This window comes from Meriones unguiculatus, chromosome 1 (genome assembly GCF_030254825.1).
Source record: "Meriones unguiculatus strain TT.TT164.6M chromosome 1, Bangor_MerUng_6.1, whole genome shotgun sequence".
NCBI classification, from domain to species: domain Eukaryota; kingdom Metazoa; phylum Chordata; class Mammalia; order Rodentia; family Muridae; genus Meriones; species Meriones unguiculatus.
In genome coordinates, this window is record NC_083349.1 from 25,626,678 (window position 1) to 25,698,457 (window position 71,780).

General features: G+C 50.0%; 1 long non-coding RNA gene across 1 annotated transcript; it reads right to left on the reverse strand.

Annotated features, from left to right (window-relative positions):
• Nucleotides 1-20,792: 20,792 nt before the first annotated feature.
• Nucleotides 20,793-35,609, reverse strand: LOC132654678 (uncharacterized). The gene is made up of 3 exons (XR_009592353.1): nt 35,041-35,609; nt 30,847-31,036; nt 20,793-22,480 (listed from the first exon to the last, which is right to left on the reverse strand). It is a non-coding gene; the product is annotated as an uncharacterized LOC132654678 (long non-coding RNA).
• Nucleotides 35,610-71,780: the final 36,171 nt, after the last annotated feature.

Here is a 71,780-nt window from a genome sequence, read left to right on the forward strand (position 1 = left end):
CTGTGTCCTTTCATTGCAGAGTGTCACTTAAAACCTCAGCTCTGAGGGCTAGAGAGCTGGCTCAGTGATTCAGAGCAGGCGCTGCTCTTGTAGAGCACCTGAGTTCAGTCCCCAGCACCCACGTTGGGTGGCTTGCAATTCCAGCTCCAGGAAATCCAGCACCCTCTTCTGGCCTCTGTCAGCACTTGCACTCATGGGCACATACCCAAATACAGACACATACATACGCAAGTAATTTAAAAATAAAATAAGATTTTTTTTTTTAAATAACACTCATGTCTGTATAAATTACATATGTGTGTGTATCCACAGGCAGTTTTGAGACATGTCAGTTAGGAAAGCCTGGATGGACAGCATCGGGCGGCTGTGGAAATGTGCATGGTTGACTTGGTAGCCCCAGGTCTGCTGTGCTTGCCTGTCTATAGAATTATGCACAGTCAAGTGTTTCTTACTATATTATCTGTAAATTAAAACAACACCAACTATAAACAGCAAAGCATCCTGGGAAAGGGGCCTGGGTGTCTAATTGCCATTCAGCCTTGGGGTAGAGCATAGCTGTGCAGTCTTAGCTCTCTGCTTGGCTCGATTAAAAACCTAGGTTAACTAGGAGAGAGTCAGCAATCAGGGAGGCTCTGAACGTGGGTGGGGGATGGGAGCTGAGCACCATCCTCTCCCTCCTGACCCCAGACTCAGTCTGACCAGCTGTCGCACCCTCTCCCCGATGGTGGGCTATAGCTGAATACCTTCCTTCCTCGGGTTGCTTTGTCGGGTATTTGGTCACAGCCACAGGACAAGCAACTCAGAAGAACCGAGAACTGAGGAAGCATTCTATATGCAGGCGTAGAATGGCCTGGAAGGGACGTGATTAAGAGCTGCCTAAAACACACCGACAAGCAAGAGGACAAGATTTCTGTGTTGATGGATGAGGTAGCTCCCTTGCAGTTGTGGTGACGTGTCTTTGTAATTCCAGGATTGGGGGGCCAAAGACAGACAGACAGACAGACAGAAGGATTTCTTGGCTTACTGCCCAGCCAGGCTTACCTACTTGGCAAGCTTCAGGCTTAGTGTGAGACTCAAAAAAAAGAAGGAAAGGAAGAAAGAAAGAAAGAAAGAAAGAAAGAAAGAAAGAAAGGAAGGAAGGAAGGAAGGAAGGAAGGAAGGAAGGAAGGAAGGAAGAAAGAAAGAAAGAAAGAAAGAAAGAAAGAAAGAAAGAAAGAAAGAGAAGAGAAGAAAGGTGGACAGCCCCTAAGGAAGGACACCTGAGGTTGACCTCTGGCCTCAATACGGATGTGCACACACATGCTCCTGAAAATACACATACATGCACACATAATAAACTGTATTGCAGGGGTTTAGGGTAAAGGTTGCTATGACAGCCGGGGCTGATAGCAGAGGCAGTCTAAAGAAAAACTTTGTCACAGTCCTTTTCAAGCTCTGGCCAGCAGTTCCCATCAAGGAAACACGGGCCAATTGAGACCCGCTCAGAGACTCTGGGCATGGCGTGGGGGTGGGGTACCCTCTGTGATTTACAATACAGACAAGATCGCAGGGAAAAGGGTGCTTTCATCCAAAATTGAAAATTTACGCTTGTTCTGAAAAGCGCGCGTCGGCAAGGACTTTCACTTTACAATATTGCGAGAACAATTTCCCAGGGACTTAGCCATTCTGATGTTTGAATTACAGAAGGTAAAGTGAGCGAAGCTGCCGTCTGAAGACGGGAATAAATGTCAGCAGAATGGCGTGTGCAGCCTGGATGGGATTTTATGGGCAAAACAGTTCCCTTAAAGCATTATCAAACGGCCTGAGATAAGTAGCTACTTTGAATATCCTAATTTCAAAGAAATTTGCCTCCTCTTCCCCGAAACACTTTGCGCTGTCAGAACACAAAGGCACAAAACCACTTCATGTTATTGGACAAATATTTTTTTTTTTCCAGTTTGATGCCTATAAATCTGCAGAGCCAACATCAGCGAAAGGATGGGGCAGTCTGGTCTGGGAGGGGCAGGAAGCCACAGCTCCAGGGCAGAGAGAGCAAGTGGGAACCATCTTGGCTGGGACTCACTTCTCAGGGGTGGGAGGAGACCCTGTGTGTGTAGAACAACCAGGGTGTTTTGATTTGAATGTGAAACGCATCCCGCCCCCAATACAGGCTCCTGTTTTGGGTACTTGACGGTATTCGGGGACTTTGGAACCTTGAGACGGAGGGGACTAGTGGGAGCGCCTTTGAAGGTAGAGCCTGGCTCCTGGTTCTGGATCATTCTCTCTGCTTCCTGATCTACAGGATGCCAACAGCCGCTACCCCGTGGTCCCACCGCCACGGGCTCTACCATGCCCTCCCAGACACGTGGAAGAAATATCCAGAAACCTTGACGCAAAACAACCTTCCTCCCTTCCTTCCTTCAAGGTATGTGATCACAGTGACACAGAGCAATGGATACCCAAGAAACCCCACAGTTTCGAGGACTTCGGGAAAGCAGATGGGAGTGACAGGTAGCCTGGCCCCCTCCTGCGGCCTAATGCAGCCCTGGTGAGAAGAGAAGTGAGAACCAGAAACCTGCCCAGCAGCCAGGGCGTGTACACAGGAGGTCACACTCCTCTGAATGCCACGGCCACCTGCAACTTCCTGAGAGGAGAGCATGAGGGCGTCTGGCCTCACGAGGAATGTCATTTGGAGCTGGTGTCGTTGCCTAAAGTGACCCTCCTGGCCAGCCACTCGGGTGCAGGGACTGAAGCACAGTTTGGCTATATCTGGTAAAACAGAAATACATGGAACCTCATCTCTGTTTCCCGCCTTTATCTCTTTGTCTGTCTGCTATACACACACACACACACACACACACACACACACACACACACACATGTCTTAGTGAAAAACTGGAAATATTTGGATACTCACTCTTTTTTTAAATTTTTATTTATTGTTTTCTTCACAATTTATTCATTATATATCTTGATTGACGCCCCCTTCCTCAACTTCCCCATCCTGCCCTCCCTCCCCCTCTCCCCTCTCCCCTTCCCTTAGTCCACTGAAAGGGGGAGTTTTGCACCACTGCCACCTGCCCATAGCTTGTTCCGTCTCGTCAGGACTGCCTGGATCCTCTTCCTCCATGGACCGGGCGCTCTTAGCAGAATGGATACGGAAAACCCTTTGCAAAGAGTGGAGTATTGCAGCACTAGATAGGAGCAGCAAGCGAAAGCAGACCGCCTCAATCAGAGTACATCTCAAAGACAAAGATGAGTGAAGAAAGGCCCCTGCTGCTGAGGGTGTTGGTACACATACGTGATGCCAGCCCCGAAGAAGCTCAGGCGGATCTGCTACAAAGTGAGACCATTTCAACACACACGGGAGGGAGGGAAAAGGGCACTTTCTAGGGGCGAGGGAGAAGGCAGAGCCAGGTGCTGTTAGCTGGGACAGCTCCGCTGGGGAAGGCAGAAGGCTGGATGGTGGATGGTGGACGGTGGGCGGTAGTGACGGCTACGCAGCTGTGTGGACTCGCTAATGCCGAGATTTAACCCGGTTCACCTGTCTGTTCGATGTTCCTTCATTTCAGTCTCAAAAAACCAAACCGAAACAAACCAAAAACGTCAGAAGGCACAAGCATGGGTGAGTCTTGGCTGTTTTAAACTGACTCTTTTACATGTACCTGGAATATTTTTGGAATTATTAAGAATTTCAGAATATATTAGATAAAACACAGATAAAAAAACCAAAACAACAATATTCATACAAAAAAAAAAAAAAATGACCCAGAGGCTTGCAGGAGCTGTGCCGCAGGTCAAGGTGACCCAGAAGAGCCAGGCAGAGGATTTTGTATTTCTTCTTTGCTCTGAGTAGTTCAGGCCCAGGTGATCAGTGCTCTTCCTTCCTGCTCCAGGATAGACAGACAGACTTGTGTGCTTACACACACACACACACACACACACACACACACACACACACACACGACTCAGTGACTAATGGTTGCACAGCTTTTAGCAGTGGGAGGAGCCTGGCCTTCAGCGTAGCCTGGGCATTGCATCCACACAGAGCAGCGAGGCCATGGGAGATTCGAAGTGAGGGGCAGTGCGTTTGTGAAAGGCCAGAGGGGCAGAGGCTGGCAATCAGCACTGGGGACTAAGGACCTGCTGCCTGGGTCATGTGGCTTCTGTGCTGACTTGGGGTAGAAACACAATGAGGAAGGGAGGGAAGGAAGGAGAGAGGGAGGGAGGGAAAGAAAATGTGAAAGCACTAGTGTGGTTGAATCTCCTAAGGCTGAGGCCATGTACACTCTGGGGCAGGAAGACAGGGTCAGATGTCACACGGAGCTCCATTCCCTGCCAAAACCCAAGGAATGAGGCTGGGGCCCTGGGAGCAAAACCCACAAAATCACACTTTGTTCTAAACTGTCTCCAGGCACAGCACAAGGCAGGCTAGGCATGGGCTCTGATATGTCAAGAAGGCTGGAGCCACCTAGAGGAAGTCATGCCTGAAGTGATTGGGGAGGAAATATGGAGTGTTCTCAAGAAAAGACTCAGGGTCCTATGACAGGTTGGAGCCTGGGGAATTCTGGAAGCCACCGGAATGTGGGGCAGGACAAGAGCAGGGCAGAGTTATGTCTAGCCTGTGTTAACTTCCTCATTGCTGTGAACAAATGCCTGACAGAAGGGGGTAAGAGTCTGAGAAAGCAGATGAGGGGAGGAAGAGGTGATGGGAAGAAGGGGGTGAGGGAACAAAGGGAGTGAGGAGAGAAAGAGGGGAGGGAAGGAAGGGGTAAGGAGAGAAAGGAAGTGATGGGAGGAAGAGGAGGAGGGGAGAAAGGGGTGAGGAAAGGAAAGGGTGAGGAGAAGAAGGGGTAAGAGGAGGAAGAGGGTGAGGGGAGAAAGGGGGTGAGTGGAGGAAGGGGGTAAGGAGAGGAAGGGTTTATCATGGCAGAGAAAGTGAGGCAGCTGGTCTGGTCACATCACATCCAAAGTCAGGAAACAGAAAGAGATGAAGGCTGGTGCCCACCTTCTCCTCTTTACTGTTTGGGACCCTGTGGCAGGGTCTGCCCACAGTTAGGGTGTGGCCCCCTTACTTCCACTGACCTAACCTAGAAAATCCCTCACAGACTCAGCCAGAGTCTCATCTATGTGATCCTACTGTCCTGACAATATTAGCCATCACTGTTAATCCCACAGATACGAGTAGAATGGCCACTGACCCAAATCACCTATGGCCAAATCAATTAAAGCAAGCAATTATTTAAAGCCAGTTTATTTTATTTGCATACATGGGCTATCTCTCCCTAAAAGGGGGGGGGGAAGATATTAGTATTAGATTTTAGGAAGATAAGGTTTTTAATAGATCAGAGGCAAGGGGTTTCCAAATGGGGAATTTGGCAGCAAATAGACAGGATTACAGAAGAATGTAAGCATAGCAAGTTGGTCAAAACAACCTCTTGGAACAAAGACATGATTGTAAGGTGGTCATAACAACATAGTCATAACAAGGTGGTCATAACAAAATGGTCATATTCAGGTGGTTATAACAAGGTAATCATAACAAGAGGGTCATATCCAGATGGTCATAACCAGATGGTCATAACTAGGTGGTCATAAGCAGGTGGTCATAACAAAGTAGTAGCAAGGTGGTCATAACAAGATGGTCACATCCAGGTGGTCATAGCCAGGTGGTCATAACAAGGTAGTCATAACACCCTTTTGAAACAAAGACATGGTGGCCATTTCCTGGAACAGGCAGTACAGAACCATTTGTAGTTAAGGTTACAGGTGGGGCATAGCCCAGTCTCTGAGAAACAGATTTAATCGTAAGCAGGAATGAGACTAGAAGTCTTTACTATAAGATGGCTTTCAAGACTAAGATAGAGGCAGGCTGATTCATTAACCACATGTCTTGTTTTTATTTGGTTTGTTTGTTGGTTGGTTTGGTTTGGTTTGTTTGTTTGTTTGTCTTGATCAGAGTTTCTCTATGCACCCCTGGCTGTCCTTGAACTAGCCATGGAGATGAGGGTGGCCTTGAACTCACAGAGATACACTTGCCTCTTCCTCCTGAGTGCTAAGATTAAAGACGTGCCACCATGGCCAGTTTATCATACATCTTCAAGTGAAGGTTGTCTCATTTATCTGACTAGTTGCCTCTGGATGGATGCTTTAGATACCTGCCGTGCCCCAGGACTCCAAGACGTGACCCTCCAGCCCACCTCTCTCAACACAGACTCACACCAAGGGTCTATCTGAGATTTCCAATGCGTGTCCCACAGGGGTCTTCTACCAAACAGGATTAGTCTTGCCTTCTGCTGGGGCTTCCCCACCTCAGGGATGGCAGGTGCCCACTGGCTATCTGTAGATGGCTGACGTATATTTTTCTCTCTGCTTCCCTCTTGGGCTTCAGAAGCCACTTTCCTAAATCCTAAATCCTTCCCAATAGCCCAAGAGGCCTGGGAAGCTTCCTAATAATCAGGTAGCACAGATGTGTGAGAGCCTCACTCCATCCTTCATCAAGGTGAACTCTGGAACACCATTTAGGTGTCCTGCTGAATCAGCCAGGGCCTCACATCATGCAACTGTGCCCCCTCCCCCGCCTGACACTCACTGCCAGTTAACTAACTGCCAATTGTGACTCATGGGGGATATCGTAGCCTACATCCCTGAAGCCAGTCTCCAGGGCTCCGGAAAGCTGATCAGGATGATGGTGCCTACATGCCCACATCACAGGGAGTATGGCTGCCCAGGGACCCTGCAAGCTGTTCCTCTCTGCGCCTTGCACCCAGGGAAACTTGTCACTGAGTGAAGATGTTGCAGAGACAAGACCAGTAAACCAAATAAGCAAAGTCTCTTAACTCTGGGTACCAGCAAGATCAGAAACAAGTTATATACGTTCTCATTCCAAGAGGGAAGGACCAGGCACAGTTACAACAGATCAAATCAAACGATGGAAATGCATCGTTTGGTTTGATCAGACATCTTTGGCTCATTCATAATCTTCTGGGCCCCGGGTTCTCCAACTCTGCCACCGCACACAATGCGTGCCTGGTAGGCTCAGGCTCACTCCACGCTATACTGTCACAGTCACAGGCGATCATTTGGTAGTCCGAGCATCTCCAGTGTCCACATGTCTCCACCACACTTTCGTCCCTCCTGGCCTCTCTTCAGAAACACAGACACATGGTGCCAAGCCTCAGCTCCTCTCCACGCTCCCTCCTATTCTGTAGCTTTCATGCCACACAAACCAGCACCAAACAGAAAATTCTTACACATTGTCAGGCTCTGCTGTCAGCGTGGGATGCAGCCCTGGCCCCCTCTGGACCACAGCCTCTGTGTGCTGATACTGAGGAAACGCCTCCAGAAGACTTCACCTCAGTGAGGCTGGTCTCAGTCATCACTGCTGATGCTCAGCCCCAGCCAGCTGGCATTGACTGTTCCAGTAAAGCAAAGGGTCCGCTTCCACAGATTATTAATTCAGAACATCGTGTACTCGGTCTTGATAGTCTTTGATGACCTGTCAAACTTCCCTTTGAAACTTGATGAGCCAGGCCTCCATCATCTACTTCCGTCCTCCCCCAGAACAGCCTGGTAAGCTCTGAGCATTCAACAGCTTTTTAGACCAAAGCTCCAAATCCTCCCACAAGCCTAGAAAACAACATGATCACGTCTTTCACAGCAACACTCCAATCTCGATACCAAGATTTCTGTCCTAGTTTGCTTTTCTGTGGCTGTGATAAAACACTGGCCAAAAGCATCTGACAGGAAAAGGGTTTATTTGGCTCACAGACTACAGTCGATCATCGAAGGAAGCCAAGGCAAGAATGCCAAGCAGAAACTATGGACGAGTGCTGCTTACTGGCTTGCTCAGCTAGTTTTTATACAGCCAAAGCCCACCCGCCTGGGGACTCTGCTCTCACACTGCGCTGGGCTCTCCCTCATCAATTAGCAAGGAAGAAAATGCCTTAACGGTGTCCCACAGGCCAATCGGGTCTAGGCAACTCCTTAATTGAGGTTGGCTCTTCCTGTGTGAGTCTGCGTTGTGTCAGGTTCACAACTGGAGCTTGGCATGACAACTTCATCTCATTCCCAGTGTGTCCCGTGGTTACTCCGAAACTCCAATCGAGGAATGGTTGAGCTGTGCCACTAAGGCTGCTCTGCTTTTGAATCCTCTATTCCCTGAGAGTCAGGCTCAAGTGCCGATCCTTTGGTCAGTGTCATCCTGGTCTTCTACTGCGCAGGGAGCCAGGGGCCAGCCAGTGGGCACCTGCATGCCCTTACATGGGGTGGTGGCTTGAGTAAGAATGGCCTCATAGACTCACTTGTTTGACTGCTTGGCCCACAGGAGGTGGTACTGTTGAGGAGGTGGCCCTGTTGGAGAAGGGTGGCTTTGTTGGAGGAAGCCTGTCACTAGGGTGGGCTTTTGGGTCTCCTATGCTCAAGCTCGGCCCAGTGTGGGATAGTCTCCTACTACTGCCTGAGGATCAAGACGTAGCACTCTCAGCTTCTGCAGCATCATGTCTGCCTGGACGCTGCCATGCTTCCTGCCGTGATGATGGTGGGCCAAACCTCTGAAACTGTAAGCCAGCCCCAATGAAATGTTTTCCTTTATAAGAGTTGCCTTGGTCATGGTGTCTCTTCACAGCAATGGAAACCCTAACGGAGACACATGGCCTCCTTCGCCCTCTCCTCTGCCCTTTACCTTTCCCACCAGAGCAACACCATCCACCATGGGCACTCATTCTTACAGCGGATAGTCCGGGCTCTCAGATGCCCCCTCTGCCCAGCAGGGCCTGCCTTCCGTCATCACTACAGTGCCCCTGCCTGGTGTCCTCTGAGAATGACTCTGAGAAAGAGACTCTGAGTCCTCCTAAAGTTGGGCAGGAGCCTGGGGAGAGTGCAGTGCAGATCGGTCCAGCTACTGGGCACATTTAAGTTGGGGTCTGTGACTCCAGGCAGCACCTGCCTCCTGCAACAGCATCAGCATCCCCAGTCCTGAGGAGCTCATCCCGGCAGCCAGCTTTCTTGCTTGTGGGTTGCCAGTGGGGGACTTCAGGACTTCCCAGCCTCTGTAATCATGTAACCCCCCCTCATCACACACCCCCGAATCTCTACACGGCTCCCACTGGTTCGCTTCCTCAGAAGAACCGGCGCCTGGAAACTGCAGGCTCCCCTGACTGCACATGCGCTCCTGATCCCCCAGCCTCCACCTCCGGTGCTGGGACCACAGGCTATAACAGGTGTGTGTGGTGTGTGGAGCCTGGTGTGAGCACTGCGGAAGCCAGGACCTCGTTCACATCAGGCCAGTACCCTCCCTTTGAGCTCCAGCCCCAGCCTCCACTCCCATAGTGATCCCAGTTTTTCCTCTTTCTATGCCTGGAGCTCTAAATTCTGAGTTCTGGGAGTTTGTGCATCTCCAGCCTCTGGTAAAGACAGTTGGATCCCAAAGCCCTCATCCTGTGTTCCTGAGAGTGGAGCCTTCATCCCGTGTCCCTGAGAACTCAAGCTGAAGGGAGGTGGGGATCTCCCAGGTGCCCCCTCAATCTGTCTTTACCAGTTTTCATCATCATAACCCTGTGGCATGTCCTCCCAGCATGCACCTGTCCTTTCCTGTCATTATCCATAGATGCAGGTCTGTTTTCATCCATGTTCCTTGTCTCCCCCATCCACCCTCCCATCCACAGGCTCTGCAGTCTCAGAGGACCACTGTGTGTTATCTGACCTCTATGGGACACCCAGGCCCACTGCTGGAACTCACTGTGAACCGTGGATCAAAGCATATCTTGTGAGCAGCTGCCAAGACCTACAGCTTGCTTGCCCTGAGGTTCTGGGGTTTTTCTTTTAAACTCTGATAAAAATGGTTCTCATGCTTTAAAAAAAATTTTTTTAAGTATGTCTTGCCCCCCCAGGGAAAGGTGAGGAAGTGACCTCCTCTGTCTTTCATCAGGACCTTCTTGGCTTCCTCTGCACTCCCTTTGCAGTGAGCTGAAGAGACTTAGAGGACTGTGGAAGCCATCACCGGTTCCCTGAGGAAAAACCCAATGAAGGCATTTGATCCCAGGCAGTGACTTCCTTTGCATGGAGCTGTGACTTTGTAAGAAACAAAAACAACAAAACAAAAGCCACGGAGGAAGCAAGGCCAGCAGCTTTCACCATGGCAGATCAGCCCGGAGCCTATGCCAGAAACAAGTTCACATACTTCATGTGGGGCAACCCTGGGCAGGGCGCTGTTTGTGTCCAAAGAGCGGTAGGCACATGGGACGTGTGCCCCAGACTGGGCAGGATGGTCCCACACAACCCAGAAGCCTCTAATGCTGTAGGAAGATGGGAACGCTTCCTCCTGGAAGGCGAAGGATGATCATAAGAGCTAAGAGATGAGAGAAACTTTTCCGGGCTCAGAAAGCTTGGAAAGTTCCTGGACCCTGGCGTTCCCTCTCCAGGGTCATGGAGCAAACTGCAGCTGCCAGGGAGAAGAACTTGTCCTGGGGCGGGCTGGCCAGCCAGCAGAGTCAGGGCATACACTCGGGGGAAATCCAGAGATGTAAACGAATGAATAAATGAGAAGGAAAAGGATTTGAAGGTAAAATATGAGAAGAAATTATGGAATTAGAAAATCGACATTTGGGCCAGGCATGATGTTGCAAGTCTTTAATCCCAGCACTCAGGGAGGCAGAGGCAGGTGGATCTCTGAGTTCAAGGCTGGCCTGTTCTACAGAGTGAGTTCCAGGATAGACAGGGCTACACAGAGAAACCCTGTATTGAAAAACCCAATTAGTTGATTGATTAATTATCAAAGCCTGTGTGGGAGTTCTGTGATGACACCGTGAGTGAGAGCTAGGCATGGAGCTCCTGACTCTATGTGTGCACTGTGCTTGTATGTGCTTGTATGTGCGTGTGTGTGGTGTGTGTATAGTGTGTATGCATATGTTGTTGGTATAATTTTTTTTAATGTATACACCTTACCCTTGTTCATTCAAATACTGATTTCTCCCCCACCCCACCCCCAACTCTCTGGTTTCAATCCGGATATTGCATTGTGATACTCATTCTAAGCATCCTGTCTCAACTCTTGTGTAAACAGGACAAAATAAAGCAACCAGACACAATATTGAGGGGGGAGGAGCCAGAGGACAGGAAAGAGGGGAGGAGCCAGAAGGCAGGAGATGAGTGGGAGCAGGGGCAAGAGGAGAGCGAGGAGAGCAGAGCTGGAGGAGAGAGCTTGGAGGACATCATCGAGCATGAACCAGACCCAAGATTTCACGAAAAGCAAGTATAATGTGGGAAATCTAAATGTTAGGAAACTGAGGGCTTGGAGGTTCAGGAGGGAGTAAATATTGCCCAGCATTGTGTTCTAGGTTAACTAAAAGCCCAGTCTCTGTGTGGTGATTTGGTTATACAGCTGCTGAGGATTAACAGCAGCATTGCCAGAAGATAAATCAATTGTAAATATTAATAACCACTTACAGCAATATGTGGTGTGTGTGTGTATATGTGTGTGATGTATGTATATGGTATGTGTGTGATGTGTGCATGATGCGTGTATATTGCGTGAAGTGTATGTGATATATGTATATGTTGTGTGTATGTATGTAGTGCATGAATGTGCGGTGTGTGTGACGCATGTGTGTGCTATGTGGTGTGAATGCTCGAACATTCTCTATGTAAGAGCAAGCAGAGGCAGCACTTGACACCCGTTGATGTCTTGTTTCTCTCCGCCTTTGTTTTTGGAGACTGGTTCTCTAGCTGACCCTCGCCACCGTTTCAGCCAGCACGAGTTGTCAGCAAGACCCAGGGATCTTCCTGTCTCTACCCCCACCTCCCAGTGCTGGGGTTATAGGACTTTTTACATGGGTGCTAGGGCCCCAAACTCACACGCGTCCTGCGCAACGAGCATTTTACCCTTTCCCAGCCCCTACTAGAGTTTAATTAATGTTCAGGGTCAAACACGGTAGGGGTTTGGGGTAGAGCTTAGTGGCAGAGCACATGTCTAGCATGGTCTAAGCCCATACCCAGCACTGGAGGGGAAAACAGATCAGTTAAAAGACCAGACAACAGTACACAGTTAGACGGATCTTATGCAGATTAATTACCCCGAAGCCCCTAATTGTTACAAAGAGTGAAACTTGGGCCTTGTTAGCTGCAGAATAAATATGAAGAGCAGAGCTGTGGGTACGTGCCTCCATGTTCCAGCGTGCAACAAGTGCAGGCAAGCAGAGCTCTGTGAGTTGGAGGCCAAACTGGTCCACATAACGGGTTTTAGGCCAGATGGGGCTAAAGAGTGGTAGCATGCCTGAAAGAAAGAAAGTAAGAAAGAAAGGAAGGAAGGAAGGAAGGAAGAAAGATGATTATAAAAGTGTGTACTTATCCAGATGCAGTGGCACACCTTTAATCCTAGCACTCGGAAGGCAGAAGCAGGCAGATTCCCTGAGTTTGAGGCCAGCCTGGTCTACAAAATGAGTTTTGAGACAGTCAAGAGCTAAAGCACAGAGAAAAACATGTCTTGAAAATAAAAAGTGCATATTTACATATATAACTCAATATATATGTACATATTTATATACATTTATAAACAAATATAGGAGAAAACTCAACACAGCTTAACCATTCCTTATCTGAAACCCAAAACAACCTAAAATCCAAGTTTTTAGCACATATATGGCGGCCATAATCAGAAACTTCCACATCATAAAACTATTTCATGCAAAAAAAAAAAAAAAACCTGTTAATGGTATTATACAATGCTGGACCTGTATGCTACAATACAGCCAGGAAGAAAGTGTCCGCCATTGTTACAGTGGCATTAAGGTTACAGGAGCAACCAAAGCTTCCTGACTTGATCTGAAGCCTTCTCTACAGGAGGGAATTTGTGCCTGCTACTGTAAATCTGGCCAAAAGCCCATGGCTCAGGAGGTCACAGGCGCTCGGGAAGAGTCTACCCCAGTTCTGCTAAGTGCACGTGTCAAACTGTCTTTTCAATATTTATGTTTAGTGCTGATCTCAGGCTTGGTCAGGAAAGCTCTTCACAGCAGGCAGCAGTTAATGCAGAGACTCATAACTGGCCGAAGAACTGAGAATAAGTGACTGCTGAGGACTCAGTCCTAAATTAAGACAGCTGTAAAAAAAAAAAAAATAGCTGTAGCAATCTCACCTCCAAAGAACATTTCAGAGACTGGAAAGTACAAAAGCCAGCGGATGGGGTAGCGCCGTGAAATGCTTTCCTCCAGACAGGACTGCGCCCCTGCAGCTGTGGTTCCTGGCGCTGATCAAGCCAAGATGATTGGTCGAGCAGGCAGCACTAACCAGACTTACTGTGACGTAGTCGGGGAAGGAAGAGAGGACAGGAAGGAGGGACGGAACATGGAGGGGCCGTCTTCAGGGTGGAGTAATTATGGGGGTGCATAAGCCCAAGATACATTACACACACGTGCAAAGTTGTCAAAGAATAAATAAAAGATTCAAAAACTCTAGGAAGTATTCTAGAAAATTACCTTTGGCTTGCGTGTGTATGACACACACACGAACCCCCCAGTTAGGCCTGGGTTCTGTGCGTTCCCAAAATACCTCATTGTTAGATGCAAATATCCTGTAAGTCCAAAATCCAGGCATTTCTGATATGCAACCTATATGTTACAACAAAATGCAATTAAAATATTTATTTTCAATAGAACTCGATCTAGGTTTTATTTTTCTGCACGTGTACTTTCTGGCTAGTCTTTGTCAACTTGACACAGCTAGAGTTATCTGAAAGGAGGGAAACTCAACTGAGAAAACGCCTTTATAAGATCCAGCGGTAAGGCATTTTCTTAATTAGTGATGGATGGGGGGAGGCCCAGACTATGGTGGGTAGTCCTATTCCTGGGCTGGGGGCCCTGGATTCCATAAGAAAGCAGGCTGAGCAAACCTTGAGAGCAATCCAGTAAGCAGCATTCTTCCGTGGCCTCTGCATCAGCTCCTGTCTCTAGGTTCCCATCCTCCCTGAGTTCCTGTCCTGGCTTCCTTCGATGATGAACAGCGCCATAGAAGCGTAAGCCGAAGAAACCCTTTCCTTCCTAAGTTTCTTTGGTCATGGTGTTTCGTCACAGCAATAATAACCCTAAGACACACGTGTTGTGTGTATGCATGTTCACATGTGTGAGAGCAATTGCACGTGTACAGGTCTACATGCACTCGGGTGTGCCTGCCTGTGGGGGCCCACGTTGACGTCAGGTGTCTTCCTTCCGGCTGTCTATCACGCTCTACTTTACACTGAGACAAGATCTCTCTGTTGAACACAGAGCTGCTGATCCAAGCGGCCTAGATCCCAGCTTGCTTTGGGGCTCCCCTCTGTCCACCTCCTGGATGCTGGGACCGCAGGTGCCCGCCATGATTGCTCAGCTTTTAGCTGGGTTGGGAGGCAGGGTCTGAGCTCCACTTCTCACGCTTGAGTGACACGTGCTGAATCCACTGGCCCAGCACCCCAGCCGAATCGAGACTACAAAGAGTCTCCGTGTATTCACAGAACATGCTCCCACGCTTGACCGTAAGGCAAACTAGTGACGTCTATCTGGCCTCACACCTGCGCCATTCCTCCTGCCTTAGCGTCCCTTGTAATGGGTTACAAACTTGTGACACCATTCCTGCCTTGAAGATTTGTGCGTGCGTGCGTGCATGCGTGTGCGTGTGTGTGTGTGTGTGTGTGTGTGTGTGGTACTTACAGGTGCATGTTGGTGTGCAGGTAGGTACACACATATGACGAAGGTCAAAGGTCAACCTCAAGTGCCCTTCCTCAAGGGCTGCTCACCTTGGTTTTGGAGACAGGGTAAATCACTGGGATCCAGGTGATTCACCCCAAGGTGCGTTGGCATGTAAATTTAGAGGGAAACAAACATCACACAATTTATTGTCCGTGGTGAGGAGACTTTGTGTGTACAAAGCAAAGAAACCTGGCAGACATTCCCAAATTCTTGAGAGTGTGGGGGTAAAGTCTTAGGACTTAAGTCAGAGCCATTTCATACCACTTGAAATGGTGACATTTTGCAAAGTTATCCCCAACACTGAGACAATATTGGGGGCCCAAGACCAGGCATCAACAGACACCTTATTTTATTTCAGTTTCTCTTTTAAAACTCCTTATTTGAAATTTATATTGACTCATTGACGGTGAGCTTCAGGCGACAGCCCTGTTATTCGTGTCTGGATGAAGCCAGGAGGCATAGCACCTCATTCCTGAGGACTGGAATTTGGATTCCCAGAACCCACATAAAATGCCAGGAAGGCACGGCAGCCTCCTGAAATTCCAGGCAGAGAAAGGAAATCCCTGAAGCAAGCTGGCTGGCTAGACTAGCCAGAACCAGACTTCAATAAGAGACCCTTTCAACTCCTGAGGTTGACTTCTAGCCTACACATACACACAAATGCAATATATGTGCGTATATATGATCCCTGCAGACCTCGCTCTCTCAGGAGCAGGCTCACCGAAGCCTGAGGAAAGCCGGGCTAAGACAGTTCTCACCCAATTCTTTTCTCTGGGAAAAGCTTTCCTTCATAAGGATAACCTTCAACCCCAGGTCTCACGCTTTGATTTTCTTTCTAATGAAAAAAGCAATAAAAAAAGATCAGACTTCACTGCCTGGCACCCTCGCTCATGCACGTGCAAGAGCAAACGCATGGGTGCAGGTCCCAGTCACTCTGGGGTCATTGCTCCCTAGTGCAGGGCAGAGAGGGCCACTTGCTGGGTCCTCCTTCCACCGTCACTGCTGTTGGAGGAGGAGGATGGATGAAGACAGACTTTGTCCACATGGTCCCTTCCTCCTGGGACTCTTCTCTCCCAGTTCCTCAAAGCAAGACCAAATACAGACTATATCAGATCCACTGCAAAAATGGAGGCCCAGGGTCCCTTCTGCAATGTGCCCAGTCTGTGAACCCTGCCTCGAGAGGACCCTCACTGCCACAGCTGTTTGCCCACAGGGCCCCTGAAATTACAGCCTCACCCCTTCACACGAGCTTACTTATGAAGAACTGCTGTGGAGTTTTTTGGTAATTCGAATCCTTTCTGTTACAGCCAGATTAAAACCAAAACCAAACAGCACAAAGGACTCAGGAGGCCCCTCCCCTCCCTGAGCACCCATTGGTGGTTAACAGCTATGGGGGGGGGGGATCATTTTCTCCAGTGTTTTAGCCACTTATGGCTTGTCCATGCCCCAGCAAGTACCCTCCCACCCGGGCTTGTGCCATTAAACTCAGCGGGTCACAATACACACACGCACAAACAAGTTAAATCATTTTAAAGGAGCCAGTGAGATAAAGCCACAGGTGAAGCTGTTCCCACATAAGCCCGACAAGGATCCGATCCCCAGTACAGACCAAGGCCAGGTGAAGCACCCCACAGCTGCAATCCCAGCACTCCAAGGAGGGTGGGAGGTGGGCACGGGAGACAGGCGCTGTCCTGGAGTGCGCAGAAGCTGAGCGTAACAGCTTGGCAGAAACAAGAGAACCTACAGTCAGCAAGGAGGGAGGAGAAAACTCCTGAAAGTGATCCTCTGACCTCCACATGCATGGCATGCCCCCCCCATGCACACACACGCACACACGAGCACTCACAATAAAAACATTTTAAAAGTAATTTAAAATTCATTTTTAGTTGAAGTAAAATAGCAGCAAGCCAGCACCAGGTACTGCTAGAACAGAGGGGGAAATTCTCCTCCTCTGGGGACAGAGGTTAAACACTGGCAAATGTTGTAAAAGACTGTCAAGTACTGTTCATTTTTAAACTGCTTTAATTTTATTTCACACGTATGGATGTTTTGTCTGCATGGTGTCTGCACACCGTGTCCATCCAGTTCCCATGGAGGCCAGGTGAGGCCACTGAATCGCTGAAACTGAAGTTACAGGCGGTTGGGGGCCTTCATGTGGGTGCTGGGACTTGAACCTGGGTGCTGGGAAAAGGAGCTGTGGAACTGGGTAAGATTGAAGTCCTGATGGCCAAACTGAGCTCTGTCTATTGCGGTAGACCCCCTTTTCCCAGCGAGGTTCTAAAAGTCTACCCCACACACCCTGATCTGGGTGACCCCGGCTTTTGTAAGGAGCGTCCCACAGCCCTCAGGGAAGATCACAAGCCCACCCCTTTCCTGATAAGGAACTGGGCTCAGCTAACCATCTATCCCTGGAGCTATCCGCCTTATATGCTAATAAGATGCCTTGGGGTCTTGACTTTCTAAATAACCTTTGACTTTACCTGAAGATTTTGCCCTACTCGTAGATGTAGATTGAGTAGTATATTCTCCTTCCTGTGACGGGACAGTGCTACTGTGTGTAAACGAGGCACTGTGCCACTAAGTGTAAATCAAGTATCCCTGACCCCCTGACCCCCTGACCCCCTGACCTCCTGACCCGGGCAAACCAAACACATTCACCCTCCAGATCCCTCCCACTGCCCAAGGTTTATAAATCCCTGGTTTTAAATAAACTGGCTGCGTGCTTCGTGATATCACCAGCCTTCCCTAGGCCGCCTGAGATTTGTCATTTGTCCCACACTGGGCCCGGGCCTCCCCAGGCCTGTGTCTCAGGCCCACCAGGCGTGGGCTTACCTCTCAGCAGCTTAGCCAGGAGCTTCAACACTCTGCTACCATCACAGTCTTCTGGAACTCCCTTGTTCTAAGAGTGCTAAATTGTAACACTCCGTGGAAACCCTTTTCCACACCCAGGCCAAGCACACACACAGACCTCGCCCTAAAGAGCTCCATCTGTTCCTGAGATCCAGGACCTTTGATTTCATTCTCCGCCTGGAAGCCAGAGTTCCAGGCCATCGCCGAGTGGAGTGCAACAAGGAGCCAGCTAGCCTCTGTCTGAGCCATCTCTCCAGCCCAAGAACTGGTAATTCCATATGGGGGTCTCGGTGGCATCTTCACTATAGGCACCCATTTTGAAGGACTGAACTCTAGAGAGTGTCCTGTGCAGCAGGCCCTCACCAACTGCTGCCTGCCCTGATGTGGGAACTGTGAGCCTAGAACCCTTTATATTGGCCCCCCGGCGGACACCCCGCACTGCCCGGCTGTTCTGAACACTCTGAGGCCTCTCCAGCAGCTATAGAGAACTGCCCCATCTGCAGCAGAAGACACACTCCAAATGGCCTGCCCTAGCCTGGGAGACAGTTCCCCAAGCCAGACAAGCCTCTTGTGAACTCTGACTCTGCTGTCATTTTCACCCAGCAATGGGAAGCCATTCCCTGACGGCCCAGCTGAAGGCTTGTGATTGGCGCAGGTCACAGTCCTTCATTTGCTGAGGAACTGTGTGTGGCTGGCGTAAATGTGGTCCTTCGTTTATGTGGAAATCTGTACTTTAAGGCCTGAGTGTGTGTGTGTGTGTGTGTGTGTGTGTGTGGCTTTCCCCACAGTTCCTACCTCGGGAGAGCAAAAGGGCCCCCACAGCTGATGGGTGACCCTGAGCCATGCCAATAGGATCTGTTGGATGAGGTGATTTTGAGTGAATTTCCCCATCCTTTTGCCTCTCTGTGTTCTCCATGTTTTCTCTGGGGGAATACATCATTACGGAAATAATCAGAGCTGTGGGAGCTGAGGAGATGCCTCAGTCAGTAGAGGGCTTGCCTTGCAATGTCAAGGACCCGAGTTCGATCCCCAGAAGACATATAAAATGCCTGCTGCGCGTGGTGAAGAGAACTTTAAGGCCAATGCCAGGGAAGCAGAAGCACTGAGAACCCTGGGGACAGCTGGTGACCTGCAGGCCAGAGAGAGACCCCGTCTCAAAAAACAACGTGGATGGCCACTAAGGAGCAACACCCGAGGTGGGCTTCCAGCCTCTGCACACATGTGCATACACGCATGCGCCTTAGAATGCATAAATGTGCTCACATGGGGAGTGGGGGAAAATAAGGCTGCCACACGTCCTGTCATTTCTTGTTGCTGTTGCCACCCGTGGGGCCGCTCCAGCTCTGTCTGCACTTAGAGAATAGAGCTACAGAGAGCCGAGTTCACCCGAAAACCCCCAACTGGCAGGCAGGGAGCCACGCGTCCCAAGAGCCTTGGGAACACAGCCTCACCTCTGTGAGGAAGATCCACAGTGGGGCCACAGAGCCCCAGCCTGGGCTCACAGCTTTCTAAGACCAAGAATCCAGAGTTGATTTTATCCATTGTTCTTTCATACACATACCAAATCCTGTAAGCCCAGCTCCAAGGGATCTGACCTCTTCTGGTGGCTGCATTCAAGGACACGTACCACGCCCAGGCACATACATACACACATGAGGAAGAATAAACAAAAATAAATGTTCTTTGTTTTGTTTGTTGAGACAGGGTTTCTCTGTGCAGCCCTGGCTGCCCTGAAAATCACTCTGTAGACCAGGCTGGCCTCCAACTCATGGAGATCCACCTGCCTCTGCTTCCCGAGTATTGGGAAAAGAGGTATGCACTACCACTCCCAGAAAAATAAAATACTTTTGAAGAAGAATGTGAAGTACTTGGGGATAAAGCTAACAAAAATGCATCAAGATGACCTGCACAGCGAAAACTGTGAAAGCACCTCTGAAAGAAATGAAAGTTTAAACACAGCAATATTCTGTGTTCATGGACAGCCTCCCTACGATAACTATTCTACCAAAGTTGAGCTTTGGTTTAGTGTAGATCTCAGTCAATAGCCTGGTAGACTTTCGTGTAAAAAGGTGTAGACTAATTCTCAAAGTTTTATGGAGGAGGCCAGAGCTCAGTGATTAGAGCATGTACTGTTCTTCCAGAGAACCCAAGTTTGGTGCCCAGCACCCAAAGCTACAGTTCACAACCACCTGGATCTGCACCAAGGATCCAATGTCCTCTTCTGGCTTCTGTGGGCTCATGCCCACACTAAATAAAAAGAAACCTTAAAAAAAAAAAAAACATTATGAATACAAAGAATCACCTAAATCCTAGAATCAACAAAAGGTAATTAAAAAAAAAATGAATTTGGAAAATGTATATCATCTGAGTTCCACACACACCTGCATTTTGATGGCGCTTACTCTACACCACAGTGGCTGACAGGCGGTACAAACGTAAGGCTAGGCATGTCCACGGAACAGAACAGACCTGTGCCTCGAGGTTCAGGTGGTGCTGTAAGAAGGGACTGAAACAGGTCAGTAAGAAGGGAGAGTCTATTAGATGAAGCACTGGGGCAGCAACCTTACCATGTGTGCAAACAAACGAAAAAGGAAGGTGGGGAGAGGAGGACAGGAGGACCGAGAGAAGGGAAACTCAAACACGGGTGTGCACGTTGGGAAGACACGTGTGCGCAGAGAGGTCCGTCTGTGTTTTCACATGCTGATTTCAGCCCCTTGGGATCTGGATACCATCCCGCCGTGGAGAATGTTTTAATGTTGAACTGTCTCCTGCAACCATGTGATTATAATCCCCAATTATTCCTGACTGGCTGATTAAAAGGCCTACACCTGGGCAAGGCAGGAAGGAGGTAGGTGTTGTTAGGAAACGTACGAATGTTGGGAAGCATGCGCCTGTGGAGGTTACACGAGGGTTCACAAATCACACCACGAGATCGGTTCCACGTGGGAGGTTTATTAGGGAAGGGGGGTTGCAGAGAGAGAGAGAGAGAGAGAGGAGGAGGGAAAGAGAGAGAAGAGAGTAAGAGAGGGAGGGGGAGCTCCAGGAGTTCTTATAGGGTGACCCAGGGCATGGGCAGGTAATTCCAGGTGGTCTGGGTGTCTTCACAAATGCCGGTTTGTCGGGTCCCTTGGGGCTGGCCATAGAGGTGCCTGCTTACTGTCCCAACAGGTGTGGCTAAGGGTTCGTGGGTTTTGGGGACTGAAGGATCTTGGGAAGGAGACAGGTGAAACAAGGCTGCGCTAAACTCTATCAGGTGTCTGTGTCCTGTATTGATTGTGATAGCAGGTTAGATAATACCGTTGTAATAATTACAGGGCTAATAATAAACACTATTAGACCATAATTTTAAATTACCAACAAGCAGGGGCAGGGACAGGATGCGGGGCTGTGAAATGAAGCAGCAGAGACGGCAGGAATGTGTCTGCAAACCAGGATTTCCGAGCAATGATGCTAGGCCGGAGGGGCCTTGCTGACATTGCACCTTCTCTCCCTCCTTGGCAGTTGTTTCAAGCTGCCCTGGGACTGAACGCGTCAGGGAAACACAGTGCCGAGCTGTGAGCCCAACCCCAGCGGTGACATCTGAAGACACTCCTGCACCTCAGGCTCAGGAACCATTCGGGAAGACAGGCTGGGAAGACGGTAGGAGCCAGAGGTCGGGAGTTTGCGGGGAGATTGTTTCCTAACAATGTCAGAAGGAGCATCCGTAGAGCGTCACCAGCATGTCTGCCCAACCGTGAACCGAACCAGGACGACACCCACAGGCGCGCCAAACCAGATGGGGGAGAAACCGTCGGGCCACAGCCCTAGACATCCACAGAAGGGCACCCTGGTTATCTAATACCACACAGCAGGGCTGAAAACATACATGCAAGTGACATTACACACTGAGCAGGTTACAGTTGGAAATACATATGTGTATACATACATGCAAGCGGTAACAATGACTGAAGAGGCTGTGAATCTAAAAGAGAGCAAGGAGGAGTATGTGGGGAGGTGTGGGGGGGGAGAAAGGAAACGGAGGAATGTTGTAATTATATTCTAATCCCAAAAAATTCTTTAAAGTGAAAAGGAAAAAGACATCGCTAAAGCCAGAAATAAATAAATACATGGGAGATGCGAAAGGACACTGGGATGCCTCCAGCCGGCTTGCCGGGCTCTCCTTTTCAACCACCCTGGTGCCGCTGTCCCCACGCTGCAGAGAGACCTGGGTTTGTCTGTGGCTGCTTAGCTTGAGCTAGCCCCTCCGCGAGGCTCCTCTACACGGCCCGGCGCCCCCAGCTCCAGCCAACTGCACGCGCGCGGCGTGGTGACCCCGGGCTGTCCCGCTCTCTCCTCTCCACGCTTGGATTGAGTTCATTGATTGTTCAAACCTAAGATCTCCGGGCTTAAACGGGAGCCCTCGGAATCTAATTAAAATCTCGCCAGCCACAAAGCCGGTGTCCTCCTGGGAGATTTCCCCCTCTGCATTTCTAAGCCCGAGCCCTCGATGGTCAATGAGCTTCAGCTTTTTTCCCCTTCGGCGGCAGCGGTGCTGTATGGAGTCACGTGTCTGGGCTCTAGGTCTTCTCCACCTGAGGCGATCAGCCCCCGTCAGCCTGCTGGGAGCCTCTCGCAACTACATCTCAGCGCCAAGGTCTCCCCCAGAACCAGCGAAGCCAGCCCTACAGCGAGCAGACATCACAGGCAGCGGGCTCATTAGAGCCCTGGCAACAGCTGGGCTCTGGGTTGGGCCCAAACTCCGGGTCTGCAGTCTGTCTTTCAATCAGATTATTAATGCCCAGAGCAAACCAAAACGGATTCGAATTTCCCAGTGAAATTAGAGGTTCCGATTTTCCTTTTTAAATCTGTATTGACTGTTTCCTTTAGTGATATCTACGGCTCGGAATCAATGTCGAGTGTTCTTTCTTGTGTTGTTTTTAGGAGAGTTCATAGAGGCCCTGTGGGGAGGGGAGGGGGGGAGATATGGAAGGTTAGCATGGGTTGGCATGGTGTGTGCGTGTGAGGTGTATGTGGGGTGTGTTGCTGTGGAGTGTAGGGTGTCGGTGTGGTATGTGGTGTGTGTGATTTGTATGTGTGTGTGATTTCTGTGGTGTGTGTGTATATGGTAGGGGGGGTGTATGTGAGGTGCGTGGTGATGGAGATCCAACCCAGGACCCCATGCATGCCAGGAAGGCATTCTTCCCACTGAACCACAGACAGACAGACTCAGGCACTCACCCAAGGGCAAGCCTGACTCCCAGACAGCTCTGGGCACTTCCTGCCCTGCATGGCTCCTCACGGAGGCTCCTGAATGAGTCACCGTAGAGAAAGAACTTCCTGCCGTCACTGTGAAAAGCCCGCCAGAATCTACCAACCAAAAGCTTCCCCGAATCAAATATTACTCAGTTTTCCACAAGCTACTTGAGCTTCCTCAGTTCTGGTACCCAGGAGGGTCCTTGAGCCAAGCATTCAGAGGATGTCTGCAGCAGAGGGCGGTTCACCCACCCCAGAGGCAGGTCCAGGCAGGCATCAGCAGGAAGCACTGGGCTGGGGACCTCCAGGTGTAGGGGGAGGAAGCACAGGCCTCTGACCCAGCAATTATGCCCACAAACAGCTGTGACGTGAAGCCAACTTTCAAGGCCCCAGGAAACTGATGGTCAGTGAAGCAAGTGCTAAGGATGAACAGTTTCTCAGCCTCCACAGCTTGGTACTGACAAGATTCGATGATAAGAAGGTTGGTGTGGGCCCCTGAGATGGCTCAGCAGGTCAAGGTGCTTACCACCAAACCTGCCAACCTGAGTTCGAGCCCCAGGACCCACGTGGTAGGAGAGAGCTGACTCTACAAGCTTTTCCTCTGACCTCCGTGTGGTAAGAAATAGATGGTCATGGTGTATTTTCAGTGTGAGGGGTGTTAAGAGTTCATCAGAGTTACAGAAGAACAGGAGACCCTGGGCCCCTCCCCCCAGCTCCTGCTTGTCCTAGAACCCTGAAGGGTGAAAAGTTACAGGCCTTCAGCTCATGATCATGAAAAGGGGGGCAGCCTAAGCCCCAAGTTATTTATTAGAAAAGATTTTGTGCCCCAAACCAATGAGACGGGGGACTGGATAAGAGAGCAAGTGCCAAACTTTGAGTGAGAAGAAGACAGGAATTTCTCATGATCTGGGGACCTGTAAAACCACACTGGCCAACCATTTCTGCCTTTCTGTCCTGGTGTCCCTCTCCGGAGAATTGCAGAGTACCCAGGTTCTGTTCCCAGCACCCATCAGTAACTCCATTTTCTCGGGATCTGATGCCCTCTCTGGCCTCTGAGAGCACTGCATGCAGGTGGAGCCCAGACATTTGCAGGCAAAACACCCATACATATAAAGTAAAATAAAAAAACAAAATCTTAAAGCCACTTTGTTTTCTCTGGTCTCTTAAACTTGTTATCTTATTTCTAACAAGGCGCAAGCACACACGGAGAGAATAAATAAATGTAATAAAAAAAAATAGCATGAAAAGGAGTGCAGCTGGCCATGCCCTTGGAAGGAAACAGACACTGTGCTAGGCAGGATTCTTTAGAGAAAACGGAGCCAGAGAGAGCGTGCTTGTGTAATAAAAGGAGATTATTGGCCCGGCTTACATGATAGGGGCCAGGGAGCCCGGCAGTGGCTATCGGCACCCTGGGAGCTGGAGGATCAGGTTCCCAGTCCAGGAAACCAGTGGCCGAGGCCGTCTCACTTCAAGGCTGGAGAGTGACTCACTGGGGTCTCGGTGAAGGGCTGAAAATCTGGTCTCCCCCTGCTGTAACAGCAGGTGACGTCAGCAGGACTGGAGGTGCCTGCCCCGCCACCCTCCTGCCCGTTTCTCCATCCAGACAGTTGCACCAGACACCCAGCTGTGCCTGCCAGCCACAGGCATCTCTTTGTGTGTCCACGGTGACATCTGGGACCAGTCTTTAGAGCCCAATTCACATGGCACAGAGAACCCCAGGCAAGCCCCTATGCACGCTTATTCAAATGGATCACGGGACAACAAAATGCAGGAGCATGTCCCACTAAGCTCGGGGCAAATGGTTTTGTGATGCACACCTTGTACCCCAGCATTTGGGAGGCAGAGGCAGGGGGTCAGGAGTTCAAAGCTGTCCTGCATAAAGACACGCAGATGATGGCCGTGGCGGGCATGGTCATCCAGAAGAGGCAAGACCCACAAGGCAATTCCTGCCCCTCCCGTGACTACTGAAGTTCCAGCCGCCCAATCTGCCTTCTAGACCACAAAGGATAAAAAGAGGAAAAAAAAAAAAAAAGCCTCCACCCTGGAACCCTACCCACCACCCCAACCCCTGCCGGAGGTCATGGGACACGCCCTGCCACAGGAAAGCTGCTTGAGGTGTGTTTTCACTGGGAACACAGTGGGGGCTGCTGCTGAGAAAGGAGAAGATGAATCCTGGCTGCAGCCCCATTCCTGACACACACACCAACCCGTGTCTGGTCTGGCGATACAGAAACGAGAACCTTTGGCAGAAAGCATTCGACGTGACAAATTGACAAGATAAACAGCATGTACTAATCTCACATCATGCACCTGCTTGTGTCTAACAAGTGTGTGTGTGTGTGTGTGTGTGTGTGTGTGTGTGTACATTCATAGATGGGCATATTTAAATGCTTTCACATGTGTATGTTTTGCATATATGAATGCACATATATGTAAGCATGTGTATGTGTGCGTATGTGTAAACGTGTGCATGTCTGTGTGTAAATGCATGTATGTGTATATAGCAGTACATACAGAGATATCGATATCTATGGGTTTCCCCCTAAGGACTGAACATGGCATCTCAAGAAGGCAAGTGCTTTCCCACTCAGCCGAGAGTGGGGGCAGAGAGAAGCTCCTCCTACATTGCCCAAGCTGACCTCAGACCCTCAGTCCTCCTGCCTCAGTTTCCCCAGTACCGGGATGGCGAGAGTGCTACACACGCCTGGTTTGAGGAGCAAGTTCAGAGCTATTAGAAGATCTGCTTCTGTCCGAGTGACACAGTTCACAAGCTTGAGTTACGCCATGCTGGCCAGCGCACAGGCGATGTGTGCTCTCTCTAAGTGCTTATGGAGGCAGACGAGCTGACAGTTTGGGTGATCAGAGAAAACAGGGAGGGACCTCGCCTTGGAGCTGTGGGGGTGCGGCACGGCAGCGAAACTAGAAAGCCACATTGGTTTTTATTTTCGTTTTATCCCCACTCATTCAGAGAGGAGAACTCGAATAGCCTGCGATCATAAAGGAACCTGCAAGTAAGTGACAAAATATTTAGAGCCACACTTCTACTCAAGTGTCGCTTCTCAAAACCGGTGGGATGCAGTGCGCGCATGGGGAGGTAGTTCTAAATTCACACCCTTAACTCTATTACATTAAGAAAGAAAAATAAAACAAAGAAGGGTGGAAACCGGCTATAGTGCTCAATCCGGGGACCTGGAAGAGTATTAAAGATAAAGAAATAATATTAAAGGGATTCCTTTTAGCAAAAAGAATTAACAACTGCAGAGATGGCCCAGTGGTCACATGTGCTGGCTGCACTCCCAGAGGACCTGAGGTTGAGTTCAAGGCACCCGTGTTGAGCAGCTCACAATCAGCTGTAACTCCAACTCCAGAGGATCCGTTGCCCTCTTCTGGCCTCCACAGGCACCCACACACATGTTACAGACACACACACACAAGAAGAGATAGATCCTGACAGTCCTTTTCTGTGATTTGAGGTCTGCCCTGAACTCACGCTCCCTAGAATCACCCTAAAGGTCAGTACCGTCTCGGTGCCAGCCCGTTCCTGGTGGAGGAGCTGGCCTAGCCTGTCTTATCTCCAATAAAGCCTGAAACCGCCCTCCCCCAAAAAAGAAGAAGAAATAGATACTTTTTAAAAGAATTTATTGATAAAACGGGGGTTTAAAGTAGGGGGTTATTTGATGTGAGGTGGACTGTTTTCTCTGGGATTCTCTTCCACATGGGGTCACCAGTAATCTGAAGGAACACAGGTGGCTCCCAGGTTGGACAGAGGAAACCAAGCTTACAGTCCTGCTGTCTGTCCGGTCCCTTCCTGGATCTGTTTTTTCCTGGTCCCACTCGAGAGCGTGAGAATGATAGCGCTGTCTCCGAAGGACAGGAGTGGGGGTGGTTGCCATGGGTACATGGGTGGAGGTCAGAGGGCAAGTTGTAGGAGTCGGTTCTCTCTTTTCACCATGTGGGTTCCAGGGATCAAACTTAAGCCATCAGGCTAGCGGTAGGAGCCTTTACCTGCTGTGATGCTATTCTTGGTGTCAACCTGGCTACATCTGGAATTAACTAAAACCCAAGTGGCCAAGTGCATCTGTGAAGGATTTTTTTTTTTCATAATTAAATCATTGAAGTGGGAAGACCCACTGTTAATCCAGGACCTTAGGGGTGGGGGAAAATCCACTTTAATCTGGACCACACCTTCTGCTGGCATCTTATATAAAGGATGTGGAAGAAGGAAACATGATCTCTTTGCCCGCTTGCTCTTGCTCTCACTGGAAAGTCCATTCCTACACTGGCATTAGAGCCTACTTCTCCAGGATTCTGGTGTATATTAAAGACTAGCTGAGACAGCCAGTCTCCAGACTGAAGAACTACTAGATTCTTAGACCTTTCATTGGTAGACAGCCATTACTGGACTAGTGTACCATTCTAATAAATCGAAAGAAAGAGAGAGAGAGAGAAAGAAAGAAAGAAAGAAAGAAAGAAAGAAAGAAAGAAAGAAAGAAAGAAAGAAAGAGTGTGTGTGTGTGTATTCATTCTATACATTATGTTCCTTCAGAGAACTCTGGCCTAATATACCTGCTGAGCCATCTCACTGACCCATTGTTTTATTTCTTAAATGATATACAAAGTCTGCAAAAGAGAAGATAGCATGTATCGGGCACCTTAAACCCCAACAATCAAACCCCTATTCCTTAAAGACTAAATAAAATAAAGAAACTTCCAGCAAGTCAAGTTAAAGCTTAAAGAACAGGCATAAGCAGTAGGAACCAAGGAGAGTGACCTACAGACGTGCAAAGCCCGTTAGACAAGATGGTGTAGGAGCTTCTGGTGGTGAAGGTTAAGCCTTAGTTGCACAGGTTTTAAAATAACAGAAAAGGCAGATTCCACTTATTTTAGGAGGGAGGCCTGACTGGCTTGCCAGCTGGATAGGTCCTGCACATGAAAATAAAATTACAAACAATTCTACTTTTAAACACAGATTCAGAATCTTAAGTAAAACATGAACGAAATAAATTCAGTGTGATGCGCTTTCGAAATATGCACATCAGAACGAGGCTGAGATTAGCGCAGGCCTGCAAGCACCAATTTTAGAAAAGTATTTAGGAAGACTCTCAGAGATGTGATTGGGAGACCGAGGCAGGAGGAGCTTCAGTTTGAGGCTGGCCTGAGCTACGTAGTGGGACTGGGAGAGAGGTGGGAAATCCCTATCTCAGTAGGTGAAGACAAACATGTAAGAATGTGTCATGTTTGGGGCTGGAGAGATGGCTCGGCAGCTGAAAGCCCTGGCTGCTCCCCCAGAAGACCTGCATTAAGGTCATGGCGGCTCACAACCATCCCTAACTCCGGTTCCTGGAGATCTGGCATTCTCATCTGGTCTCTGAGGGCACCAGTGGATGGGGTGCACTCACACATAAAATAAGAATAATTTAAAAATTTCAGTGTAATGTTTATTTATGATATGAACCGAAAATAGGACAGAATTCCTTGAGTTTAGTAAAAGTATCTATTAAAACCCCATCACAGGGGGCTGGGAGTGTGGCTTAATGGTAAAGTACCTACACAAGGCTGTGAGTCCAGTCCCTATCACCGAAGAACAAAAAAATAAAAATAAAAATAAATAAATAAATAAATAAAAATTTGTGCTGGAGAGATGGCTCAGAGGTTAAGAGCACTGGCTGCTCTCCCAAAGGTCCTGAGTTCAGTTCCCAGCCGTGTGGTGGCTCACAACCATCTAAATGAGATCTGGTGCCCTCTTCTGGCCTGCAGGTGTACATGCAGTCAGAACACTGTATACATAATAAATAAATAAATAAAATCTTAAAATTTATAGCAGATAAAATGATTTGTAAAATATTTATCTGAAATTATGTGTATATAAGGGGAGGGAGGGTGTGTGCATGTGTGAGTGCAAATGTTCCCAGAGTCCAGACAGGGTATCAGGTCCTCTGAAGCTACAGACAGTCGTGAGCTAACATGTAGGCACTGGGAATCAAACTCGGGTCCTCTGCAAGAGCAACGTGTGCTCTTAACCACTGAGCCCTCACTCCAGCCCCCAGATCTTATATGTAATGTTAAAATATTTAAAGTACTGACATTACAGTTAATGGGGGGAAAGAGCCAGAAATTGATCCTTCATTCAACATTTGGCTTGAGGTTATTACCAACTCAATAAGACAAGAAAAAAAAAAAGTCCTGTAACAATGAATGGGGGGAAACCAACACATTGTGCTTCCTTGCTAATGGTATTATTGTTGGCATAAAAAGTCCAAGAGTTTCTAGAAACCTTGAAAAGACATAAAATTCAAGATGAATTGAAATACAAGATGAACGTACAGGGGAAATAGTCCACGATGTTCCTATGCCTGGCAATAGCCAATTAGGAGACACAAAGAAAGCACCACAGGAGCAGTAAAAACTAGCTGTGCAAGACCTTTATGGGGAACGTTAGAAAATACAACTGCAGAATGCAGATGCCTGGGTAAACAGAGATCTATGGCAGCTCGTGGCTGAAAAAGCTCAATTCCATAAACACATCAATCCTCTCTAAATTAACCCATAAAGTTAATGCAATTGCAGTCAAATTCCAACTAGGCCTGGAGAGAAGAATCCTAAAATGCAAATGGAAAAACAAGGTTAAGAGAAGCCAAGGCCGTCTCAAAGAACAAGGACAGGGCTTTCCCCACTAGGAATCTTACAAGCCTCTCGCTGACAGAATAACGGACAGTGTTGCAAAGACAAACGGATCCAGGATACAGAATCCAGCCACTCTATTTCATAAAATCTAAGACAAAATGGGCAGATAAAATAAATTGTACTAGGTCACTAGGGTGCCCATTTGGAACGAACGAAAGAAAGAAAGAAAGGAAGGAAGGAAGGAAGGAAGGAAGGAAGGAAGGAAGGAAGGAAGGAAGGAAGAAAAAGTTAGTTTTCTCTTTTTCGGATGCAGGGTCTCACTCTATAGCCTTTGCTAGCCTGAAAATTGCTATGTAGATGAGGCTAGCTTCCAACACCCAGAGATCCACCTGCTTCTGCCTGCTGAGTGCTGGCTGGATTAAAGATGTGCCTCCACCCCAGTGAGCTTTCCCTTTTCTTTTTATAAATCAGCTTGTAATGAGCTAGATAGAGTAAGGGCATTTTCAAACCCTGGATGTTTCGTGGTTCTCCTTTGCCATCTTCCCTTTCCTCTTGCTACCTCCCCCCTTTCCTTCCTCTCCCCCAGGCTCGTTTCATCTTTCCTGTCCTGTGCATCTTTTACCTAGCTCCCAGCAGGGCTCAGCTATACTTACACCTGTTTTTACATATACGCACATACGTTACAAGCCAGAATCCACATTTGAGGAAAAATGTGGTTTTCCTCTTTCTAAATCTGAGTCATCTCGTTTAATCTTGTACTTTCCGGGTACATCTGTTTTCCTATAAGTCCCATGGTTTCATTTTTCTTCATAGCCGAATGATCTATTTTGTGTCTAAGTACCACATCTTCGTCATCCATTCATCCACTGATGAACATCTAGGCTGGTTCCCTATTAGGTTTCAGCTTTGTATGGTTGTAGGTCCAAGGATGCCTAGACCGCCCCTGCTTCATATTGCTCACCACTGTGTTCAGCTGAACCCTCCAGGACATAAGGTCTGGACTCATCCTGATGAAACAGCAGGTCCAAGAACCAGGGAGTTAGTGTCCCAGAAGAGTGTACAAGGAGTGATGGGGAAGATTGACAAGACCAGGCCCCTCTGAAGGGAGGATGGTGAGATGTATCCTATACCGTTCTTGTGATGCCCTATGGCTGAGTCCCCGTTGCCCACCTCGGTCCATCAGCTTGTCCTTCTGATGACTCCTCCTCTGACCCTCTTACTATTTAACAGCTAAATCCAGTCTCAGGAGCGGCCCTTGACAAACCACACCAAGATAACAAAACATATACATACATGCATACACACACATGCACACACACCCACACACACACAAAAAAACATACAGAAGTTTCAGAGATGAAGAGCCAGTCATGTTCTGCATGGAAGAGTTTCTCACATGGATACTGGTTAGTTTTTTTTTGTCTACTTGACACAAACCTAGACCTACCTAGGCAGAAGGCATCTCAACTGAGGAATCTCCATCTCCACAGGTTGGCCTGAGGAGCACTGCCTTGGCTAATGATTGGTGTGGGAGGATCCTGCTCACGGTGGACAGTGTCACTCCTGGCCAGGTGGGTCTGTAAGCACTGGGAACAGGATGCAGGGAATGTGGGAGATCCTGAGCGCCATTCCCAGCCCTGCAAGAGAAAAATCAATAAACAAATGACAGGCGTGGGTGTGGTACCAAAAGCCTTTTATCCCAGCTCTTGGGGAGCAGAGGCAGGCTGGTCTGTGTGAGTTCAAGGCCATCCTGTTCTAAAGAGCAAGTCTCTCTCAGGAGAGCCTGGGCTGCGCAGGGAAACCCAGTTTCAAAAACAAATTAATCAACAAACAAATAAATAAACAGGAAGTAAACTCTAGCACACGCGACAGCTCTACAGGTGACGTCATGCTGGAAGAGATAAGCCAGTGAGAGGACAACGACGGTGTGAGGTGCCTGGAGCCAGCAGTCAGACAAAAGGCGGGGTGATGCCAGTCAGGGGTGGAAGGCTGGGTGACCTGAAGTTAGTGTTCAGTTCGGGCAAAGGTGCAAGTTTTGGACATAGTTGCACGGCTTAATACCACCCCTGAACTAAGCTGGGCAATGGCGGCACACGTCTTTGATCCCGGCACTCAGGAGGCAGAGACAGATGGATCTCTGAGTTTGAGGCCAGCCTGGTCTACAGAGCAAGTTCCAGGACAGCCAGAGCTACACATAACAACAACAATAATAATAATGCCATTGAACCATATGTTCTAGCTAGTTGAATTGGCCAATTTATTTTTTTTTTGAAGTTGTGTTTATTTCATGCGAGCATGTGAGTGCCTGCATGTACGTATGTCTCTACAACATGTGCACACCTGGTCCCTGAGGAGACAGAATTGGGCATCAGACATCCAGAACCGGAATTATAGGTCATTGTGAACCGCCATATGTGGGTGCTAGGAACCAAAGCTGGGTCCTTTGCAAGAGCAGCAAGGGCTTGTAACCTCCTAGCCATGCCTCTAGCCCCCTAATGGTTAATTATATGTTGTCTGCATTTTATCACTGTTTTGTTGTGAGGGGCTTGTGTGTGTGTGTGTGTGTGTGTCTTAATTTGAAATAATTTATTTTTATTATATATACACATGTGCATCTATGTGCCCTGGATCTCCTGGAGCAGGGAGTTATAGGCCGTTGTGAGCCTCTGATGTGGTCGCTGGGAAGCCAACCCCAGTGCCCCTGAAGTTCGCCCTTAACGGCTGAGCCATCTCTCTAGCCCCCAAGTTTGTTGTTGCTTTTTAAGGGAAATAAGTGAATAAACGCATATTGATCTGAAGAGAGCTGAAGGCCTGTGCCGAAGATCTGCCCAGAAGGCCGAAGGAACCTGGTGGGAACTGTAGCTGTTAGTAAGAATCTTGCTGTGTCTCTGTGGAAGGCAGGTCCCCTCAGGGGCCAGGAACTGTGGGCATAGAAAGCTTAAAGACGTGGAGGCACAAGGCAGACTGCTCATGAAGACGGGGGCATGAACAGAGGGCCCTCTCTCTGCTCGAACCTGGAGGCAGGGAGGGAGGGAGGCAGACTCTATTATTCCTCAAACCCCTTCTTAGAGAAAATCCGGAATGACAAGCTTTTGTGCTGCATTATGTACACTGTGAGCAATGTCCAACGCCAACAGAACATTGTAAAATATGCAAAGGAAAATGCACAAGCACGGCCCACACCCCTCAGAGGTCAGTCCGCAGAAGCTTACTCTGGCTGAGGGCAAACGCGAGATTTTGAAGATAAAAATTTCAAAGCAATGGTGGTGAAAAGGCCAAAATGCTATAAAAGGCTAGCTTCCAACACCCAGAGATCCACCTGCTTCTGCCTGCTGAGTGCTGGCTGGATTAAAGATGTGCCTCCACCCCAGTGAGCTTTCCTTTTTCTTTTTATAAATCAGCTTGTAATGAGCTAGTAAATAGTATATAGTAAATGCTTGTAGTCTCAGCTGCTTGGGAGGACAAGGCAAGAATTGCTGTGAGCCCACCAATTCAAGGCCAACTGAGCAACATAGTGAGATCCCATCTCAAAAACAAAAATGTAGGAAGCATTTAGAGAATTAAAAGAAGCTATGTTTAAAGAATCGATGAAAAAAATATGACAGCAAATATATACGGGAATATTAAAGACTCCAGCAAAAGAACCATATAAAATATCCAGAGCACTAGCATTGGATTTGATATAAGTGCTATAGGAGTGCTTATTCTTATCAACATTTTATTTATTTGGAAGTCCTGGGGCTTGAACTGTAACAGGCCCCAGATCTTGGTAGATCCAGACAGCTTAGCACAACTGACTCCATTCAAGATGTAAAACTCAGCATCCAGAAAGCACCGCCTGCCAAAACTAAAACAAGGATCGAATTCATCAAAACTGTAGTTCTATGAAGTCTCTAAATGCACTAAGCTGCTCTTTGGCTTTCCGTAGTTCTGCTTCTGGCTCACTGTGCCTCTCAACTCAGTGTGTCAACCCAGAAACGCAGGGTTTTGTGTTTAAAAGCTCATCCTGAGAAAGGCTCAGCCCTACACTGGGATTCCCAAGTACACAGTATAGTCACTGGCTGGCTTGTGAAGACTGTCCATTGGCTTGAACTCTTGTCCAAGCAGCCTTCTCTGGTCAATACCCCACAGTAGAACTTGGGTTTCGCAGATGCTAGGCAAGTACCCCATCATTAAGCCACCAGCTTAAACAAACATATTTAAGATACTTCAGGACATCTGAGGTACAAGATGTTTGATAAGTCACCATGAGCTTTGCAACAATCTCAAGGTAAAGATGGTGAACTTATTCTTTCCCGGTGAACTTATCAATGGTGCATTAATTTTATCTAGATAAAACTACTCACAACTAGGTGATACTTTTAACATAGTATAAGGTCAGAGTAACCAGAGATAATGCCATGCTGACTTCAACAGTTTGTAAGAGTTTAATTTTGCTGTCTTCATCAGCATTTATCAAGAATGTTTCTACAACTTTCAAACAATTAATATTATATGAAACCAAAATATATTCTGACACTATGAGGCAAACATTAATACAAATTATTAACTGAATTATAATACTCGTGAACTTGCAAGATATTAATGTGTGTGTGTGCGTAGCAAGCATATTTTCATTTGAACAATAACATGATGATGATTGGTTAGTATCAATGTTTTTTTTTTCTAATTTCGTAGTGGCTAACTACTTTAGACAGTTTATTGGTTTTCATTGTTTTGATTCTTTGTATTGTCATAATAATAACATTTAATAAACTATCCTTTTCATTTTTAGTAAGAACAAGATAACGCTATAGAAACACTAGCTTTTCATATACTTCTTGAAATTGTGTAATGGCTTTAACTTAACAAGGTTATAAATTTGCATTTCTCAAACGAGAGAGAGACCCACTTGTGCTTGTGGACCTGGATGTAAACGCTCAGCTACTGCTCCAGCACCATGCCTGCCTGCCGCCATGCTCATTGCTGTGATGGTTGCGGATTCTAACCCCCAGGAACCTGAGCCCTCACATTAAGTTGCCTTGGTCATGGTGTCTCACCGCAGCCATTAAAAAGTAACCAAGACACAGAGTCTTCACTCTAGCACCCCCTGCTGGGCATCTGGGACCTACAGAGCTACAGAGAGAGGCTTTTCCCACCCAGCCCTCCTCTCTTCCCACCTTCCTTTCATACCCTCTTGCTCCTGAGAGTGTCCCCAGCCCACTCCTGCCCCTCCTTCTCATTACCATTCACCGGTGTGACCCCCTTGCCCTTCTCATTCCATCTCCCCACAGCACCTGAGCTGACAGGGCTCTACCACCGTGTGGTAGCTAGAGGCCATGGGGATGCTCCTCCTAGCAGGTGAAGGTGTCTCCCCCAAAAGATGTTGAAGTCCTGGGAGCTGACCACATAAAATGAGGGCGTCTCTAACCCTACACAACTGTGCCCGATGCAAGCGCAACATCTGGACAGAGGCAGACAGGTGCACAGAAGGAGCATCATGGGAGGAGGATGGTGAGTATCACAGCAGGGCATCGGCAATTCAAAGGATACAGCAGATTGCCAGGGAACTACCAGAGAGAGGAGAGGCACAGAAGAGCAGACTCTCCCTCAAAGCACCCAAAGGCCACCCACCCTGCAAACACCCTCACTTTAGACTCACCCCAGAACCAGGAGTCAGTGTATCCCTGTTCAAGTTCCATTGTGTGTAGCCCTTGGTGCAGGGCCCCACTGTCCTGTGCGGTCTCTGCATGGAGGGGCCCACACTTGTGGGGCCCTTCTCAGTTGAAGGGCTCTGAGAGCAAGGACAGGTTCAGGTTTGAAAGCTGGACAAGGGACTCTTGCCTTCCCTTAGGCGTAACTGGCCCTGGTCTTCAGCTCATTATTTTCTTCTTTCCTTCCTTTCTCATTTAAAAATGTGTGTGTGTGTGCACGCGTGCATGTAGGAGCACGGGTGCCAGGACCTATTACGGAAGTCAGAAGATGGACTGTGGATTTCAATTCTCTCGTTCCATTATGCCTGCAAGGCACACACACACACACACACACACACACACACACACACACACACGGTTCTTAGACCTCTGGAGAGGTGTCCTTAGGAAGGATGAAGGTAACTTCCCTAAATCCACTAATAATTCTTGAGAGACCTGCAAAAGCTTGAGCTCCGTGCTGTGGGGGATGTGATTGCTCAGCACTATGTATGTTCCCTCCATCGCCTTCCACCTTGAGTGCGGATAGCCAGGGGAGGCCCTCTCTGAGCTGTGAGCTTTGGACTTGAAGCCTTTGAGACTCCTCCCAATAGACGTCAGCCTCAGGTGTTTCCTCCCCGAAACGGCAGGCAGGCCCACGGATGCAGCAGAGCTCTGCAGCCTGGGGACTCGGCCACCCCCATCCTGCTACACGCTTTCTTCTGTGGGAGGGAGGGTTTCCTCAAGCTAAGCCAAGAACCCCTCAGATCCTGTCAGTGAAGATCAGACCACCCCATCTCCCTAGTCTGCATCTCCTGTAACCCCACCCCATAACCCTTAAATACCAAGAAACTGCCTTACATTTCATTCTGAATTTTGTTCCTGGGCCGTTACAAGTGGTAGTTTGGGTGGCTGTTCTGACACGCTATGCCAGGGACCAGCCAGCACTGGTCCCCTCAACAGTAGTCACCAGAGAGGAGTCCATCTACAGAGCCCCACGTCAGCTCCGCTATCCCGGGACCCATCAGCTGAGAAGGGTCTCGAAGGTGTAGCTGGCTCTCTGTGCAGGCATGCCCTGCACACCGAGGGCCACACAGAATGGACCCCTACCTTCGACTGCCCCGAAGCGGAGCCTGGGATCAGGGCTTGCAAGAGGATGGCCGGTCGGGGGTCGGGACAGGTCCCCAGAGGGCCAGGGCAAAGGACAGGGAAGGAAGAGGCTCAACAAACGCTACGGATCATCTCCTTCAGAGCTAGTGTTGAAGTTTAATCCCCATTATGAAAGATTAAGAGATACAGGGCTATGCCCGCCCGAGTGGATTAGTCCGCTCCTGGGATTAGTGGGTTGATGAGTTAATGGGTTATCTCCAAAGTGGCCCTGTTACGGAAGCCAGCTCGCTAGATCTCGTGAGAACGCTGCCCCTCACCATGTGATGCCCCGTGCTACCTTGGGATTCTGCCAACAAGCACGTCATGGATGCATCCCCTTGACCTTGGACCAGAACCATGAGCCAAAATTAACTTCTTTTCCTGGTGGCTCACCCAGCCTGTGGAACTGTGTTAGCGGCAACAGAAAAAGACTAAGGCGGAAGGAAGGTGTTAAGTCAGAGTTAAGTCCAGCCCTGGGCAGATTCAGGGAGGCTCGGAAGCATCCGCCCTGCGCTAGATGTATCCAGGCCGGAAGGAGGTAACGGCTTCTGGGTCAGTGCACTAGTTAGCCACTGACTGCGGGCTGCACCCAGAGCCTGCCAGATGCCGTGGCTCTCAGTGGAGAGTCCTTCTCTACGGAAGGGAGATCGGGTTGGCATGCCGGGAGAATCTGCCAGACAGAGCACGTATGTCCCAGAGCGCAGCCGTCTCCTCTGCCGCCTCAGGCTTCTCCGCTGATCAATCACCATTCCACCGCCTCTGGTGCGTGTCAGTCACCCGTCCAACATGTCCCCAAGTCACAGGGGATACAAATCAAGTTCTGAGAGATGCCTCACTGTGCTGACACCCTCCTGGATTCCCGGGGGGGGGGGGGGAAGCTAAAAACTAAAAACCTTCCTGAGCCGAGCCCACCTCTGGGGTGCCACCCCGAGAGAGCGAGGGGGTCATCCAGGAGCCCCGTCTTGACGGCCAATTGGATTTGGAGCCACACGGCCTCCCTAAAGCCTCCGCCAGAATGATGTGTGTCTGAGGTTCCCCGGCTATCCCAGCCTGAGCTGGGCTGAGCCCATCTCTCCCTGCTGCCCACATTTTTCTCCACCAAACACTGCTCCTGCTCCCACCCTCCAGATCAGCGGTGTTACACGAGGAGCCCAAAGCCAGGAACCAAGTGGCCGAGAGCGCCATCTAGTGGGTAACAGGACAAGTCACTAGAAGGGATGGAAGAGTCAGGATTGTGGTCCTCCAGCCCCATGGCATGTACCAGGGAAGCCTAGGGCAAGGTGCTGGACTGAGAAGGAATTACAGGATAAAGGCAGGGAAGAAGGACCAAGGCCCTTCCTCGGGGGTGCCTGGAGTCCTGCCCCAGGTGCCGCTGCCTGCCGCTAGAGGTGCTGGCAGGTCACCCAGGGCACAATGGTCAGTTTCTGCCATCTCCTCTCTCTTCTGGAGCATTTAAATCTGGTTTTGGCTGGTTAGTCGGTTGATGTCTTGTTTTGAGGCAGAGTCTCATTTAGCCATAGCTGGCCTTGAACTCCTGATCTTCCTGGCCTCACCTTCCAAGTGCTGGGCCATCATGTACTACTAGGAGTCATATAAAAATCCATCTGGGAGCCCATCTCTCATCCACACTGCCACAGAGGCTGACAGCCAGTCAATCCTGGGGACCCATCAGGCTGTCCTCTGACCACCATACATACACTCTGAAGCATGAGCAATCACATGTACAGACACATACTCAGACCAGATAAATAAAAATGTTCTGTGTATATGTATTTTTTTTTTAATCCCATTTGGTTCTGTCTGCTTATTACAAGAAAAGCAGTAAGGAGGTGTTCAGAAAAGCTGCCGTGGCTATCATCTTGTTATCATCACCATCCCCTTTTGGACTGTGCTGGCCCACAGGGTGTCTATCTACCCTCTCAGTCCTTCAGGGGTCCCAGAGGCTGCCAAGCCAATGAGAGGAGGGTATGGAAGGCAGAACTCTGACCTTCCCCTGTGCAGACACACCTGTGGGGTTAGTGTGGAGGCACTGGCTGGCTGCAGATGCCACGTTCCCCGAGCTCGTCCCCTCCGGTTCTGGGAAGGCGGGAGGAGGCCATGCCATCTGCTCAGGGAGGCTTGTTAGGGCATACAAAGTGACACCAAGACTTTCACTTCTTAATTTATACACTTCCCCAAAAGTGAGGTGGTATCTGGAGCTAGCGGGGCTTTGGGTTTGATATCTCTCTCTCTCTCTCTCTCTCTCTCTCTCTCTCTTTCAAACTAAGAATGCAGTTGGAAACACCAGACACTGAGTGTCTTGAACCAGAAGGCCTTGTTATGCCCTGAAAAGCAAGGCGGATCAAGCTTGAGCTCAGAGCCTGAAGGCAGCTCTTCGTGGGCCCCACTGTCCTATCGTCAGTGGCTTTCTCACTCCCATAGATCAGCTGAGAAATTGCTACAGAGACAGTCGTAACTGGCAAATCCTAAAATAGTTCTTGTCTGGCCCTTCAGAGAAAAAGTTGGTCACTGGGCCAGTGAGATGGCTCAGCAGGAAAAGGCACCTGCTTCCAAGCCTGATGACCTGAGTTTGGTTCCAGGGACCTGCATGATAGGGAGAGAGGATGATTCTGCAGGGAGCCATCACCACACCGCCCATCTGCTGTGGAATGCACTACACAAACACGTGAGCACAAACAAAATAAAGAAATGTAAAAGAATAAAGAAAAGGTCGGTGATACCTTAAAAATTACAACTACACCTGGGCATGGTAGCGCACACCTTTAATTCCAGCACTTAGGGAAGCAGAGGTAGGCAGATCTCTGTGAGTTCCAGGCTAGCCTGGGGTACAAAGTGAGTCCAGGACAACCAAGGCTACACAGAGAAACCCTGTCTCAAAAAGAAAGAAAGAAAGAAGAAAGAAAGAAAGAAAGAAAGAAAGAAAGAAAGAAAGAAAAGAAAAGAAAAGAAAAAGGAAGGAAGAACAAAAACAAACAAAAATGTACAACTACAAAATTGCAAGAAATATGAGAAACAGAGAATTGAGGCTGATGACTTGAAAGCCCCAGCCAGTGGAACCCAGACTCAGGAAAAGGAGAACAAGCCGCTCACTTTACAACAACCCTAGATGGAAACAGAGGAACCTAAAGGTTCCAAGAGGACACAGATGATGGAGAGCAGACCTCCTTTCCCAAGGTAGCAGGAGAGGAAACCAACAGCCAGAACCACTGACTTTGCAGATAGAGGCTAGAAAGAGGAAAAAGACAAACTGGGTATTAGGAAGCTGAAAACGTGGTGAGGGCCCTCAGGGGTAAGGGCCCAAAGCCTGGTGACTTGAGTTTTGATCCTCAGGACCCACATGGTAAAAGAGGAGAACCAGCTCCTCCAAACTGTTCTCTGATCTCCGAATGTGCACATGCCTGTACACACAAACACAAACAGACAAAGCTGGGCAGGGTGTACACCTTTGATCCTAGTGCCTAGAGTTCAAGGCCAGCCTGGTCTACACAGTGAGACTCTGTCTCAAAAAAAAAAAAAAAAAAAAAAAAACAAAGAAACCAAAGATGAGTTGGGCATAATGGCACAAGCCTATAATCCCAACAAAGGCAGAAGGATCAGAAGTTCAAGGTCACCTTAGCTAGGATGTGAGTTAGCTTGTGGCTGAGCTGCGTGAGACTCCATCCCAGAGGGGGAAAGAGAGCTAAAACTGGAGAGGAGCCAGGGATATGAACAGAACATTAATTTATTTTTATTTTAATCACGGGAGTCATGGTTACATTGTTTGGGGGCCTTGTTTGCTTCCAGCCAAGGTCTCCAGTAGCCAGAGCTGGCCCCAAGTTCTTCACCCTCCTACCTCTACCTCTCACATGCTGGAACTGTAGGTGTATGCCAGCACACCGACGTGACTCAGTGAGCTCTAAATCCATAGATTCAGCGAACGCTTGATCTAAACTATTAAAAACAAAAAAGGCATCTGTACTAAATATGAACAGACTTCCTTGTGCCGTTATCCCCTATTTGCATAGCATTTGCATTGCACTGGATCTTAGCAGAAATCTAGAGCCATTTTAAACTATAAGATGCACCTAGGTTATATGCAAATATCATGCCATTTTATGCAAATAAGCATCTGCAGATTCTGGTCTCTGTTGTGGGGAGGGTGCTCTTCTGCCCATCCTGAAGGACACCTTTGTATGTTTAAAGCATTCAAGGAGGAGGTGTGGTGAGCACTCCCTTAACTCCAGCATGCCTCACTGAAGCAAGCAACAGATCCATACAAGTTCAAGACCAGCCTGGTCTACACATCAAGGCCAGGGCTCCAGGCCAGAGCTAAGCAGTAAGACCCTGCTTAAACAAAACAAAACAAAAGTAAATAACTTAGGTATAAACGTTTAAGCCAAACAATATCTCTAAAATGTTTAGGATACATGAAAGACAAGCACAGCAGAGGCACACACCAGCAATCCCAACACACACAGAAGTCTAAGATAGGATTGCCAGGATGCCAAGGTCAGCCTGGCCTCCATATTGAAGACCAGACCAACCTGGGTCTGGAAAGCTCAGCAGCTAAGAGCACATACTGCTCTTTCAGAAGACAGGTGAGTTTCCAGCACCCATGTCAGGCAGCTCACAACAGCCTGTAACTCCAGGTCCAGGGGCCCCAGTATCCTCCACAGTACACCTGTGGATACCAGAAAACAACCTCCAGGAGTCAGCTCCCACCCACTATGCGGGTGCCAGGCATCAAACTCAGGTCATTGGGCTTGGTGGCTGGCGTCTTGACTGGATGAGCTATTTTGCCTGTGATTATTTGTATAATCTTGTACATGGAAGGTCTTTCTAAACATATCTGAAAAGACAGAGCAATGAAACGGCGCTCCATATGGCCATGTAAGGATCTAAGATCAGGGCCAGCAAGATGGGTCAGCAGGTCAAAGTGTGTGGAGGTAGCAATAAACATAAAAACAAAAAACAAAAAAACGTGCATCCTAAATACCATAAGCAGCTGCTGGGGGTGCCTTCCCAAGTCAAGCCCACCCTCCTTCTTCCTTGCTAGCAGAACCCTGACACCATTTAGGCACCACTTGCACAAAACTCGACACAGTCTGCAATCCAGCCAATGAACTAGGGGAGCAGGGGAAGGGAAGGGAGGGCAAAGGAAGACAGGGAAAGGTGGGATGGGAGAGGGCACTCCGGGAAGCATGCCTGCACGAGTCAACATGGCTCAGCTGCTGTAACAAACTACCCCAAATCTCTATAGCTTAACACCATGCTGGCCTTTGCTTATGCAAATCCAGCATAGACATTCTGTTTGGTGGATGGCCTGAGCTATTCTACATTAGATCCAGCAGGCCCAGCCCTTTCTGTTCTGGAGCTCTGCCACCCTCAAACCAGAATCACTACAACCAGAAAAACCTCGGGAGTGGCACCTGTGTCTCTGCTCGTTATCTGATTGGTCGGATCAGGTCCTGTGGTCACATGACCCTCGCAGCTGCAAGGGAAGCTGGGAAATATCATTTAGCCGTGCCGTAGGGTAGAAAATGAGCCTAATTAGGCAAGTGCTGAGTACTGCCTAGCCACATGGTCCCGTCGGGTCCCTTCCTCCCACACGGAGGACTCACCCAATTCTCACTTTTCTGAGAGTGAGAATTTTCACCGCTGTCTACAAAGTGTTCTTTTGTACCAATGTCTACACAGTTGACAAGGGTAAGGGTGGGTCACACCCTCCCTGGAGTTTGTATAGCTTTGGCTAGAAGCCATGTACTCCTGAGAGTCTAAACTGCTCTCCCAGGACATCCCTGTGAAGGGTCCCCTGTCTGGCCAGACAGGACGACACCTGCCCTTGTCTTCTGCCAGCTGCAGATTGAACTAACCATGAGATTCTTGTCACTGCTCAGGCAAAGAAAATTAACAATGCAGGGGAGCAGGGCCCCTGCTCTTACCGTGAGGACAGAGGCCTCTCTGATGGAGGAAGCACAAAGCCCACAGAAAGGCTTCAGGGGGAACTCAAAATTCACATCCAGGAATTTAAAATTCAATAGAGGAAGTGAAGAGACAACAGGGCGGCTACTCTGAAATCTGCCTCTGGAAAGAGGAAATGGTTGGAGAGCAAGGCCAGAGGGAAGGGCGAATTTACCAAAGAGACTCAAGGCTGGGTCTGCTCCAGGACCAGCCTTGGGAGCAGACCAGTTTCTAACAGGAGGAATGAACGAGTGAGGAGAGGTGTGGTGATTTAAGAACCCCTAGAGGAGGGCTGGGAACATGGATCAGTGGGTCCGTGCCTGCCACACGAGCGTGGGTTTGAATCCCTAACACGCACTTCAAAAAGCACGGGGTGGGTATGCACACCCCATACTCCCAGGAGTGTGCACGCAAAAGAAAGACCAGCTCGGACGAACCAGGGAGTCTGGGGGTCTGAAAAGGCCCCAGGCAAGGATGCAAGAATACAAAGAAAGCTCACGTGTAGCCCTGGGCTGGCTGGGCAGTGGAGACCTGGGTGAGATGGAATCTTCAGAGCTTGGGGGCTGAAGCACCGGGCCCTGCAGAGGCTGCATTGCATTTGCTCTTTTGCAACCTTGGAAGGGAGCAGGGAGGGAGTTGGAGAGCCTCAGAACCAGAAGGGAAACAGAGCAGAAAACATTTACAAGTTCAAGATCAGACCCAAGAGGAAGACTGAGAAGAGCTTAAGGTGGGGAGGGCAACACCCATCCACAGTGCGGTGACAAAGCAGGTACCTGGTTGCACTGCAGTAGAGAATAACATGCCTGAGCTAATTCATACAGGAGGTACTGAAAGCTCAGAGGCCACCACGGGATCCTGGGAATGGACGGTGCAATGGATAAACCAAGATGTTGAGCAGCAAGGGATGAGAAAGGGGAGGTGACAGTGTCCCCGAGTTCCTTTTCTTGGGGTGGTGTGGACAGATAGAGGGGCTGAGGAATACAACAGGGGTATGTTTAATGCGCTAGTGGGTAAAGGGACCTGCAACCAAGCTTGACAACCTGAGTTTGATCCTCCAGGCCTCCATGGTGGAAGCAGAGAACTGACTTCCAAAAGTGGTCTTCTGACCGCCACACACATACCGTGGTACAGATGTGCCCACATATGCAAGATAAATATGAGTGTCTTAATATATTCATCCTAGATATATTAATATATTTCAGTACCTTCATCCTGGCAAGAAGGCATTGGCTAAGTTTCGGCATTGAGCATCTGCAGGAGTGCGTCACGGTGGCTGCAGTGACACCTGCATGCAGCAGGGTTAGCGCCTGGGCCAGCGTCTGGTGTGGTGGTGACTGAGCCCTCAGCTTCCTGATTGAGCCAGAAATAGCAGCTCTCTTGCAAGCTGCTTCCATGGAAGGAAGTTGGGGCAGGGCGGTGGGGAAGGAGGGGCTACCAGTGACACAAACTAGAGAGCTTTGCTCTGTGACAAATGCAAGCCCTCATACCACAATGGCAGGGGATGGAAGGTCCTGACCTGAACTGTGCTGTGTTGGCTTCTGATGCTTTGCCCCATCTTCCCAGCTGTATCATTTAGGGTGCTCTTGAAAACTTGGGAAGCTACGACCGAAAAGCAGGGAGGTGAGGCAAACGCAGACACTGTGACCAAAGCTACACTCTCAGCTCCTAGCCACTAATTCCAGCATTATGAGACTGAGGCAGGAGAGTTGCCACAAGCCTAAGCAGGCCTCAGAAATGAACCTGCAAACAAACAGAATGACATGCACATACATGCACGAGCATATACGTACGTGTGTGTGTGTGTGTGTGTGCACATGGTTTCACATAACCAAACTGACCCAGTTTCACCATGTAACTGAGGATGACCTAAAAGACCCTGATCCTCCTGCCTCCCGATCCAGACTTCTGGGCTGGAGGTGTGAGCCACCACACCAGTGCCACGCTCTTTCTCTTGTCCACTCTATCTCCCAAGGCCTCAGCTCTGGTCATCAAGGGTGGCCACCATCTCCGCCAGGCCTTCCTGCTTGGTCAGTGGGAGACGCCGAAGCTGAGCTGGTGAGCTTCCTTCTAGGAAGGAAGGAAGCTCCGGTGTGCAATGCTCACAGTGTACATGGCACATGTGGTTTGAATGCCCCCAAATGGCTGATTTCCGACCCCCAGTGCGACACCATTGGAGAAAGCCCTGTGCATGGTCCCTGGGGCTGATTCCACCGGCTCCAGCACGCAGCAGTAGAAACACGTGTCTGTGCTAAATAACACCCTGCGGGATAGAAAACGGAATACACATTTGGTTTAGGCCAGTGGTTCTCAACCTCCCGAATGCTGAGACCCTTTAATACAATTCCTCATGCTGGGGTGATCCCAACCATAGAACTATTTTTGTTGCTGCTTCATAACTGTAATTTTGCTACTGTTATGAATCGTTATGTAAATATCTCTGTTTTTTCCATGGTCATGGGCAACCCCTGGCTGGGAAAGGCTTGTTTAAGCCCTCCAGGGCTGGCAACCCACAGATTGAGAACCACTGGTCTAGGCCAGCCCAAGCCTCTCTGGCGCCAGTGAGCCCCACCCGAACTCTTCGGTGGCTGGGCAGCCAAGAAGGGTGGTGGGAGGGGAGGACGTTGAGGGAGGCTTTGGCAGTCCTTACAACTTCCAGAGGCAGCCTCAACCTCAGCAGCCCCAAGAATAGATCCCACTCAGGGATGTGGGGGACAGAGTCCTGGCTCAGGTGACAAGCAGTAAGGCAGACAGGAACACCTCAGGGAAAATGAGGGCAGCGGAAGCCAACATCTCCCAAAAGCACTAGGGAAGCAGCCTCACCACAGGCTGCAAAGGAAGAGGCTAGCTGACAGAGAGCCCGCGGTAAAAAGCCCTGGACGAGGTTGGAGTATCACCTTCTGGCTCATCCTTCCTCTGTACAAGCTCTGGGTCTCTTGAATGAACCCCAGAGCCAGTGGCAGGAAGAAGAAAGTTCAGGGGCCGGAGAGCAGTTGGCATTCCCGACCACTTTTCCAGGGCTCAGATCACATGCATCTCCCTGCAAGCTGAGCCGGGTATTGGGAAGCCTGTGGCTCTTGCTCCTCCAGAGCGTTGTGCAGAAGATTGTGCCTGGACTGGAGCCATGTGGGACTCCAAGCATCGCTTCCCACACAGTCTGTGCAGAAAACCTGCTTCTCCCGGCTGCCAGCAGAGCCCATTGCTGTGATGATTGGCGGTGTGGTGTCACGTGAAAAAGAGCAGCTATGAAACTGTATTTATATCTGGGTGTGGAGTCACATGCCTGGAATCCCAGTGCTCAGGAGGTGGAGGCAGCAGGGTCAGGAGTTCAAGGCCAGCCTCAGCTACCTGACATCTTGTCTCAAAAAATAAAAATCAAGGGGCTGAAGAAATGGCCCAGTGGTTAAGAGCACTTCTCCTTCAAAGGACCAGGGTTCAATTCCCAGCATCCACATGGTAGCTCACAATTTTCTGTAACTGCAGATATGATGCCCTCTTCTGGCCTCTGTGGGCAGCAGTCACCCACAAGGTGCACAAAAAACAACAACAACAACAAAAAACAGGCAGACAAAACACTCATACACATAAAAACAAATAAATCTTCTAAAAATAAATAAATAAATAAAAACAAGGGCCAAAGAGATGACTCAGCAGGTAAAGGCACTTGCCTCCAAGCCTGATGACAAAAGTTCAATCCCTAGAACTCACCTGGTGGCTAGCAGCTGCTGGTTCTACATGCATTATAGCAAGTGCACACACACACGCATGCACGCACACACGCACGCACGAATGAATGAACGAACGAATGAATGAATGAAACACTTGGTTGTCCTAACTCAAGACATGGTGACAGGCCACAGGTACTTGTGAGTACCCACCAGCTCATCCCACATACAACACAATCACCTTGCCCCAATGCAAACAGAGCCCATACGGAGGAATGTTCCCATAGTGTGGCTCTCAAACCAGCAATAGAACCTAGAAACTGTAGGGAGGTGTGCTGTTTATCTCCCACCAAAACTGGCTCAGGCACTCTGGGTGTGGCACCCTGAAATGAGTCTGTCAGGACTGCTGAGAACACGAGGCAAGAGGGGGAGACAGTAACTCCGGTAACTCGGTGTTTAAGCGGACTGTGGGAGGGGGCGTTCCCTTGGGGGATCAAAGCACAAAGATCGTCATTGGCCAGGCGAGGAGGGCAGGGGCAGGGGCAGGGTTCCCCTTCAGCTGGGAAGAGAATGAGAAATCCAATGCCAGTGTTTGCTCCCAGCTCTGAAACCATTAGTGGGGGGCTGGGGCTGTGTTTCAGTTGGTAGAGTGCTTGCCTGGCATGTACCAGCCCCTGGGGTTCAATCCCGGGGGGCCACATGAACCAGGTATGGTAATATAAATCATAATCCCAGTGTTTGGGAGCTGGAATCAGGAGAATTAGGAGTTCAAGGTCATTCTCAGCTATATGGCAAATTCAAAGCCAACCTGCATACAGGAGACCCTGTGAGGAAGGAAGGAGCCAGGTGTGTGGCCTTGCCAGAGCATGTAAGCAGAATAGTGTCCTCTTTCCCTACGAAACTGGTCACAAAACCTCTATGGTGCCAGCTTACTGGGGGGTGAAATTAAACCCAGTGGAAAGGGCAGCAAGAGATCAATGGCTCCTGCTGGCAGGAGAAATCCAGGAGCAAGGGAAAGGCCTATCTGAGGCAGCTCACAAAAAGGCCTGGAGCAGGTGGTGGCCCCTGGGGCCAAGGGCACAGCAAAGTTGGTTAGGGCTGCCCTAGAAACCCACTGTGCTGTCTGGGCATGGTGGTGCACGCCTGTAATCTCAGCAGTAGGGAGGCAGAGAAACCCTGTCTTGGGAAAAAAAAAAAAAAAAAAAAAAGGAAGGACGGACCCCGGACCCCGGACCCCACTGCTGTGCTGGCTAGGTTTATATCAGCTTCACACAAGCTAGAATCACCTGGAAGGAGGGAACCTCCTTGAGAAAATGCCTCCATAGATCAGGCTGTAGGCAAGCCTGTATGATGTTTTCTTAATTCTCAATTGATGTGGGCGGGCCCAGCCCATTGTGGGTGGGGCCACCCCTGGGCTGGTGGTCCTGGGTTCTATAAGAAAGCAGGCTGAGCAAGCCTTGAGGAGCAAGCCAGTAAGCAGCGCCCTCCACGGCCTCTGCATCAGCTCCTGCCCTAGGTTCCCACCTGGTTGAGCTCCTGCCTCGGCTTTCCTCCATTAATGGTACCTTGGTATGTGTAAGGCAAACAAACCCTTTCTTCCCCAGGAAGCTTTGCTCATGGTGTTTCAGCACAGCAACAGTGACCCTAAGACACCCACAGAGACTATCACCCATCAAGAGAAATACCAGGTCAAACGTGGCAGGAAAGAATTCCTAAGCCTGACCTTGGGGCTGAGGTCAATGTCGGCGTGTCTAGTAGCCCCATGAGGGATGTGCTATACTCTCTGAAGTCACCAAACAAAGCCAGGTGAAGGTGGACCCTGGTTTCCCCGGGTGCCAGCCTCCCTGTCTCTCAGGGGCCACAGCAGCAGGTCCAAAGCTAAGTCTCCTCAGGACTCCTGTCTGCAAAACCCCAAATGCGTGGGGAGCTTGTCCAGGGAGGCATGGAAGAGTGAGGAGAGATGGGCAGAACTCCCAGGTCCTCTAAGGAAGGAGGTCCCGGAGCCCATGACCCACAGAACCCAAGGAAGGAGCTGGACCCTGCTTCCAAGGACACCAAGAGATCATGCCAACTTGTAGACTGGAGAAGAGCCTGGGCTTGTGTCTGTCGTGGTTTGAATCTGAAACATCCCCACCGGCTTGGGTTTGGATGTTTGGCCCCCAGCTGGCGGTGCTGTGTCCAGGGGCTGCAGGGCCCTAAGGAGGTGGTGGAAGTCGTGCTCTAGGGAGCAGCATCTGAAGATGTCATTGGGTCCCCGGTCCTTCGTGATGTGAACAACCTCTGTCACCCCCTCCCACTGCCATGCTTTCCCTACCATGATGGGCTTAGGCCGTCTCAAGCATAAGAATCTTGGCCACAGCGACACAAAAGTAATCCGGTCCCCAAAGCTGTGAACCCTGCAAGGATCCCAGGCAGGCTTTGGGAAGGACCACCCACGGGTGGCTGAGACTGGTTTGCCTCCTGCCTGGAGTGAGACTGAATTTGGATATAAAAGGTTGGCAGAGCTGAGAGCAATTTAGATTTTGGAAATGCAGCAGTCCCTGTTGGCACACGTATCATACACCCTCTGAGATAGGAATTACCGTCACCCTTTTATAGGCGACAAAGTGAACTCACTGTCAGTCAGTAAGACGAGATTCATGCCTTGGTCTCTGCCAAAGCTTCCTCTGACTAGGAGACCTTATTACTTACTCTTTACCCTGTGTGGCCCTTTTCAGTTGGTGCATCCTACTACAAAGGTTATACTCGAGCTGTACCCTGAATTCTCACTGTGGCCCCAACACACAACAGTATGAAGGACAAGGGAAGCAGGCATCGCTGAGCTCAGAGGGCTGGCCTGTCAGTACCTGGCTGGGGAGCTTCCAGGCCCAGGGAAGCTCCATCTTGGGCAACACTTCATCCTCCAGCTCCCTGTGCCAAGCCTGGACCAGGAACGACTCACTGGAAGAGACCCCCAAGACAGTGCAAATGGCTCTAAATGCCTCCCCAAAAGACAGAAAAATGGGGTTGGATGGTTTGGGACATTTGCCCGTGATCTGTTATGGCCTAGGGAGAGAAGCCTTAGGAAATCTCAGAACCAAAAAAGTGGAAGGCCACAGGAGCTAAGCTAAGGGAAGATGGCGCTCGGCAGACCCAGGGTCCTCTTGTCCATTTTGGGTGGTGATGACACCTCCCCACTGTGAGCCAAGCAAAACCTCACACTCTCTCACTCTGTGGGCCACAGTGACTTCCTTGTAACTGGGATTCGAAGAATAGGGCCACAGTGTCTGAGGAGGCTTGTTCCTAAGGTTGGAAGCCCTGGGTTGCCTGGCCCTTCATTCAGAAGGGGAATGCTGTGTGTACAGGCATTTTCCCTCCACTGAGCCATTGAACCAATGCTGCCAAATACTACCGAAAACAAGCGAGGTCCATCCTGCACCAGGGACAATGCGTAAGACCCAATGCTGGAAGGCCCCGGCACTTCCAGCATCCAGCATGTATGTGATATACCCACAGCCCACACCCAGCCTTTTCATACCCATCATGAAAGCCAGCCCTCGGGATCAAGTCCCCCAACTGTTGTCCGTCTGAGCCACACGTGAAACTCGGGCACTGATCAGAGAGAGAGCCTCAAACTGACTCTTTATGTTCATGATGGGCCAGCTGGAAAAGCCACACACCATTGAAGGTAAGGAAAAACAAACAAACACACACCACCACCAACATCAACCGAACCAGAAGGTCAGGTACTGGGAAGAGAGCTTAGTAGGCGTTTGCCTCACAACTGTCAGGATCTGAGTTTGGATTCCCAGAACCCCAACGAAAGCCAGGCACAGGAACACAGCTCTGCAACCCAAACCCTGGTGGGAGAGAAGTGGGGGGGCTCTGGGATCCCTGAAACTTCCTAACGAGCCGTCAGAGCCAAGCTGGTGAACTCTGGGTTCACTGAGAGACTGTCCCAAAACAAAGTGGGAGCCAGACTCGGGATTTACACCTTTAATCCAACACTAGGCGGGCAGAGGCAGTTGCTTCTTTGTGAGTTCGAGACCAACCTGGTCTACATAGCAAGTTACAGGCTAGCCAGGACTACACATTGAGACCCCGTTAAAACAAAGCCAAAATAACAACAAATTATGATAACATGGGGCTGGAGAGGTTGGCTAAAAGACCTGGCGCACAAGCATGAGGATCCAAGTTCAGATCCCCAGCATTCGTGAAAATGGCAGGTGGGTGTGGCAGTCAGTCTGTAATTCCAGAACTCAGAAGGCAGAGGCTGGCGGTGCCTGGAGCAGACTAGCCCAATCAGCAAGCTCTGAGTTCACTTGAGAGGCCTTGTTTCAATGCATAAGGTTGGAAGTGATCAAGGGAGACCCTCCTTCTCAACCTTGAATACACACTCATATGAGCAAGCAGACACACCACACACATGCACATTCATGTGAACATACACACTCAACATGTACGAACACACACCTCACATATACATATACACACTCATATGAACACACACACACCTCACACATGTATGTAAAAACAATCGGCGAGCCAAATAAAGGGAAGGAGAGTAATTGCGCAAGACACCTGACACAGAGACTCAGGTCTAAAATCCCAGCCCACAAGTCAGCAGCAGGAGATGACCCAGAGCACAGACCTACCCTTCCAGGCCTCATTCCCTCCTCTATGAGACGCAGGTGCCTAACATGCTGTAGGCAGGAGCTCTGCAGTGCTGTGCGCCCCAGCATCGGCCCGACCATACCACGTGCTCAGTGCCTGGGGGCTCTGCTCTGCCTCCGACAGACCTTCCACAGCCTGTGGGGACACAGGAGAGTCACCCGTGACTCCGAGACCTACTATGAATGTCCGCTTTCTTTTTAGGGTTCAGACTCAGGCTGCTGTCCCTGTAGCACAGGTATAACAGAATCCCCAGGCCCTGTGATCTCCGAGGAAAGCCTGGAAGGCGCTCTGAGGAAGGGTGCTGCTGGGGCGGGAGATCCAGCTTAGCAGTTAAGAGTGCCTGCTGCTCCTGCACAGGATGAGTTTGGTTCCCACCTGGCACTCACGTTGGGCAGCTCACAATGCCTATAACTTCAATTCCAAGAGCTCCAGTACCTTCTTCTGGCGGTAGACACCCACACACATATGTAGCATATACTTACACAGACACACATGCATATCCAAGTAAAAATAACTCCTAAAAAAACAGAGGTGTTGTTTTCTTGTAGGTATAACACAGAACCACAGGGTGGGTATGTATTAAATTATAGAAGGTGCTTGCCTCATATTCTGGAGGCCGGAAGTTGAAGATCAAGGGACCCTATCTTCTGAGGCCCTCTGGCCAAGTCGTCACGGCTGAGAGGCAAGCGCTGAGCAGAAGAAAGGAAATCAACCCGAACTCATCTTCACGGGAAGCCCACTTCTGTGACAACAAACCGTCAATAGCATCACTACTCCCACCTGGAAGCCAGAGCCCGAGAGCCCAGTCCCGTTAAAAGTGCCACATCTTTATGTTATCAGCTTATTTATCATTCTACACGGGTGGGTGTTCTGCCTGCACGTGTGTCAGTGTACCGCAGGTGTGCCTGGAGCCACAGAGGCCAAAAGAGAGCACTGGGTCCCTAGAACTGCAGTTACAGAGGGTCCTAAGAGGCCATTTGGGTGCCCTTCACAGCTGAGGCATCATGCCGCCCCTTATCTGTTTTGGAGATGAAGTCTCACTCTGTAGAGCCCAGGCTGGCCTCCAATTCCAGCTCTTCCTTCTTGCCTCCCCCTCCCAAGTGCTGGGACTACAGGCCCTCGGCAGCACACCTGTTCACGCTGTTGTAGGTGCAGTTCACCTTGAACCTGAGGTTTGGTGGGAACATCCTCACCCTAGCAGAGGCTCCATCCCACCGGGGGGGGCAGCCTTGGGTGTGGCCCTCCCTCCAAAAGCTGGGGCCGAGTTGAGGCTCTGTTATGTTTTTGAGGATGAGCGGGGTGGGGGTTGTGGGGGAAAGAGGGAGGTCTGAAGATGAAGGAGGAGTGTCTGCTTCTAGACCGGCAGGTGCACCTTCCCTGAGGGACCCATTCTGGTGCCTGCCCCAGCTCTGAGGTGGCAGAGGTAACAGCACCTGGCTATTAGCAGGACAAAGAATGATCCTCAGAGGGCTGCATGACTAGCTCTTGGTTGCCTTGGAAACCAAGTTCTCTGTTCAGCCTCCCTAGACATCTTTCTACCCACCTGTCTCAGTCTTTTTTTTTTTTTTCCCCCAGTCTTGATCTAAGCCAAAAATCAGAGGAGGGCAAGTCACACCCCTCCCTGCCTTGCAGGGGAGTGGGTGGGGGCCTGAGCACCACCGGAAAGAAAAGAATCCCACAATTGCAGCGTCTCTTAGGAAGCCCTAGGGTGAGGGGGAGAGTTTCTGCCGCTCAGAGGGAGAGGAGATATAGAATTAAGAGGCAGGGCCGGTGGGATGGCTCAGCAGGTAGGCGCACCGCTGCCCAAGCCCGACAACCCAAGTTCAGTTCCGGGCTCCCACGGTGCAAGGCAGGGACACGGTGCAGCCACCTGCTCACCACGCTTCCTTTCTCCGCAAGCACACTTACACGTGCAAACCCACGCACGTCTCGTCAGCTCATTGTCATAACAGTAAGTTAACTTTAATTATTAAAAAAAAAAGAGATAGGGCTTGGCTCGGCAGTCAGACCCAGCTTCGGTCCTCAGCACCCACATGGTGGCTGACAACCATCCATAATTCCAGTGCCAGGGCATCTGCCGGCCTCATCTGACCCCCATCCCACCCCCAAGCACCCCCACCCCAGTACATGTGGCACACCCACACTCATACAGGCTAAACACTCAGACACAGAAGGTGAAATAAATCTAAAACAAAAATTGAGGGGGGAAAAAAAGGAACCAGGGTCAGGGCGTGGGTCAGTTGGCAGGGTGCTGGTCTAGATGCCTGAAGCCCTGGCTTCATCCCAGCACCTCACGAGCTAGCTGTGGTACGTGCCAGCAATCCCAGCACCATGGAAACACGAGAATCAGAAAGTCAAGGTCATCTTCTGCTACGTATTGACTCCTAGACAGCTGCTAGAACTCAGCAGACAAGTGAGACCTTGTCTGAAAACAAGCAACAAAAAAGAAAAGAAAAAACTTTTTTAAAAAGAAAAACAAACAAACATTTCGATCTCTGAGAAAACATTTGTGCTGACGGTGGTCGAGACATCAGAGGAAAGTCCGATGAACGTCCGTTAACGAGCATGTTAACCCTACGTGTGAGGTCAGAACGCTTCTGGACTGCTGGCCGATCACCGCGCACTGGCCTCAGCCGAGTAGGTCCCGCCCAGAGCCTCCTGCAGGCTCCTCCAGCAGCCTGCCATGGCAGCATCATCCTCCAGAATGGCAGCCAAGACTGCCACATTCGTGTGTGTGAGTGCAGAGGCGGAGTGGGGAGTCGGTCTGGTGCTCTGTGACTTCTGGCTGCAGTCCAGATGAGGACTTCATCGAGAACATTGATCAACGTTGTGTAAACTTTCCTCCCCAATTATTTCTCATTGGTTAATAAAGATCAGGACAGCCAATTCTGGACTGAGGAGGTAGGTAAGCGGAACTTTCATTCCCAGACTTGGGGGGGTCTCGGGTAAGGACCACAAGGTGGGGAGAAGAGAGGAAAGAGGGAGAAGAAGGAAGAAAATAATAGAGAAAGGACGTGGTCTGATGGAGCAGAAAACAATATGGCAAGTAAATTGGGGCGCATGGGGGAGATAGCAAGGCTAGCAGAGAGGATTAGGATAGATTATATCTGCCCAGCTATTGAGGCAAAAGCTATCAATAAATCTTAGGTCTCTGTCTCCTTTATTTTGGAGTTAGAGCAAATGATTAGAAAAGCCCCACCCCCATATAAATTATCTTCATCACAGGCGTCAGTTCTTAGGTGTGCCTTACCAGACAGGGTGCTGTGCACACCAGACAAGCTGGACCACAGGCTTCTAGGGGTTCTCTGCCTCCCGTCGCCCCAGAAAAGCCCCAGGAGTTACAGACACGTGAGCTATGTGTCTGAGTTTTTATACAGCATCTGGGACTTTAAAGTCAAGTTCTCCTGCTCGTATGGCAAACGCCTCCCCATTGAGTCCGTCCGTCTCCCAGACCTCTCTCTCTCTCTCTCTCTCTCTCTCTGCATGACAGCTCTGAATGGCTGAGTCAGAATAGCCAGAGGACGGTGGGCAGTAGTCACTAGCAAAGTTCTGGAAGGCGGAGGTGAGCCACAAGCTGCTGATAACCAGGATCACGTGGCCCTTCCACTACATCGCAGTACTCTAAACAGCAGTCAGAGAGCGTCGCTGTCACCACTGCGGCAAAATGCCTGACAGAAGCAACTTGAGGAGGGAGGGGCTTGTTTTGGCTTGCAGTTCTAGGGCACACAGTCCTTCGAGGTGGGAAATCATGGCTACAGGAGCAGGATGCAGCTGGCCACAGGGCATCTGCAGTCGGGACGCAGAGAGTAATGAGGGCCGGCGCTCCAATCCCTTTCTTTTTTGTTTCAATCCAAGCCCTCAGCCCACAGGATTGGTGTCACCCGTAAGTAGCCTCAACCGGCCTAATTAGATAATCCCTCACAGACATGCCCAGAGATTTATTCTTTTCATTGTAATTCTGAAACCTTTGATGTTGAAAAATCAATACTGGGAGATAAATACTGGAGAGCAAATACCAAGCAAGGAATAGCACTATGGAGAAATCAGGTTATCACCCTTTGGATTCAACACAGTCTACTATAGCATCATTAGAAGAGGGACAGATGGACCACATGTGCCTCCTGACATGATACAGTAACCAGCTTTCCTTTCTGTAAGAAATGCCCAAGGCAATCCACTTAGAGAGAAGAGGTTTTTTGGGCTCACAGTGTTAGAGGTTCCGTGCATGGCCATTGTCATGGTCTGACATTGCTTTGGCAACGCAGGACCATCATGACAGGAGCACACAGTGGGGCCAAGCAGAGAACAAGGTGGGCTGGTCACATTGTTCCCTTTAAGGGCACACCCTAATGACCTAACAACTCTCTGCTCCTTAGAGCTTCTTCCAACAAAGCTGTTCCGGGGTGCGAGTCTCCAGGGGACGTTGAAGACATAAACCACAGCCAGGTGTGGTGGTACAGGCCTGGAGCCTAGCACTAGAGTTGTTCAGGGTCAGCCTCAGCTACATGAGACCCTGTCTCAAAACAAACAACAAAGAAGATCCTAAGCACAGTACAAGCTGATATCCATTTTCAGGAGAGCCGGAGGACACTGGAGAGCCGGCCTAGGGATTAAGAGAGCTTGATGCTCTTGCAGAGGGCCAGAGTTCTGTCCCCAGCACCCACACTGCACAGCTCAGTACTGTCTTAACTCCACCTCCAGGTGAACACGTGCCCTCTTCTATGCTGTAGACGAATGCATGTGTGTGTGCGCGCACACACACACACACACACACTTAAAATTTTTCAGTAAATATTTAAGTGGGGGGAGGAAGCATGAGACAGTGAGGCACCTAGGATATGAGTCAATCCTGGGGACAGAAATGACTGGGTTTCTAGGAGGTCAGTGGTGTTATGTGTTTTAAAAAGAAAGGAATGATACCAGGCAGTAGAGATAGAGGCAGGAGGATCTTTGTGAGTCTGAGGCCAGCCTGATCTACAGCGTGAGTTCCAGGATGGCCAGGGCTGCACAGAGAAAGCCTGGCTTAAAAACAAAACAAAACAAAAACAGAAACAAGGAAGAGGAGAGAGAGGGAAAGACATACAGAACATGGTGGCACACACCTTTCATCTCAGCACTTGGGAAGCAGAGGAAAGCAGATCTCTGTGAATTCAAGGCAAGCCCAGTCTACATGAGACTTCCAGGCCAGCCCAGACTTCACAGTGGGACCCTGCCTCAAAAAGATAATAGTAATTAAATTAAAATTTTTTAAAGGAAGAGAAGCAGCTAAAAATCAGAGGCTTTCCCAGAACTAGCAATCAAATGCTATCCGGTCTTTTCAGATCACAACAAACAACCACGGAGATAAAGGACACTTTTAAGACAAACAAGGATGTCTGATCACAGTGGGTCTGAGTGCTGATCCTGTCTAAGTGGCTCGGATTTTTTTTTTTCCTGAGCCTGATAATGGTTTTGTAGTTGCTTGAAAAAACTCCATCCTTCTGAGAGAGGGAATTACACAGGTCACAACACATGAAGTTATTTTATGATTGAGATTTACTTTAAGCATTTCAATGGGGAGGAAGAGAGGGGAGGTGGGACAGAGCCAGAGGGACGAGATCCCTGCTGTGGTCCCTTGGGTGGTGAGACAACCCGGCTTCCTCTTAACAGCTCCTTCCACTGAGTGTGCATTTGACATGTTGGTCTTGAAAAGGGAAATTTTCAAGGGAGCGTTTTATCTCTCCTGCTGTTCCTGACAGCAAGGCCTCACGCAGAGTCCTTTGTCACAGTAACTTTGAGTTGCCCAGGAACAAACACAGACATTCAAACTCACCTTTCATAAAGCCAGGGCACGGGCTAGGATACCGCTGTCCCCAGCAGCTGTTGTTCGCTGGACTTCTGCTCAACAAACTGGCAGGTCTCAGCACCTGAAGAAGATTGAATCCCCTTCCCCGCGGACACAGGCTCTCCTGTCATAAGGGTTCTTTCCTCTGTGTAGGATGACATCAGTGTCAAACGGGCCCCATGGGCCACACGCTGCATTGGGGAAGGCTTGAAGCAGACAAAAGCCAAGCTGCATGCATGACTCTCACAGCCACACACGCACGTGCAAGGCATCTGGTTCCAAATTGGGGACATTGGTTACAGCTAGATTGGTGCTCCACACACCTCACCTGGAGTTTGGAATCTGTCTGCTTGAAGTTCACAGTGACTCCAAGGTCACAGACCCAGATCAGCAGGGTCTTATGTAGCCCAGCCTAGCCTCAAACTCATTATGTTAAAGATTTGATCTTGCTCTTCCTGGCCCCAACTCCCAAATTCTGAGATCACAGCCATATGCCACCACAACCAGTTTAGGGACCAGATCATGAGACCAACCTCCACTCCACTCCACCCCCGACCCCCTTTCTGGAATTCTGCTCACTGTAAAGGGTAGGGAGGAAAATATCAGCTGTGGTGCTAAATCCTCAGTGCCTGTGGACAGCAGGCTGGTCTCTTTAACTTGAAGCAACATTCCCCAGCTGCCTGTAAGTCTGGTTTGTCCTGAGCAAGCCGGAGTTTTGCAAATGGTGCCCTTCCAAGGAGAATGCAGACCAGGCTGGCATCTCCCCGGGGAGACATCGTCGGAACCCTGTCTTGTCTAAGCACCGGAGAGGGAGCTTTACAAAGAAGGCACGTGGGCTCAGAACGGAACAAGCCCTTGACCGCGTTCATCAGGGACAAGGCCATGTGCCCTGTCTGGGACGTCCTCAGAGCCATGACACTCTTTGGAACCGCCACACAGTCAAAGCCTGCACTCCCCAGAGAGCTCACTCAAATTCACCTTTCCCTGGGCTGTGGGGATGGCTCAGTCTGTAAAGGGCTGAGTTCAAAACCTCGTGACCTAAGTAAAAAGCCAAGCATGAAGTGACACCTGCTGGTCCGCTCAGCACTGGGGAAGTTGGAGACTGGAGGCTCCCTGGGGCTTGCCGGCTGCCTGGCTAGCCAATGAGTGAGCTCCAGGCTCATCAAGAGACCAGGGAATAAAGTAGTAGAATGGCTTTACCAAGCAATCCTGCCTTGCAAGCCAGGAGACCTGAATTCAGCCCTCATGGAGGAAGGGACACTGAGAGACTACTATCCTTCATGGCCTGCTCTCAGCGCAAAGGTGGCCAGCGGAACCCCCAAAGGGTCCCACATGCCATGTAGAAGGACCAGTGTTTCTGGGTACCTAAGGCCCTGAGTCTACAGGAGTATCTGGCCCTGCCTCTGCTGCCCTGAAAGAAGTGTTGGGTGAGCAAGAAAGAACCTGAGGGAAAAAGAAAATGAACTCTCCAGAGGGGAGAGATTTGTTTTAGGACAGTCACCCAGAGTTCCCAGGGTACAGCGTGGGCAGAGGCTGCGCTCATCCCCAGGGCCCACGTGGCCCGCACGCCACGCCCCAGCAGGCCAAGCATGGAGCTGATATTTATTTGTTTGTTTATCTGAGACAGTTTTCGCCTGTGTAGCCCTAGCTGTCCTGGAACTCCCTCTGTGGACCAAGTCTGGGGCCGATTTTTTTGATTGTTTTTCTCTCTTTACTCAGTTTCTCTTCCAGGTCAGCAGAATTGGATTTGGGGCTGGGTTTCTTCGGTGGTGGTTTGTCTGTCTTTAATGCAGGTGTGAGGGAGGGCTCCTGCCTGCCCTGGGGCCCACGTTCTGGCCAGAGGGAGACTCTCCACGCTGGGCCTCACCTTCACCTTGCTGGGAGGCGACCTCTCTCTGGGAGGGGACCTCTCTCGTTTCTGTTATGCTGTTCCTCCCAGCCAAACTGCTCCAGGAGCTTACCAGTGTCCAGCTGGTCCTCTTGCTCCCGCCTGGCATCTCCTTGAAGGAGCACGCTGGGATTGTGCACACTTGTGCTTCTGGAGCCAGCTTTTTTTTTTTTTTTTTTTAGCGTGTTCTGGAGGCGGAACTCAGGTCCTCCAGCTTGTGCCTGCTGAGCCATTCCCCATGGCGGCAGTGTGACCTTTTGACCCCAGATGTTTGCTGGGGTCAAAAGATGTTTACCTCCTGCACTGCCCACCGCTGAGCTACACTCCCCCATCCCAGCCACGTGATCTGCAGCAGGGGTCGGAGGTTGTTTCCCTGGACCCAGGGGACGTTCTGTGTCCATTAGATCTCTGCGGGAGTTGGATACAGCATCCAAGTCTAAACTATGAGGTTGCGTCAGTTACTCCTCTCATTGCTGTGACAACTGACCTGGCAAGAAGCAGCTTAAAGAAGGCTTGTGTTGGCTCACAGTCTGAGGGTGCCCAGTCCAGCCCCAGGCGCAGGTGGGACAGCAAGAGCAGTGGCTGCTTGCTTCAGGCCACACTCAGGAAGCAAAGGGAGAGGATGATCAGCTCCTTTTCTCCTTAGGAAAGAAAAAATAAAATGGGGGTGGTGGTGGTGGTGAAAAAGCTGGCTCAGCAATTAAGAGCGCTGGCTGCTCTTCCAGAGGACCAGGGTTCAATTCCCAGCACCTACATGACAGCTCACAACGGTCTGTAACTCCAGTTCCAGGGGATCCAATACCCTCTTCTGATGCTGACTTCTGACTTCGCACGTAAAATAAAATCAATACTCCTAATTTTTAAAAATTAAATAAATACACAAAATTATTTGTGTGTGTGTGTGCAAATGATGCGTGCATGAGTACTATTCGGGGTTTGTGCACTGTGGCAGGTGTGTAGAGGTCAGAAAGCAGGCTCAGCTGTTGGTCCTCTCCTTTCCCTTTGCTGAAGCCATCCCTCGTGCTCACCAGTGCATACACCGGGCTGGCCCACCTGCAGGCTTCCGGGGATCTACTTCCTATCTCATTATAGGAGTGGTTTCAGATGTGCGCTGCCCTGCCCTGCTATGGTGCTCACACTTGAGTGACAGGCACTTTACTGAGATGGTTCCCAAGCTGGCCTTCTCCTTCTAGAGTCCGCCAAGCCGAGGCAGAAGGCAGGGTCACACATAGTCCATTGCCCTTGAGGACCAGCTCTGGAAGATGTACGTCCTGAATTCTCTGTTCCTGGAGTCATCACAGCTAGACCAGTCCCCCGGGCTGGGGTTGGCTCCCCAAGACTGGATTATGGGAAGGGTGGGAAAAGGCTGTCTGGACGTCCTTGGCCTCCTGCTAGTGGCTGAGACTCCAGCGTCGGGGTCACTTCCGCACCTGCATCCAGGAGGGGCCTCTCCCACCTAATCCGGGACTAGTGTCCTGCTACGGAATCCCAGCAATCTGCAAATGGCCCTCTGCAGTTTGACGGGCGCACTAATACAATCTGCATATGCTAAATATGCATCTCAGTCAACTCCCCTCCAGGGAAAGTCTTCCCTGGAGGATGACATTAAACACACACACACACACACACACACACACACACACACACACGCACAAATACACACGCACGCACGCGCAGTCCAGGGATGTAGCTCAGTGGGCAGATTGCCTGCCTTATGCGCAGCAAACCCTGGTTTGATCCCCAGCACCACATAAACCAGGTATGGTGGCACATCCCTGTAATCCCTGCATGCAGGAGGGAGAGGCCAGAGGATCAAGAGTTCAAAATCATCCTTAACTTCAAAGGCTAGCCTGGTGGGTCTAAACAGGCAAAAAAGCTAGGCATGGTGGTTTATGCCTTTAATCCCTACACTCGGAGGGCAGAGGCAGGCAGATACCTGTGAGTTGGGGGCTAGCCTGATCTATACAGCACTTTATATGTCAGCCAGGGCTGGTGAGATCATGTCTATACAAAAATAAGTAGGTTAAAAAAAATGCCAAAAGGAGGGACTGGGGAGATGGCTCAGTGGGTAAGGCTCACGCTATAGAGCGACAGGTCCCAGCACCCACAGAAAAGCCAGGTGGGCGTGGTGAGCCTTCAATGCCAGCATGTGGGAGATGGAGACAGAGTAAGCTGGCTGGGGAGTTAGCCAGAACTGCAAGCTTTCGGCCAGACTTGCCTGGGTCTACAAAGGAGACAGGACTCGAGGACTGACATCAGAGTTGAGCCTTGGCACGTAGGAGAAGACACACACACTCACACATACTCTCTCTCTCTCTCTCTCTCTCTCTCTCACACACACACACACACACACACACACACACCACTCTAGCATTAGAAGAACCATTAATGCATAGTGGCCTTCTCCTCTGGGTAAGAGCGTTTCAGTGCTATGGACATCCAGACCCCTGGTCTGCCCACGTTCTCTTCTGAGACGGGCACATGCCACCGGAGATGGAGGCACGGAGGGGCTAAAAACGCGTTCAGAGTCACACAGTGAGATGACGGAGGAGGTGGCAAGTGACTCGAACCAAGACACCCTGGCTCTGGGCTACCTACCACCTGCCTCCGCTGCCACTCAGCAGACAAAGCCTGGAGCCACCACCAGCCCAAAAGCTACAAAAAAAAAAAAAAAAAAAAAAAAAGACATCCGTGCACTCCTGTCAGACTGTCGCCAGGCTCCAGCTGGGCAACAGACTTAAGGAGAAATGGAAATGGCTCAAAAACGGATCTCACAGCCAGCATGGAGCCACGAGAAACTGACGGGAAAATTAAGGAAAGCACCGGGCTAAAGCAGCACAGGCTTTCCTAAGGAGAGGGTTAGGTCTCTCAGGCTGGGGAGGCAGGGGTGAGGCACGCAGGAGTCCCCAACAGATGTCACCGGAACAAAAGGAGCCGCTCAGTGGTCAAAAGAGGAGACCCAGCATGGGCTCCCCAAGAGTTAATCAGAATGACCCAGCCGGAGAGTCCAGGAGCGGCAACACCAGCCACCACTGTGTTGAAGCTGCAGCTGTTATGAAGTACGACTCCTTAGGAGTGATTGTGGAGACTAGACTACACTTAAGGGAGCCCAGAAAAATGAACACAGAGCACGGCTGGGCCCCCAAGCTCCAAGCTGACACTTGGAACTTAAAGTGACTTAAAGTGAGGGTGAAGGGGGAGCCTTCTGGAGCCAAGCGAGCCCCAGCAGGTAGTGGCAGCTCGCTTGGGTGCCAAGTGGAGGGGAAAGTGGGTTGGGGGGTGGGGCTTGTCAAAAGAACAAGTCCCCAGCCAAACGGGGCCTCCAGCCATTAGCTGCCTGTCACCGCTGGAACCCTGCGGTCAGAGGCTGTGGAGTTCCCCGTCTGAACCTGTCACGGTCCCACTAGAGACAGAACGCGTGTACATTCTCAAAGAGGAAAATTAACATGAAGAATTATTAGCCAGTCATGGTAACAAGGAGAAAGAGAAGTTGGAGGCTAGACCTGGCTACAGAGTACAACTCATTCCCCAAAAATAAAAGTCTGGGGTGTAGTTCGGTGGTGGAGTGCTTGCCTAGCACGGGGAAGGCTCTGAGTACAATCCTCAGCGTTTGGAATGGGGTAAGGAAAATGGATGAGAGGTGGAGGATGATAACCTCATCTGACTATGGCATTCTGGGGTGTGATCTTGTTGTGTGTGGGGGGGGGGGTGTTAGGACTAGATAATTCCATCCAGTAGAGTTTGGGGGGCTCATTAGAAAAGGGAGGGCGGGCATGGAATGGTACCCTGTAGGTGTTGTGTTTTTCAGGCAATTCGGCTAGCCTGCCCTTAGGGACCTTTAGGGTCCTGACATCATCTGGGACAGGCACAGGTTTTACCAGTCTGCCATTCCCCCCCACTCTCTTTCTTGCTCTCCTCTCTGCTCCCTCTCCCCACCTCTGTCTCTCTCTATCTCCGCCCTCATGTCTCACTCAGGCCCTAACTCTCTTCTGCTTCCCTTCCCCCCGAAAAAAATATCTTTCATACCAGATCTGCTGTTCCCTTGTGGCTTATTTTAAATGTATCATAATAACAGGTACCCAAACCCTTGGGTGGGAGAGTCAGTAGGATCATGGGTTCAGGGCCAGCCTAGGATATGAGATCTGACTTAGTTAGGGTCTCTGTTGTTATAAAGAGATACCATGACCTATTATAACTCTTATAATAGCTGGCTTACAGTTCAAGAGGTTTAGTCCATTACCAAGATAACAGGGAGCATGGCTGCCTGCAGGCACACACGGTGCTGGAGAGGTAGCTGAGAGGCCTATGTCCAGATTGGCAGGCAGCAGGAAGAGACACAAGGCCTGGCTTGAGAGTCTGAAACCTCAAAGCCACCTCCAGCAACACGATTCCTGCAACAAGGCCACACCTCCTAATAATGCCACAGGGCCTACGGGGCCATTTTCATTCAAACCACCACTAGGTCCTGTTTCAAAAAAAAAAAAAAAAATCAAAACAGTGAGCTGGAGAGCTAGCTCAGCCAGTAGAGTGCTGGCTGAGCCAGGTGAGGGAGCACACACTTGTAATCTCAGCACTCAGGGAGGCAGAGGCAGGTGGATCTCTGTGAGTTCTGTGAGGCCAGCCTGGTCTACAAAACGAGTCTAGGACAGCCAAGGCTACACAGAAACCCTGTCTTGGGGGGGAAAAAAGGAAGGACGGAAGGAAGGAAGGAAAGAAGGAAGGAGAGAGAGAAAAAGGGAGAGAGAGAAAGAAAGAGAGAAGGAAGGAAGGAAGGAAGGAAGGAAGGAAGGAAGGAAGGAAGGAAAGAAGGAAGGAAGGAAGGAAGGGAGAGTGCTGGCTGAGTTAGATTCCCAGGACCCACATGGTGGCTTACAACCATCTGTAACTCCAGTTCCCCAGGATCCAACATCTTCCTCTGGCCCGCAAGGGCCATACATGAACAGACATACATGAACAGTCATACAGACATGCATGCGGACCACACACCCCTACACTTAAAAATACAAATAAGTTGAAGGAAAATAGGAAAAAAAGGAGGAGTGGAGAAGCAGCCTAGAAGAGACACACTAGAGGAAACTGGACACTCTGACGCACCCCTCCTTGTGTAGCTCGGGCTGGCCTCTATGTGGTTGAAGATGACCTTTAACTGCTGACCCTCTTGCTCCACTGTCCATGTGCTGGGATTACAGGTGCCCACACCACACCTGGTCTGTGTAGTGCTCGGGATCAGGGCCAGGGCCTCAGGCATGTGAGGCAGGCTCTCTCACAACTGAGCTACAGTCTAATAGTTCTCTTTATATCTTACCCCACCTCAAACATTCTCTTACAGTCATGAAGAACAGACCGAAACATCAGGGAACTGAAAAGGCACATCAGAGACATCAAAGTCATACAGGACGATGACCACCTCTAAGGCCGAGCGGATGACCCGGGGTTTGGGATTGCTGAAATCAGGAAGCTTTAGGGAGGGAGAAGCAGACAGACACTGCCATTGTGCGTGCCTCCCCAGGAGCCTGTGGGAATCCATCTGCCTGCTGGCAGAGCTGCAGCTCCAGCCACCGCGGCAGGAAGGAAGAGCTGTGTGGGTGTCACCACATGAAGTCATGTGGCGATGCCCACAGAAAGCAGACAGGAAGGACCGAACCCCTCCTTCCTACCACAGCCACACAGCTGCTCCAAACCCCCCCATTGCTGGAGCCTGTGGGGATGGAAAAGAAGAGACGGCTCAGCAGGTAAAGGCTTTTCACGGCAGAGCCTGAAAACTTGAGTTCTATCCCGGGAACCCACAGAGAGGAAGGAGAGAACCAGCTCCAGCAAGTTGTCCTGACTTCCACAAATATCCACACAAAGCCGTGCTCACACGTAAATAAATGTACTCGAAATAAATGTTTAAATTTTATTTTTATTTATGTCTATTTCTGTGTGCCTGCCTACCTGTTTCTGTTCCATGTCACACAGGCGTGCATGGAGGCCAACAGAATGTTGGATACCCTACAACTGGAATTATGGGTAATTGTGAGTTATGGGACCCGAACCCAGGTCTTCTGCAAGAGCAGCAAGTGCTCTATACCTCTGATCTGTCTCTCCAGCCCCCAGACAACTTTGTTTTAAACAGGGTCTCACTAGGCAGCCCTGGCTGGCCTGGAACCTGCTATGTAGACCACACCTGTTTTTGCAGTGCTAGCCACTGAACCCAGGACTCACAGATTCTAGGTAAGCACTCCATCAACTGAGCTACATCCCAACCCAGTTTGTTTTTTTAAGAAAGGGGATCATGTAGGCCAGGCCGGCCTCAAACTCAAGTTTATCCACCTCAGCATCCCCAGTGACGGGATCCATGCCTGACCTTTAAAGACTCCTTCAGTTCTCATTTGACTCGGTATCATTTAACCTGGATTGAGGGGTCCAGTTCTAATGTATGGCGCTGACCACAGCAGCCCACCGTGCAGTGAAGATTAAGGTCCTGGGGGCCCCAAAGGCCCAGCACCCTCAGCCTAACACTATAATGGCCAGGCTCAGGGAACAGTCCTGAAAGAAAATCAGAAAAGAATTGGAATTTCTGAGCTCTTCCTGGGTGGGATTCGGGAAACCCTGCCATTCTCCCAAGTTTAGCACAACCCCCTCCCTCACAGCCAGAAGCCTCAGCAAGCAGAGCCAGGGCAGCTGCTTGCAGGGGGGAGGCTGATGCAAAGGGCGAGCTCCTGTCACATGCCGATCGAACGTGGATGAACCCAGGGGACACTGCTTTAAGTGAAATAAGCCAGGTCCAGAAATAAACACAGCATGGCCTCCCCTGTCACATGGGGAGCTGGAGGAGGGCTGTCAAGAGTTCAGGGTCACCAGAGGCCAGCCTGGGCTCTGTCACAAACACACGCCAGCCCATCTCCTAGGAGTAGACACTAGTAAGGGGAAAGAACTCGGTCAGTAGACCAAAGTCACCGTTAGGAGCTTGGCTACACTGCAGAGCAACTAGAGTTCACCACGCAGCTGGAAGGGAAGACCATGCTTTGGATTGCGGCCGGGGGCTATTTGCTTGTTGTTTATTTGAGACGAGCTCCTTATGTTGCTTACTGAATCCTCCACCTGAAAGCATGGGACAGTGGTGGCAGACGCCTTTAATCCCTGCACTTGGGAGGCAAATGCAGGTGAATTTTTCTGAGTTCGAGGCCAGCCTAGTCTACAGAGCAGGTTCAAGGACAGCCAGGGCTATGCAGAGACACCCTGTCTTGAAAACCAAAAAAAAAAGAAAAAAAAAAAAAAAAAGAGGTGAGGAATGTTTAATGGCCCTGGATTGATCTCCACACAAGCTTAAGTGTAAAAAATGGTACACCTGCCTGAAATTCCTACAGTTCCTGTGAAGCAATTAAACAACAAAAGGATGGGCTGAGTTCCCAGCCTTGACAGGAAGAAAGGGCATCAGCCGGGGCTTAAGAGGCAGCCTACAAGCACCCTGGGATCACCTGACTTGGGTTTGAGCCACCTCAGTGGCAAGACAAATGGATGACCTCCCCACAGCCCCCAAGTCCTCCGTGCTGTGAGAATTTATTAAGGCTTAAAGCAGTAAGACCCACCAAGCTGCCTACATAGTAATCTTCCTGCATTTTGTTTATATGAGGTCCCTCTTCTCTCCTCCTCCAGCGCCCCTAGTCACCTCCAGAGCCCTCCTGGCCCCTGGATCTAATTCCCAGTCAGGGGAGACTGCCCTGGGCAAATTGCTGCTGTCAATTAGATTGCCAGCATGTCTGCCCCGCAAATTAATGAATTTGCTCACGAGCTCATAAATCACCTCCTGCCACAAGCCTGGCCCGGTCCCAGGAGAATGTCCAGGCTCAGAACAGGCCAAAAGCACCACAGTGTTCCCAATCTACGTTCCAGGGAGCCTGCCCCTCCCCAACAGGTGTCCAGGGCAAGCCCGGGTCAAAGGACATCACCATGCAGGACTTGTCAGAGCCTTGACCATGCTTGAGGGGCTGTGTCACGGATGAGCAGTTTGCTAAGATTCAAAATGCTGGATTTGGGGGTGCAGGCGGTAGACACTGGAGGACTGGGGATTGAGGGTCAGCCTGGTCTACGGGAGACCATGTCTCAAGACAAATGGGCTGGAGAGATGCAGTTAAGAGCATGTGTTGCTCTGGCATATTGACAGGGTTTTGGTTCCCAGCACCCACATGGCAGCAGCGGCCCACAAGCTTCCGTTAACTCCAGCTCCAGAGAGTCTGACGCCCTCTTATGGCGTTTGTGGGTATTGCACACACTTGGTACACTCAGCCAAACTCACACCCATAAAATAAGAATAGAGCTAAATAAACAGACAAACAAATACCACTGACAGAGCAGCTCCCAGAATGGCTGAGAACCTGAGGCAGCCCCCGCCTCCTCAGCAGCACTCACCCAACCCCCGGCTGTCTGGGACAGGGTGGAGATTAAGCATGGAACACCAGAGCACACGGGGTCAAGTGCTGACAGACCCTATCTATCTCAAAGCAGCCCAGCTGCCATTCCTGGGGATCAGCCTTTAGCACCCCTTAGCTACAGTGAGGCCGTGTGCCCCAGAAACACAGCAGCCAGTTGCCTCAACGTCTCTTCTTAGAGCCAACTGTGCTTTCCACCCCTGCCCTGTCCCCCATGGGCCAAGGGCATCCCAGAAGCCTCCCCAGGCCTACTACCACATCTGAGGACCAGGATGAGACAGGAAGCATGGCCACACTCCACTGCCCCCTTGGCTGATGGCCCCAGCTGCCTGAGCAGGAAAATACCCATGTTTCCCCGAGCCATGCCCAGCTTCTCTGCCACCTTCCTGGCCCACGCCCTCTGTCACAGATATGCACATCTGCCCCGATGGGGCAATTTCTTCTAAGGTTTTTTGAGATGGGGTCTCATGTAGCCTGGGTCGGCCTCAAATTTGATTCACAGCCAAAGATAAGTATAGGCATACTTTAAAAAAAAAAAAAAAAAAAAAACACTCTTATTTATGTTTCTTATTCCCTTTTTCTCCCTGCTCCACCCCAACCCTTTCCAACACCCCCAACACCAGGTAGGAGAGAGAAAGGGTTAGTGGCAGAGGGGGTTGTCAGGTTCCTTGGAGCCAGTCCAATCCTCATTTCAGGCGATCTCCAACTTCTTGTCTCACAACAGCAACTAGGAGCAGAAAGGGGGAAGGAGGAGCAGCCTTGTTCTTACTCTCCTATCCACTCTCTGGGCTCTGGCATTTATTCTCTCTCCAGAGTCCTCAGATTCAAACTGTCTGCAGCTGGCAAAGAGCTCCTCTCAGAGCCCGCAGGAGGCAAATAGTCTGCTGCTGTGGACCATCTGAATCAGTCCCACACCCCACACCTGGGACCAAAACAAAAACATGTTCATATCCACAACAAATAAGGAGCACACGGGAACCGAGCATGTAACAGCCAGTGCTGGGTCACTAGGAAGACGCCCAAGAAGGATACTGGATAACTGAATTTCCAATCTTCCGGCCTCTACCTCCTGAGTGCTGGGATTGCAGGCATGAGCCACCAATACACAGTTAGGAAACATGGTTTCTAATATGAAAGCATGTCTGAGTGGATGACAGGCCCTGTAGCCTTATCTTCAAGCCCCACCCCTGATCTTCATACACTTGAAGAACAATAAAAGCTGCAAACACAGCCACCTAGCAGTCAGATGTTCCCAGCCTCTGTGGCCTGAGACACAGGACAGGATGGGTTGGGCTGTGAGACCAGTGCCGAATGGTCCAGGAAAGGAGGAAATGCTGAGGGGAGGAAGCCACAGGGTAGACCTCAAGCTTGCTTAAATACAACTGCCTAGTGAGGGCAAGAGTTTATATTTGGGGGTGGCTTTTCTAATCACCCGCTCTAACTCCCAAATAACTGACACAGAGACTATTAGATTTATAAGCTCAATAACTGGGCAGATATCCTCTAAAGCTATTCTGGTTACTTCCCAGCCACACGCCCCAAGTAACTTGCCATATTGGTCCTGTCTGGGCTGCATCTTCTGTATCAGGCCATGTCCTTTCTCTACATCTTCTTCCTTCTTCTCTCCTCTCTCCAGCTCCTGGTCTCTACCTGAGACCCTAAGACCTGAATGGAAGTTCTACCTACCTATCTCCTCTGCTCAGAATTGGCAGTCCAGCTTCTTTATTAACCAGTCAGAGATAACTGGGAAGCAAAGTGTACACATTAATCAGTGCATGTGACAATGCCCTCGTCCCAACTGCAACCAGATCTCAGGGGGCTCAGAATTCAGCATTTGAATACACATAGCACCAGACCAACCCCCAATAGCCTAGGTCTGGGAGAGCAGCCCAGCGGTGGAGCTAGGCATGTGGTGGAGATAGGGGTTCCTTCACCAAGAACTACAAAATCAACAAAAACAAGTAAATGTAGCAGTCAGCTGTGTGAGCGGGACTTGGGGGGCTCCCCTGTTTGTCCCCCCAGCCTCTGCTGTGATGTTCCTAGAATACAGACCCCTAATGGCCACAGGTTGGCCATCTACAAGGAGAGGGACCCGAATCTGCACCCATCATTCATGCTTTCCAGCAGCCCTCCCCAAGGGATGACCTGGAAGGCCCTAGAGAAGGTGAATGGGAAGGAAGAGAGAAGTGGGAATTTTTGAGAATGCCTGGCCTGGGATGACCCTGCTTCTGTCCCTGCAGTACAAATAACAACTACTGGAAGGCAGAAGAGACACTGTAAGTGCAAGAGAGAGGAGGGGGAGGAAGCAGCCTTCCAAACACAAATTACAAGCCGAGAAATCCACCGAGGGCCAACACCAGATAAAGCCTACTTCCATTTATAGGTGTCAAGTCTGGTCACCTCCCCCAACAGTCATAGGGTGTCAGGTGACATGAAGGATGGGGAGGAGGGCTCCACCCCCAACCAGACCCACTGAGTGCTCTGGCTGAGAATGGGGGTCTGAATCCTAGACCCCTTCAGGTGGCATTGTCTGTGATCCCAGCACCCAGGAGGCTGAAGCAGGAGGAATGCAGAAAGTTTGATGTCAGCCTAAGCTTTTCATAGCAAGCTCTTACCCTCACCCAGGCCCCCAAATATAGAGAGGAAGATGAGGAGGGAGGGAGAGAAAGAAAATGTGGGAAGGAAGGAGGCATCATTGTAGCAAACACCTGTAATCAATCCCAGCACTTGAGAAGTGAGAAGGCCAGTCTGGTCTGCATGAGGTCCTATCTCAGAAAAAGAAGAAGAAGAAGAAGAAGAAGAAGAAGAAGAAGAAGAAGAAGAAGAAGAAGAAGAAGAAGAAGAAGAAGAAGAAGAAGGAGACAAAAGTGGGGGTGGGGGAGCATAGAAAAAGGTTATATGTGTCTTTAACTCCATTTGGTGTGATCACTTAGTCAATCAGCAGTGGATACATTGAGGAAATGCCGCATCTCCTCATCTCAGGGACCCACACACAACCTGTGTCAACCCCCCCCTTTCTTTGTGTCAGGAGACAGGATGCAGTGTGTCTGCTCCTCCCCACACAGTGACTGTCCCATAAAAACTGCACCTGCCTACAAACTAGACTTGCCAAAAGTGGCAGGGGAGGATGGCGGTTCCCTTCTTCTGCCGCAAACAAAGAAGCCCAGGGGCTGCAGAGATGGCTCAGCAACTAAGAGCCCTATCTGCTCTCTCTTGTCAAGGACCTGAGCTCTGCCTCCAGCACCTACGTTGGGAGGCCCACCACCATCTCAGAGGAGTGGAGTGGGCGCCCTCTTCTGGCCTCCACAGGCACATGCACAATGAACGCACAATTTTTTAAAAAGTTTTCTAAAAGAGGTCTCAAAGTCCTGCTGTGGGGTTGAGGCAGGGGCATGGCTGTCATCAGTGTCACTGGTCCCTTCTCTCCCTGTCATCATTAATAGGAGGTTCCAGTCTTTTCATGCCACCTCCTGATTCCAGATATCACATCCACCTGCCAGGCAGTGGAGGTGGGAAGAAACAAGATAATCCCCGAAACACAACCCACCTCGCCCAGACTCCTGCCCGGTCAGCCTCTGAGGAGTCCTGCGGCCACCCCACCCCAGCCCTTCTGGTTAACTCTCACTGGCCTGTTCTGAGAGGGCAGGAAAGGGGGCAGTGTAGGAAGTTCACCGTTCGGCTCAGCTCTCGGGGCTTTCTGTTACTAAAATCAAGGGTGTGGTTGTGGGGTGTGACCCCTCCACTCACATAATCCTGATTGCTGAATGAAAGACAGGCCTGAGGGCTTCAGGAAGCTTCTCAATGACACTGTGGGGCCTCAGAACGAAAAGGAAACTGTCCAGCAACGTTTGGAAGACTCGGCCTCCTTCCTGGGGCTTGCTGCAACAAGCCTGCTACCATCCTGCACAGCAGAGAGAATGTAAATAAAAACTGGAGTTGTTTTAGAGTGATCCCCTGCTCTGGGACCCTCCGAAGCAGGCTAACATCAAAGTGGCCTCACTTGTTCCTTGTCTTTCTTAAGCAAAGCATTCTGGGAAATCAGGAGAAAGAGATGACAGCCAAGGATACCACACAGGCTGCTTTCTAATTTCTTTCTTTCTTTTCTTTCTCTCTCTTTTTCTTTCTTCTCCACCACCTCCTCCTCCTTCTTCATCTTTTTTTGTTGCTTTGTTTGTTTGTTTTTTTAAGACAGGGTTTCTCTGTGTAGCCCTTGCAGTCCTGGACCTTGCTCTGTAGACCAGGCTGGCCTTGACCTCACAGAGATCTGTTGGTCCAGAGCCTGGGATCACTTCTTCCCTTCAGGGAGTCCAGGCACTGATGTGTACAGGTGCCGGACCCAGAAGAAAGAAACTTAGCTAGGCAGCTGGGTTTGCAGGATGCCAGTCCATCGGTGAATGCCAGGAGGGAAAAAGCCTTCTCCGATACAGCTCTCCAGTGTTACAGCAATACAGTGGCACAGCTCTTCCGGTGATACAGCTCTCTTTATTGGGGGGCATAAGGGCCATATAAGCCTTGGGGAAGTGGGTAGGGTTTTCCAATGAGTGAACATTATTGGCTGGGGCTGAGGTGCTGGGATTGCTTCATTTGCACAGAGAGGGATTATTGCAGGGGTGGGGGTTCTCAGGGCTACATGTGTGTGGGGTGTGCAAGTGCCAAGCAGGGAGCGAGGGATCCTTACTCCTGCCAGTCTCAAGACTGAGAGCTCAAGATTGAGGGTTTGGACACACCTAGACCTTGCTCTAGCTCCATGCTGGTTTCCCTGGTGACACAGTCCCCATGCCACACAGAGATCTGCCTGCCTCTGCCTCCCAAGTGCTGGGATTAAAGGTATGAGCCACCATCAGCAACACAGGCTGCTTCCAATCAACACAGTAATGAAATAATTCTCTCTGCCTTAGTTTACCAAAAAATAGTGTCAAAAAGCTGGGCTCTGTGACACCCACCTGTCGCCCTAGCTACTTAGCAGGCTGAGACAGAAGAATGGTTTCAGCCCAGGCCAAGAGTTCAAGACTTGCCTGGGCAACACAATGAGACTCCAGATCAACCAATAAATAAATAAATAAATAAATTTCCTTTCAAAATAATTTCATATAACCAAAGTTCATGGATCAGTATTTCCACTATTTATTTTTCTCTCCCTTTGTAATACCATCTAGGCATGCAGGAATGTGTGTGTGTGTGTGTG